The sequence below is a fragment of the Vitis vinifera genome, chromosome 1 (genome assembly GCF_030704535.1).
Source record: "Vitis vinifera cultivar Pinot Noir 40024 chromosome 1, ASM3070453v1".
Lineage (NCBI taxonomy): Eukaryota > Viridiplantae > Streptophyta > Magnoliopsida > Vitales > Vitaceae > Vitis > Vitis vinifera.
In genome coordinates, this window is record NC_081805.1 from 3,585,295 (window position 1) to 3,650,028 (window position 64,734).

General features: G+C 35.9%; 6 protein-coding genes across 8 annotated transcripts; 3 read left to right on the forward strand and 3 right to left on the reverse strand.

Moving 5' to 3' along the window:
• Positions 1-1,572: 1,572 nt before the first annotated feature.
• Positions 1,573-22,480, reverse strand: LOC100266298 (LEAF RUST 10 DISEASE-RESISTANCE LOCUS RECEPTOR-LIKE PROTEIN KINASE-like 1.2). 2 transcript variants are annotated; one of them, XM_010645765.3, is made up of 4 exons: positions 21,706-22,480; positions 3,890-3,925; positions 2,920-3,168; positions 1,573-2,776 (listed from the first exon to the last, which is right to left on the reverse strand). In XM_010645765.3, the coding sequence occupies exons 1-4, from the start codon at positions 22,427-22,429 to the stop codon at positions 1,806-1,808; spliced, it is 1,980 nt and encodes a 659-aa protein (XP_010644067.1). In that variant the 5' UTR covers positions 22,430-22,480; the 3' UTR covers positions 1,573-1,805. The 2 variants fall into 2 exon arrangements, with proteins under 2 accessions (XP_010644067.1, XP_010644031.1); XM_010645729.3 differs by lacking the exon at positions 21,706-22,480 and adding an exon at positions 9,935-11,038.
• A 2,709-nt stretch (positions 22,481-25,189) lies between these two features.
• On the reverse strand, positions 25,190-29,804 carry LOC100261088 (LEAF RUST 10 DISEASE-RESISTANCE LOCUS RECEPTOR-LIKE PROTEIN KINASE-like 2.1). The gene is made up of 3 exons (XM_010667179.3): positions 29,030-29,804; positions 26,986-27,015; positions 25,190-26,488 (listed from the first exon to the last, which is right to left on the reverse strand). The coding sequence occupies exons 1-3, from the start codon at positions 29,763-29,765 to the stop codon at positions 25,389-25,391; spliced, it is 1,866 nt and encodes a 621-aa protein (XP_010665481.1). The 5' UTR covers positions 29,766-29,804; the 3' UTR covers positions 25,190-25,388.
• Positions 29,805-31,337: 1,533 nt separating this feature from the next.
• LOC100256001 (uncharacterized) lies at positions 31,338-38,306 on the forward strand. The gene is made up of 6 exons (XM_002279771.5): positions 31,338-32,171; positions 33,031-33,239; positions 36,288-36,564; positions 36,727-36,812; positions 36,903-36,994; positions 37,454-38,306. The coding sequence occupies exons 1-6, from the start codon at positions 31,887-31,889 to the stop codon at positions 37,654-37,656; spliced, it is 1,152 nt and encodes a 383-aa protein (XP_002279807.2). The 5' UTR covers positions 31,338-31,886; the 3' UTR covers positions 37,657-38,306.
• A 3,165-nt stretch (positions 38,307-41,471) lies between these two features.
• On the reverse strand, positions 41,472-43,697 carry LOC100250861 (putative glutamine amidotransferase GAT1_2.1). Of its 2 annotated transcripts, none has more exons than XM_002279787.4 (4): positions 43,502-43,697; positions 42,542-43,272; positions 42,220-42,426; positions 41,472-42,010 (listed from the first exon to the last, which is right to left on the reverse strand). In XM_002279787.4, exons 1-4 carry the CDS (start codon positions 43,587-43,589, stop codon positions 41,759-41,761), a joined length of 1,278 nt encoding a protein of 425 aa, XP_002279823.1. In that variant the 5' UTR covers positions 43,590-43,697; the 3' UTR covers positions 41,472-41,758. The 2 variants fall into 2 exon arrangements, with proteins under 2 accessions (XP_002279823.1, XP_010665354.1); XM_010667052.3 differs by having other exon boundaries at positions 43,440-43,552.
• Positions 43,698-48,292: 4,595 nt separating this feature from the next.
• On the forward strand, positions 48,293-49,741 carry LOC100249231 (uncharacterized). Its single transcript, XM_002282763.5, has 3 exons — positions 48,293-48,527; positions 48,645-48,850; positions 49,204-49,741. The coding sequence occupies exons 1-3, from the start codon at positions 48,435-48,437 to the stop codon at positions 49,484-49,486; spliced, it is 582 nt and encodes a 193-aa protein (XP_002282799.1). The 5' UTR covers positions 48,293-48,434; the 3' UTR covers positions 49,487-49,741.
• A 5,246-nt stretch (positions 49,742-54,987) lies between these two features.
• Positions 54,988-56,480, forward strand: LOC100247313 (reticulon-like protein B9). The gene is made up of 5 exons (XM_002282919.4): positions 54,988-55,212; positions 55,437-55,617; positions 55,750-55,879; positions 55,986-56,055; positions 56,146-56,480. The coding sequence occupies exons 1-5, from the start codon at positions 55,113-55,115 to the stop codon at positions 56,313-56,315; spliced, it is 651 nt and encodes a 216-aa protein (XP_002282955.1). The 5' UTR covers positions 54,988-55,112; the 3' UTR covers positions 56,316-56,480.
• The last annotated feature ends 8,254 nt before the right edge of the window (positions 56,481-64,734 follow it).

Here is a 64,734-nt window from a genome sequence, read left to right on the forward strand (position 1 = left end):
GGGCCTTAAACCCTCTCTTTTCAAAGAGGATTTACAATATGTATAATATTGCAAACTAAATATATAAAACACGTGATGTCTTCGTCCGGAAAAGCCCTTAGTTGGACTGCAGACATTAGACTCTATGTGACTTGTACTCTTCCCAAACAACAAACGATAATGACAAAAACTATGGAATTTATATATAACTCGAAATTTCTTGGGAGGATTGAGGAGGAGAAGTGTCCAATGCAAGTTGAAGTTTCCATAACTTATTGCATGCCTTTGGAGTTGCAGAACACACTTTTGGTCAAGGTCTTCCCCTGCCTAGCTGGTTATGAGAAAAGACACCTTCATTTAGGTTAATGGATGGATTTGGACTTTGGCCCTGGGATGGAAATATCATGATTCTTGTATTTAATTTTTTAAATTTAATTATTAACACTTAAAATTAAGGAGGCCGTTTCTAGATTTCAACAAAATCCTCTTACTCATATTTTATTCTGATCATTGTCCCGGACTCGTTACATTCCAAATCACATTTTCTTTTTAAATATTACACTATTGGATAGAATCATCGCCCTGGTCCCTATGGCCATCATTTCATGTCACCTTGAGCAAGATAAGCATATACTAGTACAAATGCAGAATAATTTTCAAGATTTTTGTTAGAAGTTTGGTATTCAATAACTGTGTTACTAAATCACATTCTTCAAATTATTTTATTGGGACAATCATTAATTCTGTTCAAAATTTACTAATTTCTATTTTTTTTTCTTTTCTTATGAGTAAGACAACTTATATTTGATAGTGAGATTAAGACAATCTTTCAATTAATAGTTTCTAATTAACAAAATTCAACCGTAAACTCGAGTCCATGATATCTCCCTAACAATTTAATAGTTTAGTAGATATAATCTATAAGACAATCCTCATTTAATTCAATTATAATGTTAAGACCAGTTGTGTTTCCTAGGTAGGGAATCATACGATAAGATTGCATATAATACTTCCTTATGCATAGGAATATGTTTTAGCCTTGGAATGCTTACCTTTATTTTAGTGTGTATAGGTTATTAAAATATCCACATGAGCTTCACAACTAATATAAAATTTTGAGTCATAAATATTATCCCCTCTAAGCCCAAAAGGGTATCTAGCTATTTGATCCAGTAATCTTATGAGACAATGCAACATTATATTTGTAGTGGGGATGATTATAATATTTCACACTGAATGAGAAAAAAAGTTTTTAATTCTATATAGATGAATTTTAAAGTAGTGATTATATTCTTTTTGTTGTTTCACTTCATATTATTTATATATTTAAAAAACATATGAACTTAAATATTTTGTGTTATTTAAAATTATTTTTAAAATTTTAGGTAATATAAATTTCTTAATACTTTAACTTGTAAGATAAATATCACTATATTTTATATAAAAATTATTGTTATTATTATTTTAAGTTAAAAAAAAAACATATCCAAACATCATCTAAATTATAAGAAAGGATCTAAAAACTAAAGTTTTAATTATATAACTAGATGGATGATTCCGTATTGTAATCACAATCACAAGACAGACCAAAACTAGCAAAATCAAAACTGGGCATAGCAATGGCAGCTTCTTTAACTTGGTATATTCCCCTCAGACCTTAAATCCAGTAGACAATGAATCTGAGATTCATCTCTGGTACATGGACAACAAAACAAAGATAGGAAGATGAGAAAGAACATTAACCCTTTAATTCATTTACATCTGGTTACATGTTTCACATATTGTTAGCATCTCCATCGGAAAATAAGCAAAATACAAGGGAAACGTTAAGCACTGGCGCTTGGTGTAGTAGACATACTGGGCCATCGAGCGATCACAGTATCTGGTGATGGCATCAGCGGGGCACTTTTCAACAACCCCACTTCATCACAATCTGGTGAAGGTGATGGCGGCTTACGCATGGAGGATCCAACACTGTCCGCTGCTGTGTCCATGTTCTCCAATTCATGCTTGTCACTCTCAATTTCCTTCAAAATCTCCAAGACTTCATCCATGGAAGGCCTCATTTCCTTATCAGGTTGCAGACAGCGAAAGGCCAATTCTGCCACCAGAGTAGTCATCCTATTAACCGCAAGATCTGAATCAAATCCAAGATGCGGGTCCATCAGCTCGTGAAATGCGCATTTTTGTATCTTGTTTATAGCGTAGTTAGACAAATTGATCTCATGCCTGTGCCTACTAATGTCTACAGCAGGCAGTGATGATATGAGTTCAATAAGGACAACCCCAAAGCTGTAAACATCGCTCTTATCTGTAAGCTGGTAACATTGGTGATATTCTGGATCAACATAGCCGGGAGTCCCTTGTGGAGCGGTTGAGACATGGGTAACATCGGTGGGGAAGAGTCGTGAAAGCCCGAAATCTGCGACTTTAACACAGAAACTATTGTCTAGGAGAATGTTGCTAGTTTTCACGTCCCGGTGTACAACATCAGAAGCATGGAGATAACATAATGCGGTGGCAGTTTCTATGGCAATACTCAATCGGATAGGCCATGTGAGTAAGCCTGAATCTGCTCGATCCCCGTGGAGATGATCAGCGACTGTGCCATTGGGAATAAATTCGTAAACCAGAAGGAGTTCACGGCTGTGGCGTGAGGTGCAGCCGTAAAGGGAGACAAGATTCCGGTGGCGTAAACGAGTGAGGATTTGAACTTCATTCATGAACTGTTCAACCCGCCTGTAATTGTTCTCGTATAGGCGCTTGACAGCAACCTCTCGCCCATCTCGCAGTTGTCCTATTTGACAAAGATCAAAGAATAGCCTCTTTAAAAGGGAGACAAATTTGTCGTTTAAGAGTTTTTTTTTTTTTTTTTTGGCTAAGCATTTTCCTAGTGATTAGGAAAATTATTAACAGAATCACAGTTGTCCATCACCTTACCATGGTATACACTTCCAAAGCCTCCATCTCCAATTTCTCTGTCAGGGTCAAAATAATTAGTGGCTTCTTCAAGTTCAGTGTAGGGGAATATGGCGATGCCAAAATACGCCCCCGCTGTTTCCAACCCTGGTTGTGAAGAGGGATCTGAAGAAGTGTTCCTTGAGAGGAAAGTTGAAGCATACTTCCCTTTACGGCGCTGCCGGATGATAAAGAAACAAATTATTAAGAAGGGAATGCTTCCGACAATACCTGTAGTGGGCAAAAAGACTATAGTCAAACTTAAGGCCAACTACATTAATGCTAAGAGAGTTTTCCACTAAGAACATATGGAAACAAATACATAAAAGAATTGGATGTTAACAAGTTCATGTTTAAAGATCTTAGTGGAAATTGATTTTGTATTGTATATCTGCAAAGAAGATGGTGAGAAATTGAAATTTGATCATTACCAAAATCCCCAATTAAAGAGAAAAATCTTTATATCTATATAAGATAATGTTGAAAACTATCACAAATTCCTAATTAGTGTAGATTTATTTTTGTAAAAAATATTATATAAAATATTTCTGATATATGGTTTTAATATTAGACTTTCTTATAGAATAAGGAAGGTTGTAAGAAATATTTTTATAAATATTTTAAGTCATAAAGAAAAGAAAATGGGTCTGAGAAGAATATGTATAATGGATAGAAATATGAGGGCGAATGTGAGATACATTCTCTCATCGGTAGATACAGGTATAGTTGGCCGAACCATATCAAAACCTAGCACTGTGTGTGTAATTATTTTATTTTTGTGTTATTAACGTAATAATGTTTGCGTGAAAGCTTTACGGGCACAACAAATAAACTCATTTCAAATGCTAAAAAGTGCAATAGATCATGGATTAATTGGATTCGGTTGGTGTTCAGACACATGCAGTGAACAAATATTTTTATCCACGAGAATCTTAGTAAAGAAGCATATTACCTAATCCTAGGGCTAGCTTCAGTGTCTTGTCATTTCCTGCAAGACAAGTAACAAATAGCAACAATATTAGTTTAAAAAGTAAACATTGTATTAATGTACATCATTTCGGTATTCTCCAGAACATTAAAGAGTACACTTTGAAAAGAAGAGTCAAAACCTGCTTCTGCAAATCTAATATAGATTACATTGCACAAACATCAATTTTCTCATACCAGAGCCCTACAGTTAGAAGAGAGGAATTCACGCTACATCCCTGGCAGCAGATGAATGCAAAAGAAAAAAACAAAACAAAACAAAAAAAACAAGAATAAAGGAAACGCAAAAAAAAAGAAAAAAAAAAGAGGAGAGATTGTTATATGTGTTGTGCACCCTTTACATGTGCACACTTGAATTTTCCCTTTTTATCATCTTGGCATTGGCCTCCTCTAGGCGACAGTCCCTACAGTGTTTGGACACATGCACTTTAAGAGTGATATCAGAGGTCAACAGGGGAAACAGGTTAGCTATATCTAAACTCATGTTTACTGGATACTGAATAATTGAACAGTGGGGTGGAGGTGGAGGAATGGAAGTATGATTTAGATGATTATAGTGGATAATGAAGTCAAGAAAACTGGTATAGGGTGCGTACGGGTATGAAGGAAATGGAAGGAGAAAGGGAAGAAGTTATGTTGTTGATGAAGTCACATCTGCGGTGTTTCAACTGCCCTTGAAGCTGCTGATCTTGAATTACTATCGTACCAGCCTGAGAGATGTTTTTCACCCCAAAATATCTTCCTCCCCTTTCCAGTTGGATCCATGGAAGCTCTTCAGTACATCTTGTTACCGTGCACAATCCGCATTCTGGGTTTTTTTCAGTGTTGAAGGGAAAATGAAGCCAGCCCAGTTTTTCACAGTCGAAGGGTGGACAATTTGGAGAGTGTTTCCTTTCTTCTTCTTCAGGAGGGTGCTTCCTTTCTTCTTCAGTGGAAGGAGGGTGTTTCCTTTCTTCTTCAGCAAAAGAAAGAAGCACAGAAAGAGAGAGAAGAAATAGAACACGAAAATAAACAAAACCCATGCGCAATCCCCAATTCAACTACAAAAGCATTGGCACCATACCAACAGCAGGTACGAATTATCTGACATAAACAAGGTAATCCTCCTCTCCCTTTAAACCACGTTTTCTCTCCTTTATCTGCTTAGCACGGCAGTCGACTTAGAAATGAGATACTTTCTACGGGATGGGCCAGGAGTCTTTTGTAGCCCATGTGAAATAGGCCATCATTTTCCATTGGCCTACAAATAGACACCCCAATCCTCAATGGGAGCTTCCAACTCACCTTCTACATTGCTTAGAAAGACTTGACTTGCTGCAGCTCTTAATGTTCAAAATCAGGACATCGAAACAGAGTGGCAAGAGGTCTTGGGAAAGAGACTTTCTATGGGATGGGCCAAGAGTCTTTTGTAGCCCATGTGAAATAGGCCATCATTTTCCATTGGCCAACAAACAGACACCCCAATCCACAATGGGAGTTTCCAACTCACCTTCTACATTGCTTAGAAAGACTTGACTTGCTGCAGCTCTTAATGTTCAAAATCAGGACATAAAAACAGAGTGGTCTTGTGGAGCAAAAGTAGAAGACGGGGTAAAGGGAAAAGAGAAAACATGATAGGTCATGGATTAATGGGTACTTAGGTAGCCCCTCAATATCAGGTAAGCCTTTCCCGCGGCAAGGATAGGCGCATGTGCGAGGAAGTCTAGTCTTGATATGCTTGGCACTCGGGCCATGCCTTTTCCTTAGTTTCAGGGATTCACACCTCCCTTTTCTGTGGATCAAAATAAAGCTCAAAGATAGTGCACAGCTTCAACGACAGGTTGGTCCGCTTGCTTATTACCCCAGAACAAGGAAAGGGTTCAAATAAGCCATAAGGCATGAGAACTAAAACCAAACCAGCCTAGAAGGGATGAAGAAACCTTCATGTTCTCCTCATTTTGTAGAGAGGAGTGCGTAATTTGCAAAAATTTAGTAAAAGAATCAAACAGATAATAAAAGTAAGAAAAGGCAGTCATCCTTTGCCTTTGCCTTACCGTCATTGCAATGTGTGGTATGAGGTCGATCAGGGCAAAAACATACGGCTTCATTATTTTCATCAAACCCACAACGACCACCACTTAGTTGGCACTCAACGCAGTTAATACCAGTCCATTGAAGGCTAAATCCATTCTTCAGTAACTCCATGCAGTCCATAGTCTCCACTGTTTGACTATACTGCCTTTCCTCCAAATCCACTGGTGCGCCCACTTACCTCTCACAGGCCATCTCTTCAGCCATTTTAGTACAGTTCCAATCCTCAAACCCAGTGTTCAAAACGGCAACAAAATAATTTGTGGCAATGGAAGCACAAGTGACTGGAGAATGTGCTTAACCAAGAGGTACCCATTTTTTGCAATTATAAAATAAAATAAGATCAGCAAACTTGGTGGTAAATTTGAAGAAGAACTATCAAAAGCAAAATAATGTTGAGGAGCAACACAGAGGGTGTTAACCACTTCCACGTTGACCAACCGAAATGATTGGATCTCATGAGAGATAGTTTCAATGAAGTAATCATTTCTGGATGTTGTAAAAAGAGGCTTGTTTTCTTCACAAAGAATTCCAAAGCCTGGGTAACCACAGAAGTCTGTTTCGTTGTCATAGATATAAAACGGGTAGCTTAAGTTTGGGCCACTCCCACAGTTCTTAGGCTTGCAAGCTTCATACTTCGGGTCAACCGGTGCATATGACTCCGCTACAAAGGTGCAAATGAGATACTGATCCCAACATAGAACAAGTAGTGTAGACCCATTTGGGTGGACATTGTTGAAGAACAAGGAGCCGGGAGAAAAAGGGACTATAAAGGTGTGAAGAGTAACCCAGAATGACATTTGCAAATCACCTTCAATGATTCAAAAAGCTCTCTCCATTGGGTGTTTAATTTGACTGGATTTACAATGTTTCATCTAGAATTCAACTATTGTACAATATCTTTCGGCCATAAACCCTCTCTTTCCAAAAAGGATTTTTAATATGTATAATATTGCAAACCACATATACAAAACACATGATGTGTTCATCCGGAAAAGCCCTTTGGTTAGTTGGACCGGAGACATTAGACTCTATGTAACTTGCACTCATCCGAAACAACAAACAATAACGACAAAAACCATGGAATTTATATATAACTTGAAATTTTCTTGGGAGGACTGAGGAGGAGAATGGTCCCAGTAGAAGTTTCAATATCTCATAGCCTTGGAGCTGCAGAACTGACTTTTGGTCAAGGTCTTCCAAACCTAGCCGGTTATGAGAAAAGACACTTCCTTTTAGCTTTAATGGGTGGATTTGGACTTTGGCCCTGGGATGGAGATATCATGATTCTTTTGTTTTATTTTTTTAATTCAATTATTAACACTTCAAATTAGGGTGTTTCTATATTTCAACTAAATGCTTTTACTCCTATTTTATTCCGAGTCCCAAAGTCTTTAGACTCTTTACTTTCTAAATCACATTTTATTTTTAAATATTACAGTAACGAATAGAATCATTTCCCCTGGGCTCCTCTAGTCATCATCTCATGTCACCTTAAGCATAATAAACATATATAACACAAATGCAAAATAATTTTTGATATTTTTGTTAGAGGTTTGACATTCAATAATCGGCTTATTATTAAGGCCTTAATAAAATACATACAACTCTCCTAAAATAATTTTCTCAAGCAATGGTAGGCAACATGCGATGGTCAAAGGATCCCACATATATGTTACTAAATCACATCCTTCAAATTATTGTGCTTGTACAATCATTAATTTCTATTCAAAATTTGCAAATTTCTATGAGCAAGACAATGCATATTTTATAATGAATTTAAGACACTTAATTTGATTAACAATGTTAAATCAACAAAGTTAACCATAAACTCCAATCCATAATATCTTCCCAGCAAATAAATAGTTCTTTAGATATAATCAATAAGACAATCGTCATTTGATTCAATGATAACATTAATACCAGTTGTGTTTCTTAGCAAGAGAATCATATGATATAATTGCATATAATACTTCTTTATGCAGTCATTGGTAAACCAATGGTATATGTTTTAGTCCTAGAATGCTCAGCTTTATTTTAGTGTGCATACGTTATTAAAATATCCGGTACATGAGCTTGACAACTAATATAAAATTTGAATCATAGTTTTAGTCATTAAATTGACCATAAGGTTTAAGGTAACTATTTCCAATGTTGCACTAGTTATAAGCTATTTTTAAATCTCTATTCTCTACGTCTTATAAAATTTTAAAATTGGGGTGTTTGTTTTAACAATACTAATTATTCATACTCAATACTTCACAACTCCCCGGTGGAGATAGGCTGAGGGCAAGGATAAGGATAAGAACAAAAAGAAAAAGTTCATGCCCATAGATAAATCTTTCCTATAACATGATCCACATTAGGTGTGAGACTGTTCCCAAAAATAGCCCTCGGCACATTGATATAGAAAAAGGGCAATAGGAGACATGTGTTGAATCTCCTTAACTGCTAAACTCTCTCAAGGTGGAAGTTGTGTTCAAGACACTTGAGAATAGATGCCTAATATTTATGGAGGTAGCATTAACAGGTGCTCCATATGTCTGGTGATAAATACTAGTGCCACCATTTTCAAGGAAGACTAAAGTGATTCTAATAATGACAGACACTAAGATTAACACAGCATTCATCTTTGACATGAAAATAAGGAGGGGTATTGAGTAGGGAGTGACATCTAGCTGCACCAAAGGGTGAGAGACCTAATTGCACTTCCAGTGAAACCAAGTTGATCACAGGAATGAGTTGATTGGAATAGAAATACTTAGGGAACTCCAAAAAAGCGCCTAGAAGGGAAGCGGCGTGCTGCAAGCTAAGGCAGGAGACCTAGCAACACAACATATGTGTCACTCCATGATAAAGAGTAGAGCCAACCAATCAACCGAAAAGAACTTCTGGAGAGTAGAGCTTGTTGGGAGCCGACTGACAGTTTGTGGCAATTAATGGATTGGGTAGGGAAAATTAACGATTTTCCTTTTCTAGATTTTTCCAAGTAGTTGCGTGTGTTCCAAAACTTTGGAAATCTTTTGGCTTGAGACCCTTGGAATCTTGCGTTATATTAGTACTCTAGAATGTCGTGAAGAAATATTAAAATGATCCAAGTTACATACCCCACCTAAGAAACGTAGGAATCTGGGAACTTTTGAAATACTTACTATAAATAAGAGACGCTTTTTGTTTAATCTCTTAGGAAGTAGCTTATACAGTAAAGTTCCCAGTATTATTACATCATCCTGTGTATCATTTGGTCCATAGACTCCATACATCAAATAGAACTTCTCCGGATAAGCCCATTAATGAAACGGTCAATGGAAGGTAGAGCCTAAGAATTTGTAATACGAAGAAAACAATCCCCCAAGCCATGAATTTAGAATTCCGCCAAATTATAGACTAGAATAGACCACACCAAATTCATGGGCAAGAATCTGGAGGCTCAAGGAGAATGCAGCTAATGGTATACCGAATACGTCCAAAGGGGCTGGCAGCCTGGCACCAGGCACCGCCCCAATCCTCGAAAAACATTGCGCCACGTGGGAAATAGCATTAACCCGCACTGAAACGTGTAATTTGTTCTAACCTCACATCACTGACGAACTAACATTATTGATATGATAAATAGCCATATGTCATAAGCGATGGCAACTCATTTGATTTTTAAGAAAATAAAACTACTCCACAGGTTTGACCAGTCATCTTTTAACCTTGACCTTTTATTTTCTATTTTGGCCCCACTCGCTTATGAAAGTTACCATTTCGCACTTTGCTTCTCCTTTCCTAGCTAGCGACGGTAATTAACCATAAATGTGGAATTGACGTTGGTAGAGGTGTGAATGAGGATGGGGACGGGGATGGGGATGGGGATAGGGATAAGGACGATGAAACGACATGTTGCAATCATTTTTCCGTCAATTTATAGAGAGAAAATAGAGAGAGGGGAACTTACTGGATACGCAATGCTTAGCGTGAGGACGGTCGGGGCAGAAACACTTGAAATGGTAATCACTGATATTAAACCCACACTTGCCACCACTCTCCTCGCACACGCTACAGTCGCTTGCTCTCCATTTCAGCATGAACCCTCTTCTCACCAATTCCTCCCCAATTTCATTACTCCCATCATCTGCCTTCTCTTCAAAAGGCGCTTTTACCTCTCTTCCGCACTTCTCGGACGCCAGAACCCAGTTTGAATCTCCCTTAGACATTGCCAGAACCGGACTTGCTCCATCATCGCCAGAACAATTAATCTTGTAGCGTACTAGATTATCAGGCAATGGAGCTGAACAATTGGATAGAAAGAAGAAGAAGTCGGTGCCATCAGGATGAGCGAGCTCAAATTCTTCATTGGGAAGGAGTAGGTCGCGACCCAAAGGAAGGCAGCCATTTCCTAAGGCGTTTGAGACTCGAAGAGTCTGGTTTTGGTAGAAAATTTGGTGGATGATGTAAGGGTTCTCGGATATGGTGAGAATTGTAGTGTTATGGAGGCAGGAAACGTTGAACCCAAGGTAGCCACAGATAGGGTCTTGCAGGCCTTCAATATAAAAAGGGAAGCTTATATTTAAACCACCGCAGGTTCTGCTTAGGCTGCAGGTCTCGAAGTATGGATCCACGCATAGTGATTTTTCCAGTAGGAAGAAGAAAATGAAGATGGCGAGGTGCATCAGCAGCGATAAGGGTATTCTGGTGTGGATCATTTTTGGGGATCTTGAGGGTGAGGTTGAATACAGATAATGAAAGAAGACTGGAATAAAATTATAAAAATGTATGGAAAGAGAGATAATGTGTTTGACTTGATAAATAATTGTACTTAAATTTGACAGCATCTAGCGTCGTAGTTGGAGTGATCTAGGCTTCCCAAATGGGCCGTATCAGCCGCATATCTTGGACTGTTGAATTCATAGGCATCTTCTAAATCGGGGCCGCGTTAAAAGAAGTCGTACCGATTGACCAATCTCAGCCCTTCAACCTTTTAGAAATCTTTGAATTGCTGTAACTCCATTTACAATGTATCAATACTTGAAAAGAGAGTCTGAAGAGTGGAATATGGGTTGCCTTTATGACATTTATTTGGTTGGATAAGTCTCATACGGCGGACATGGGGTTTCATTGTCCCATCAAAACACCAACTTGCAAACAAAAAACGCAGAACCTAATGGGTAATTTATTAATAAAATCATCCTCTTCTTAATTTACCTTAGACAATGAAAGTTTAGTGCATTTATCAATACCAAAGGGGCATGTATCAAGTTTTTTCTCAAGCTATTGCCCAGTAAAAATGGCAAATTCTTCAAAATTCTGTGTTCATGGGATGGGGGTGGAATCTCCAGGTTTCTAAAGAAATGATACCAAGCAAAATATCTCTCACCCGAGTCAAAAGGCCTCCACTAGGATAAGAGGAAAGACAATGCCCTCCACTTCCATCTCCATCTAACATGTTACTTTCGTAGGCACGCTCGAATGCCTCAACTGAAAGCCTTACAAACCATATTACTGTGGAATTACTCATAATTCTACTCCATTAATAAGGATGCCTTATGTACAGGGAAGTCGTACACCATGTTATACTCAAGAAACTCAAATGGAGGATTCGGGAGGAGGCATCCTATATAAGAATTTCCTCAAGGATGTGAGACTATAATCAATAGAATTTGCAGCACAACAAAATACTTGGAGCATGAAACAGAAGCAAAAGGAGGTTGATCTCATTTCCTTGAATAGTATGCCCCTCATTAACCATCTTTGTTGATTCGATCGAGCATGTTTTTACAACAACTGATGCCCTGATTTTGATGTTTTACTAAGAGATAAATTGAGAATTAAAGGATGTTGACCTTGAATTGATTCAAATAAAGATGTCAATGGAAAATCGGTAGTCATAAAAACTTTCAGTGGTCCATCTACCATAATTGGGCATCTTCGTGGGGCAACGTGGATTTAAAGAAGAGACTCAGAATGCATTGCCTTTATGTCTCTGTCAGCGCAGAATCGCCATTTCCTTCAGCAGACTGCTAAACCACTTGGAGCTGGTGAAGGAAGTGGGGAGAGGGGTCTAATTTTTTAGTACCGTAAATGCCCTTGCAAGTTTGGACCATTCTCTTAAGTGGTGAAAGATCTAACCTGTCTTCCGCAGTTGAATTAAAGCAGAAGGCTCATTCAATATTAGCTGACATGGAGCCATCTTCCCCCTATTTAGAAGTTTGTCATCGAATTGATTGTCAAAAGTTTAGGCCGCGAAAAAAGTAAAATCTTAGGCCAATGCAGACCAACCACAGGAAAGAAGTGTGGAAGTCTCCATCTTTTTTCTCTATTTTCCCTCCATTCTCTGAATCTTTAATCTCAACTTCTTCATGTTCCATTCTACTTAGTCCATAAGCAGGGCTTGAAGTCATTAACAAATTTAATTAAGTATTTTTGTCCAGTCAAATCACCATTGTTTTGTTCCTGTTCACATTAATTGTAATACCAAAACAGAGTTTGGCTTCTAGACCATTGACAAAGAACAAGGGAAAAGTCATCCCTTTCTCACTAATCACATCCATCAACTCAGTGGAACCATTTTCGACATCCTTTCACTCTGATTCTCTCATCCATCAAAACGTTTCCAACCTATGATAAACAATTACTGCTTAACATCTATACTACAGCCCTTTTGTCTAGAGCTTGAAGAAACTACATCAAATTCTGTACCAGAACAAAACCATGAAACCTGTTACACTTTCTTTAAGTGTACAGCATTCCGTTCCTATCAATCAGTCCTGCATTAGAGTTGGTAATTAAAGACATGAGATGATGCCAGCTTGAAGGTCTTGGTGTCTTCCAGGAAGGAGGCAGTGAGAAAGGGCATTGCCAACTTTGAAGCTCTAGCTTCAACCATATCGGTGGAAAGGGAGAAGGAAGTTTTACTAAAGGCAGCGAAAAGGATGACACCAGTTTCTAAATATTCATAGCATTGGAGGTGATGACGGCGGTGACCCACCATTATCCTAAACTTGGTCAAATGCTGCAATCTTGTCTGCATCTTTTCTCTGTCATCCATTGCCTTTCACTGCTTCCTGATATCACCTGGTAGCTTCACAATCTCTTGCTATACTTTCACACAACAATTCCAACTATGGTTCCTAATTATGCAACACTCCAGTGAGTAATAAGTAATCTCTAACCAAACGATCAAGTAATTGGTCCGTAACCACCACACTCTGATGTTTAAAGCAGCTTAAAAGCAAGTCATAGATGTAACTTCATTCACTTTCAGAAAGGTTACAACCAACAAAGCAGCTTAACCCAAATAAGACTCAAAACAAACTCATAAAGCACAGCTAAAAATAACATGATAAAACTCCCAAAGATTGGAAACACAACCAAATGCACTTCGCTATTGAAAACTCCCATGCCCGAAAAACATGTGGAGCCTCTCCATTATTTTCCTTTTTACCACTTCGTTTTATAGAAGACGGAAACTGAGTGTTCCATAACTCATTCAAAAAATGAAGTTTTGATTTATTCATGGCTCTGGTATGGTTTTAGAAACTGGGGAAAGTATTTGGTTATTCATTGCTTAGGCATGGATTTAGATACTAGGAATAGGAATAGGACTTGAGAGGTTTATGTAAGTATTCTTTCAAAAAATTGGATTGTAGATACCAGTAACTGGTGGGGTTCATCCCCATTATAACTATGGCAGGCAACCATGCTTTCTCTTTCTTAAGAAACCAAAATTGTTGTTGTTTCTTCCCTTCAAATTCTTATGCAGCCGCCACCGCCCAAGCCCCTTTTCACGCCAGTAAAATGTTATGGTTTTTTCTTCCAATTAAAAATGGCCTAAATTCCCACCAATGGAGGCCATCTTCGGCCTTCAAAAATTTCCTATAATTACAGGCTACCAAGGATCATTTATTCACAAAGAAACTTCCAACCACAGAGAGTTGTGCAGAAAAGTGAGAAAAGAGTGGCAAGTATCACACCAGGAAGAGTGTGAGAAAGAAAAATTAGTATTCTGATTGGAACCAAAATATGTGCTCTAATGGCACATATTCTATATGATTTGTGTATCAAAGGACATTCAAATCACCCAACTTGACCTAAATCAATGCTAAGGCCCTAACATGAGTTTAATTTGTACTTTGGATACTTATCTCAGGTTCAAGGGAAGAAAATGGTGCAAGTTGAATCACTTTAGATTTTGAAAGATCAAGAAATGGCTAAATAAGGAAATAAGTGAGTCAAGACTTATGGACCATAAGGAAAGGCAAGATGAGGATATCATGAGTTTTTAAGATGAGAAATAACCATTATGGAGTAAGAAAGAAGGCAAGAAAACATGGGAAATGAGGCATGAAGCAAGATTCAGCTGCATGGAAATTCAGCACTCAAAAATCTGATGGTATTATATATTTTGACTTTGAGAACAAATTTAGAGCACTTATTGGAGTCCATTGTATACATACTATATATCGTTTCGAAGCTTGGGAAGTCAGGAGTCCAATGCTTTAAACAGTGTGCAAATCAAAGCTGAAATGAAGAAGTTATGGCCATTTGAAGACAACTACACCAAGCTGGAGGGTCATTTCGAAATGATTTCGAAATTCAACTTATGATTTCGAAATCCACTTCAAAATGACACCAATTTCAAATTCACCCACTGCCACTTTGATGTTTCGCCTCCTCTACCTCGGGAATTGCATCTAGGGCACTCCATCCGCCCTAAGCGGACCCCACATGACTAGAAATCACCATTTTATTATTTTTTAATCATTTTTAGGAAATTATTTTGTAATAAGTGGCCAATGAGAGTGTGTCACATGTTAGGTAATTGATGGTATTATATAAACTCTCTCAATTCTAGGTTTTAGGGATCTTGGATTTTTTTTCCAAAGAGTTTGACATTGAAGGTGGAAGAAGACGAGAACTTTGGTTTGTTTTCTTTTTCTTCTTTATTTAAAATATTGTTTTTAGTTTCTTTTTATTCAAATTATGGATTTTTACCCTATTATGGATTGTGAATGTGACATCACCCTCATAAGAGGCTAAGAGTCAACTTAGGGCTTGAAGCATGAAAACCTAAAGGCTAGGAAACCTATAGGGACAATGGGTAAATTATTACAACAATGAGATTAATTATTGGTTGGGTGACAATTTATCAATTTTTTTATTATATCCTTGTGAGTTAGTTTAGGAAATAATACAGTAGGTTATTACCCGATATTAGTGATTATTGGTAATTCTTGATCATTGGTTATTCTCGTCTTCCCTATCGTTATTTGCCTCAAAACAAAGCTATAAGGAGTATGAAGGGTTAAAAAGGCAAATCTTAAACTAGTAATTAATCTCATTCATCTTATGGTTTTAGGAATCTGTTTTAAAAATGAAAAATTAGGTTTCGAATGCAATTTTAAGTTATAGAACTCAACTTGATCGCGAGCGACCAAGGATCCCAAAACCCTAAGATCATATTACTTAAAAGACCCTTGTTTTCTTTAATTTTTATACCCTAGGTTGGATTGTGGAAAACCCTAAACTTGAATAATTGAATTTAAAATCAATATTCATTTTTTTTATTAATTTAATTTCTTTTACTTAGTTTCACATTATTCACATATTGTTTTTCACTTTAGGATTTAAACAAAAGCAATTTCATTTATTCTAGTATTGACAATTTCCATAAGTCAGTCCTTGAGGACGATACCCAGAATACTACAAAAGTCGTAGTGACTCTTTCTCTAGTTTTTCTTGACCGGAGTTGCTACATAAAAAGGTTAAGTATTTTGGTACAATAGAGAAGTTCGATCATACTCCACAGAGAGAATACTGAGTGATAAAATTGAAAGAATTATGAGTATATCCTGAGGTGTGTGAAACTCAAGTAAGGGCAATACTTAAGTAGTATTTTGTTCCAATTTCATAACATAGTGGATTCCTTATTAGCTTTGCCCCGTGGAGGTTTCCCTCATTTCAAGGGTTTTACCACATAAATCGAGTTTTTTTTTTCTTGCCACTTTATTTTCTATAAATTGGCATAAACATCCAACTGCACCTTTATTTTCTATGGATTGGTACTGCCACCCATTTACTCATTTAAATTTCTTAAGGTTGGCATAGCCACCCAGTTGCTTATTTAAATTTCTAAAGGTTGACATAGCCACCCAACTTGCTCATTTAATTTCCTGTGGATTACCATTGCCACCCAATTACTAATTGATAATTATACTGGATTGGCAAAGCCACCCAAATATTACTTGTTGTGATATTTAATAGGTCACATGCATTCCCAACAACTAGTATCAAAGCATGATTTAGAAGTTCAAGTTCGGGTGGAATCATGGATGAAAATTATTCGGGTCCCGTGATTAAATTGACGGGTACAAATTACTCATTATGGAAATCCATGATGGAGGATCTCTTCAATTATAAGGATTTATATGATCCTACTGAGCGAGATAATACCAAGCCAAGTGAAATGTCATATGCAGATTGGAAGAAATTAAAGAAAAAGACATTGAGTGTTATTTGCCAGTGGGTGGATATTAGTCTTTACAACCATGTTGCCAAAGAGATGGATCCCTAAACTCTTTGGAAGAATTTGGAGAGCATGTACAAGACAAAGAACCCACAAACAAAAATTTTCTTAATGTGGAAGCTGATGAATTTAAAGCTAAAGGAGGGATGATTAATTGTCGAACATCTGAATGATTTTGAAGGTTTGATTGCTTAATTATCTGTTGCATGCCTTTCTTTTGATGATGAGACCTAAGCATGCCTATTATTCGGTTCATTGCTCGACAATTGGGATACTTTGGTGATATCTTTGGGGAAATCAACTCCACAAGGAAAAGTCACGTTGGGTATGGTTAGAAATAGCTTATTCAATGAGGAAATTCGAATGAAGGATTTGGTGGGCAATGACACACATGCCCTTGTCATGGAGAACAATGGTAGAAGTAGAAGCAAATGACCTTATGGGCAAAACAAATCAAGGGGCAGATCCAAGTCTAGAGAGAAGATGAAATGTTATCATTGTGGTAAACTAGGCCACATGAAAATGAACTATAAATTCTTTGAACAAGGAATAAACAAGAACCAAAAGCAAGCAAATGATAGGAATACCACTACTACCACCTCTACCAATGACAACAAGGTGACCTTACTTTGCAACTAAGAAGATTGTTATCATGTAGTAGATCAAGATGACAAGTGGATAGTGGACTCAGCGACATCATACCACTATGTCCCAAAAATATAATATTTCTCCACATACAAAGCGAGAGACTTCGGTGTTGTGAAAATGAGAAACATAAGTGTTTCTCAAATTGTAAGGATTGGCAACATCTGCATACAGACAAGTACGAGGTGCACATTAACATTGAAAGATGTGTGACACATTTTAGATCTGCATCTGAACCTGATTTGTGTACATGTGTTAAACAATGATGGATAAAACCACTTTATTGGCAACAACAATTGGAAACTCACCAAGAGATCTTTGGTGGTGGCGTTGAGCAAATTATGTTGCTCATTATACAAAATGCATGTGAAGGTGTGTGAGGTCAACGAAATGCAATTGAGGATGATGTTTCTCCAGATTTATGGCACATATGGCTAACACATATGAGTGAGAAGGGGTTACAACTTTTGGCCAAACAGTCTCTCATTCCTATGGCCAGAGGCAAATCATCAAACTCCTGTGACTATTGTCTATTTGGAAAGCATCATAGAGTTTCATTCTAGAAGAATTCCAATTGAAAATTGAAGAAATTGAAATTAGTGTATTCTAATATTTGCGGACCCATGGAAGCAGACTCGTTGGGAGGCAACAAATACTTTGTTACTTTTATTGATAATGCTTCACGGAAGACGTGGGTATACTTTATGCGTACAAAAAACCAAGTATTCTAGTATTTTCAACAATTTCATGCCATGGTAGAGAGAGAGACAAGAAATCCACCAAAGCATCTTCAAACAGATAATGAGGAAAAGTACATCTCTAGAGAATTTAAAGAATATTTTTTAAAGCATGGAATCAACCTCAAGAAGACGGTTTCTAGTATGCCACAGCACAACGGCGTTGCTAGACGAATGAATCAAACTATTGTGGAATAAGTCCGATGTATTTTGAAAATAATTAAACTTCCTAAGTCATTTTAGGGTGAAGTTGTCAACATTGTCATTTACCTAATTAATAGATCGCATCAGTTCCTTTGGACTTTGATATTCTTAAGAGAGTTTGGACTGGAAAAAATGTTTCATACTCTCACTTAAAAGTGTTTGGATGTAGAGCATTTATGCATGTACCTAATGAGCAAAGATCTAAGCTCGATGATAAAGCAATTCCTTGCATCTTCGTCAAATATGGGGATGAGGAATTCGACTATAGGCTATGGGATCCAAAAAGGCAAAAAATAGTTAGAAACAGGGACATCGTGTTTCACCAACATGAAACCATTGAAGATATAGAGAAAAATATGGGTGGTGTAAAACTCACATATAAAGGTGTTGTAGATTTGACACTAGAATAGACTTCATCAAAGGGTACCACAGATGAAACAGAGATGTCAAGATCAAAACAAAGGATAAAAATTGAAGAACTAGCCATTAGGGATAAAGAAAATGTATATGACACAAACACAGGAGGTATTGATCAAGGGAAGCAAACCTCTTCATTAGAAAAATGACCTCAATTAAGATGAACTACCAGAGAACATCGACCATCTACAAGGTATCCCAGTTCTAAGTATATTTTAATTATTGATAGGGGGAGCTTGAGAGCTTCCAAGAAGTGTAGTCTCACAAAGACAAAGACTGTTGGATAAAGTCATGCAAGAAGAAATGAATTCCTTACGGAAGAACAATACATACGAGTTGATAGAACTACCAAATGGGAGGAAAGCACTCAAGAACAAATGAGTGTTCATAAAGAAAAACGACGAGAAGCTGCTGAAGTACAAGACTCGATTAGTGGTGAAAGGATTCAGTCAAAAGCAAAGTATTGACTTTGATGAAATATTTTCACATGTTGTGAAAATGTGTTCAATTCAAGTTATACTGGGATTGCAACACGTATGAATCTTTAATTGGAGCAACTCGACGTAAAGACTACATTTTTGCATGGTGATCTTGATGAAAAGATCTTTATGGAGCAACCAGAAGGCTTCAAAGTTAAAGCGAAGGAGAACATGGTCTACAGGTTAAAGAAAAGGTTGTATAGACTAAAATGGGCGCCACGACAATGGTACAAGAAATTTGACTCTTTCATGATGAGTTAAGAGTATAAGAGAACAATTGCAGATCCATGTGTATATGTTCGAAGATTCCCTAATGGTAAATTCATCATTCTCTTGTTATATGTTGATGATATGTGGGTTGTTAGACAAGATGCAGACTGTGATTTGGAAATTAAAAAGGAAATTGTCAAATACATTTGACAGGAAGGATTTGGGTACTTCAAAGCATATCTCGATGATGGAGATACTACAAGATAAAAATGAGGGCAAACTCTAGCTATCACAAGAGAGAGATATTGAACGAATACTAGAAAAGTTCAATATAAAATATTCGAAGTCAGTATCTACTTCATTTGTTGGACATTTCAGATTAAGCAAGAAGTCTTGTCCATCTATGAAGAAAAAAAATGAAGAAATGTTAGTCATTTCGTATTCATCAGCAATTGGAAATTTGATGTGCGCTATGGTATGTACACGTCTAGATATTTCTCATACAGTAGGAGTCGTGAGCAAATTTCTAGCAAATCCTGGTAAAACACATTGGGAAGCGGTGAAATGGATCTTCAGATATCTCACGGAAACCTCAAAGGTATGTCTAAGCTTAGGAGGATCAAAACCATTTCTTCAAGGGTATACAAATTCTGATATGGCTAGAGACCTAGACAGTAGAAAATCTACTTCTAAGTACTTATTTACATTTGCAAGCGAAGCAATATCATGACAATCAAAGTTATAAAAGTGTGTTTCATTATCTACTACAGAGGCAGAATACATACCAACTATTGAAACTAAGAAAGAGATGCTTTGGATGAAGCGGTTTCTTCAATAAGTGGGTTTGAGACAAAAATACTACATAGTATATTGCGACAATCAAAGTGCTATAGACTTAAGCAAGAACACTATGTACCATTCAAGGACAAAGAGCATAGATGTGACATATCACTAGATCAGGAAGGTTATTGAAGAGCAACTATTCCAAGTAAGAAAGATCCACACAAATAAGAAAATTGTTAATATGATGACGAAGGTCATTACAAAATAAAAACTTGCACGATGTGTCAAGAACGCCGACATGGACTCTTACTAGAAGTCAAAAGATTTCTCACTTTCAGTTGATGCATGGGTCTAAAAATGGAGATTTGGCGGGGTTCATCCCCATTATAACTATGGCAAACAACCATGTTTTTCTCTTTCTTGAGAAACCAAAATTGTTGTCATTTCTTCTCTTCAAATTTTTCTGCAGTCGCCACCGTTTAAGCCCCTTTTCACGCCAATAAAATGTTGCGATTTTTTCTTCCAATTAAAAACCGCCTAAATTCCCACCAATTGAGGCCATCTTCGGCCTTCAAAATTTGCCTATAAATATAGGCTACTAAGGATCATTTTTTTTCATAGAGAAACTTCCAACCACGAAGAGTTGTGCAAAAAAACAAGAAAATAGTGGTGGGTATCACAACAAGGAGAGTGTGAGAAAGAAAAATTAATTTTCCACAGAGAGAAAATAGTGAGTGATGAAATTGTGAGGATTGTGAGCATATCCTAAGGTTTGTGAAACTCAAGTAAGGGTAATACTTGAGTATGATTTTGTTCCAATTTTATCACATAGTAGATTCTTTTCTTGGTTTTGCCCTGTGGAGGTTTCCCTCATTCTAAGGGTTTTACCACGTAAATTGGGTGTTTTTTTTTTTCTTGCGACTTTATTTTTTGTAGATTCGCACAACCATCCAATCGCACCTTTATTTTCTGCAGATTGGCATTGTCACCTATTTACTCATTTAAATTTTTGAAGGTCGCCATAGCCACCCAACTAGCTCATTTAATTTCCTGTGGATTGGCATTATCACCCAATTACTAATTGATAATTATTATGGATTGACAAAGCCACTCAAATATTACTTGTAATATTTAACACGTCACACGCATTCCCAACAATAACAAGGTGTGAGAATTTCATTTCAATACTCTCTTACAGAATTTCTCATATGCATGTATTAGGAACAAGGCTCAAGAGTCTTTCATAGTCTTCTTTTTTTTCTTTTCTTTTTTTCCATTACATTTATAGTGAAACTGTCATTTGATTAATCTCCTTTTCTTGTGATTTTTATAATAAATGGCATTAAAGTCTGTGGTGTCACATAAACCATCAGTGAAAGTTTTTTATGGCATGTAACAAAGAATAGGGACAACCCAGAAAGCACGGTTTTGAAAATATTAATATTAACCTACAAACATAATAGATATCATATTGGTTCAAATTAGGGAAGGATGATTAAGCTCAACTCAACTTTAGATTGAATCCAAGTTTTTCAACCTAATCTGGATTGCTTTGCTTAAGCTTGTTGCCCGAGTTCCTATTTGCCCAATTTATATTTGCTGTCCTATATATGACTAATAGTCTTACGCAGCTGTATGTACGCTATGTACAGTAAGAGTGCCTAACAAGGTTGAACCACAGCAATTAAGGATTTAGAAAAATAAAAGACTAAAGAGAAGGCATACGTACTTGCAAGGCAGTTTTGCGGGCGAGGATGATCCGAGCAGAAGCATGTGAACTCCTGAGAAGTCCAATTATGTCCGCAGCTCCCATTGGAATGAAGACGCGAGTAACAGTCTCCACCATCATCTTCGTATTCTAATTCAAACGGTTTACTGAAAACTTCTGACAATCGACGCACAACCTCAGCATGGCCATGCTGAGCTTGAATTGCAATGCCGTCTTTGCTTAATTGAATGATACCCTTCAGAATGGGGTCTTTTACACTGAAAACCTCATTAGCCATACCACTTTTGTTGCATGTAAATTTCTGGCCCAAATTTTCATTAGAAGAGCAATGGTATTCAAAAGAGCCATCTGAGCAATTGGGAACCTCACCATTAATGTCATCAGCAAGTTTCTTATCACAAGCATCATCTCGGCTGTGTGTACGCTCAACTTTCAGAGTACGCGTCTCTTGAGTGATGGACAAAATTCTGTACCATCCTGACATAACCTCTATCTCCAGATGATTATTTTCGCACTTGATCGCCATTCCAGGACGACAACACTCTTTGATTCCATCCTCTGTCCAGAAAGGATCCTGGACTTCTTGTGATCCACAGTAAAACTGACTGCTACAATTCTCTTTGAAATAGTTATGGTCAGGAGATGAAGACACGGAAACGAGGACAAACATAGATACAGAGATGAAGAAGAGGAAGGAAGATGAGTGCAGCTGAGAAGGCATCATGAGAGAGCTTCAGAGTAGACAATATTGTGGGTTGACGGGTGATGAATATTTAAACAAGTTGGAGATTTAAAGCAACGAGATAAAGAGAGGGGAAATTTTTCTACAGGTAGATCTCAGCGGGGGGTTGGTAGATTTTTCCAAAACGCGATAGAAGTATACGTCACGATTTAGGACTTTTCAAATGAGAATTTTATTGGTGTTATGTCTCTGTCCCTCGGAACCATTCAAAATGAGAATTTTCTCTTCCAACTTGATCATAAACACACAACCTCAATACTAATGCCACTGACATCCTTACTGGACCTTGCAAAAGCAGTGTGAATCTTAGGCCACTCAAGGACACAGGTTTGGGATGGCATTGTCTTGTATTCAGTACATACACCAAAAGAAATGGACATGTGTCCTTTCAGTGTTGAATGTGTCGCATGGAAAATTTAATGCAAAGACGATTCTGTCGCAATTTTCCATTTTCCTTTGGAAAAAATGAAAAGAATGGTCCGCTGTCAATAGCATAATTTTTTACTTTGTTTACTTTGACTTTTAATCGTTGAAGTTGTGTTTGGTTATAAAACAAATAAATATATATATATATATATATATATATATATATATAAGAAAATAACATAGAAAAATAAAAAGAAAGAAACATGAAAAAATAAAAGATAAATTTATTAGAAATATATTATTTTTATATATTATTTTAAATTCATTTAATATATTTTAATGTGTATATTTTTCATATTAAAATAAAAAAAAAATATTTTTTCTCTTTTTATTTATTTTTAGAACCAACTATAATATATATTAAAAGAGTGAAAGTTAAATGTTGTATTTTAACTTTCAAGGCTAAATAGAGTTTAAATGTCATGCCCGTGACCCACTCCAATGGCTAAGAAATCCTATTTATGTCTTGAGAGAACAAGACAAAGTCAAAGTCAAAGTAAACATTACCTTTGAAAAATGGTTGTTAAGTAGTTGATAACTTCAATCTTGAAAATTAATATAGTTATGAACAAAGAATTATAAAGGGTTCAAATTCCTCTCCCTTTTTTGTTGGAGTTGGAGTTTCGGTGCTCAAGTGAGCAAACCCAACCCAATCCAACAAATAAGAAATGAAGGGAATAGTTTTTGTGATCTTTTAAAATTTACTATATTTTTCTTTGTGAAAACAAAAGTTAAGGCATTTGTATTGTGGAAATAGAGTTATTCTCGTTTTTGGTAATTCTATTCACAGTTTAGGGTGGAAAATTCGTCAGTGAAATGACTAATAGATTTTGGGTATTTTAGAAAGTAATCTAAAACCTTATTTTCCATCATTCTTTTACTTGAAGAAGTCTTTTTTTTTTTCTTTTTTTTTTTCTTAGTTAAAAGATAATTCTTCTCCATCCTATTACTCAAAGAAGATATTTAGTTTTCTTTATTGGTTTTGCTTGGTCCAGTATCATGAAGGAGAATGGCTCAGCTTAGGTGGGATGTACTAAAACTATATTGTAAGTACTCTAATCTTGGAGATATGCTAATACCAATATTACACAAGGTTTCCCATCACAATCAACCATTTATCAAAGGATTTCCATCATATATGAACTTTTCAAGAGATCCATTGAGCATGAACTCATATATCAAAGCTCTTCTTAGGCTCTCAAAGCAAAAGCTTAGGAGACTTGCTATATTGACACGGGAAGTCCTATTAATACTTGCAACTTCATTCATGAATTCTTCTCCATCACCTCTTGTTTCACTCAAGACCTTCACTGCCACCATTTGGCCATCAAGCAACTTTCCCTTGTAAACACTACCATATCCTCCTTCAATTTTATGTTGGAATTAGTAATTCTTTTAACATAAGATAGAAATGTCTTTGGAGGTAGGGATCCATGGTTTCTTATAAAGGACTCAACATTTAGATGGTTCTTTCTCTTTTTTGGAAAGATTAGATATTTAATCGATATAATGTTTAGACAAAGAGTCAATGGAATCAAGACCCCCATTTCAACAATTGAGGCAATTAGAGTAATATCACAATAGCCATATTTTTCAAGTTTCCACTAGAAAAACTAAATGTCGTTTTTGTAGATATTCAACGTCACCAAACATGTGTTCTTTGGAAAATTAGAAATTTTTATATTCTAACGTAAATCTTTTCTCTCTTTGATTTAGGTTTGAGTCAATCAACTTAGAAAATATCCAATTTTCACATTATCAATATCGGGTCAACTTGCACATTTTTATCTTTTTTCACATTATGCCGGATTCATGGAAAATATCAAGGAGAAGGAAAAAAAATTAAGAAAAATAATTTTTTTTCATAATAATTTTTTTTCATAGTTTTTATTAAAAATATTAAAAATAAATACAATTAAAATTAGTTAAAATTTTATAAATTTTAAATTATTTAATAAAAAAATAAGTGAAATAAATTTTTATATATATAATTTATTAATTTTAAATATATTTTCATTTTCTCTTATTTTTGTGTCAGAGATTTGATTGCCACTGTCCAAACAGGCATAATAGTCTAGGGATCTCAGAAAAAATGTCATATTCTTCACCCTTTGCAAAAACCAGCCTTCATGATTATCAAATCTAGGAGTGATGAACAAGGTTCAAATTTTGAAGGAAGAGTACTACTACTGCCCACAAATTTCCAATTCTTATTATTCCATCTAGTATGAAATTGTACTGCAAGCAGACAGTACTCCCTTAAAACTTTTCAGAATTTTGTTTGAAAGAGCAAAATTTATCAGTCAACAAGCGATATTCAAATGATCCTTTAAACTAACTTGCTGAGCAATTTGATTATCTTCAACTTACAATTTTAAAATGAGAAGTTGTAAAAATGTCAAAGTCTTGAAGAGCATAAGTCATATTAGTCAAAACTTTTAATTTGGGCGAAGTTGAAATGAACTAGCAGGAAAAAAAAAAGGGACGTATTTATATACATTTCAGCAGAACAACTTCATAATTCTGATGTAGTCGATGAATCCTTCATTGATCTTGCAGGAGAAAACAAGAAAGGCTTGGGTGGGATTGGCAGTGATTGGAGGCTCCCTTCTAACATATCCAGCACTCGGCACATTGGTGGACGATCTGAAGGTTTGGTTTGTATGCACCACAAGCTCACTATTATCATCTTTCTAGCATTCACCCTGTCTTCTTCACTCATAAGCCCCTGCAATCCAAGTTCGTCTAGTTCAAGGTGATTATATATCCAATGTGGAAAATATATTTCACTAATACGATCAACACCAACGTCAATATTCTTTCTTCCTCCGACCATTTCTAAAACCATCACTCCATAGCTATAGACATCAGATTTGTAGGAGACACCCCCCAAACTTCTATAGAATACTTCAGGAGCAATATATCCAGGAGTTCCTCTTGCATCGAACATGGATATCATACTCTCTTTTTTGGTACATAGTTTAGCTAGGCCGAAGTCCGATACCTTTGGGCAAAAATCTTCATTTAGAAGAATGTTGTGAGGCTTTATATCAAAATGTACAATTCGTGTGTTACAACCACGATGTAAGTACTCTAGTCCTCGGGCTATGCCAATGGCAATGTTGTACAAGGTTTCCCATCCCAATCGACCATTTGTCGAAGGATTTCCATTATATATGAACTTCTCAAGAGACCCATTAGCCATGAACTCATATATCAAGGCTCTTTTTGGACCCTCATAGCAAAAGCCTAGGAGAGTTACTATATTGACATGGGAAGTTTTACTAATGCTTGCAACCTCATTGATAAATTCCTCTCCATTACCTTTTGTTTCACTCAAGACCTTTACTGCCACCATTTGGCCATCAAGCATCTTTCCTTTGTAAACACCTCCATATCCTCCTTCACCCAGTTTATCTTTGAATGAATTGGTCATCTTTTTAACATCAGAATAGCGATATCTCTTTGGAGCTAAGGATTCATGGTTTCTTAGAAAGACCTCAACATTCGGATGGTTCCCCATTTGCTTCTTCCAGAACATCAAGGATTTATTAAATTTGATCATGATGCAGAGAGCCAGTAATATCAAAATCCCTATTCCAGCAGCTGAGGCGCCTGTAATCAAAGAAACAGAAATAGTATTTAACCTTTTAGATTGTCCAAACTACCATTGTAGCACAGGTATAGAATTGGCTTGGAGCCTGAATTTTGAACTAGTTGATCAATAACAAGTTGTCTCCATTTCCAACTTAATGATTTAAAAAACTAACTCATATCAAAATCATTTTTCAACAAAAATTTTATTTGTCATCCAACAACTTCAAATTTCATCTGAACACTCTAAACCCTGATCACAATTTTCAAAGGAAAAAAAAATGAAAAAAAAAAAATGAATTTGACAATATAATTTTTCATTAATATTTAACTTGAAATTTTTTGTTAAATATAAATTGTAAAATAAGATTTGGATTCAGCAGACCAAAATTTTCTGGACAAAAGTGTGTTCAAAACTGTTACACCAGTACTGTAGATTGAAAAAAAAAATGAATGCATTAATTCCTGTTCCATGAATGTCCATATCCATCAGAAATTTCTTAAGGAGAGATGATTACCTAGGACTAGCTTCAATGAACTCCGACCCCCTGCAAGAGAAGTCATGAAGAGCAGCTATATGAGTTTAAACTCTGAACTCTAAACAGTTCATACGTAAAAGAACCAACCAAATAGACTGAAGCTCTTGAAGGTAGAAATTTTATTGTTGCCTACTAACATAACTAGCACCTGGTCACGTGAATGCAAAGATGCATGTGAATTCACTGAAATATTGATGAGATACACACACAAAGGCAGTCAAACTCGTCTGATTCTGAACTAACATAGATTTGTGCTCTCAAATCCCAAAGAAAAAGCAAGAGAATGGATGGGGACTCTTCAGTTAAAAGAGGGGAATTGAGCGGTGGCATGAGACATAACTACAACAGGTAATGTATATGCGAAAATGGGACAATTAAAGCATGATGAGAGCACAATCACATCTATCAACTCTGTGGAACCATTTTCTACATCCTTCCACTCTGATTCTCTCATCCATCAAAACGATTCCAACAAATGATGAACAATTACTGCTTAATATCTACAGCCCTTTTGTCTAGCAAAATATACACCTGATAAAATATTTTATTCTGTACCAGAAGGTCCAGAACAGAACCATGAAACCTATTGCACTTTCTGAAGCATACAGTACTCCATTCCTATCAATCAGTCCTGCATTAGAGGTGGAAATTAAAGACATGAGATGATGCCAGCTTGAAGGTCTTGGTGTCTTCCAGGAAGGTAGTAGTGAGAAAGGGCATTGCCAACTTTGAAGCTCTATCTTCAATCATAGTGGTAGAAAGGGAGAAGGAAGTTTTACTATAGGCAGCTAAAAAGGATGACACCAGTTTCTAATTAGTCTAGCATAGGAGGTGATGATGGAGGTGAAGACCGCTGTGACCCACCATTATCCTAAACTTGGTCTAATGCTGCAATCTCGTCTGCATCTTTTCTGTGACATCCATTGCCTTTCACTGCTTCGTGATATCACCAACCGGCTTCACAATCTCTTACTTTCACACAACAATTCCAACTATGGTTCCTAATTATGCAACACTCCAATAAGTAATAGTTAATTGCTAGCCAAACGGTCAAGTAATTGGTCCTCGATCACCCGACTCGGATGCTCAAAGCAGCTTAAATGCAACTCATGGATGTAACTTCATTTACTTTAGAAAAGATTACAACCAACAAAGCAGCTTAGCCCAAATAAGACTCGAACAAACTTATAAAGCACAGCTAAAAATAACATGGATGAAACTCCCAAATACTGGAAACACAACCAAACGCACTTTACTAGTGAAAACTCTGATGCCCACAACACCGTTTTATAGGTCCAGACACAAAGACAGAAACATGAGTTTCTTCTATCACTCATTCAGAAAATGAAGTTTTGATTTATTCAGGGCTCTGATATGGTTTTAGAAACCAGGGAAAGAATTGGTTATTCACGACCTAGGCATGGATTTAGATACTAGGAATAGGAATAGGACTTGAGAGGTTTATGTAAGTATTCTTTCATAAAATTGGATTGTACACCAGTAACAAGGTGTGAGAGTTTCATATCAATATTCTATCTTCCAGAATTTCTCATATGCAGGTATTAGGAACAAGGCTCAAGAGTCTTTGATCGTCATTTTTTATTTTTATTTTTTGTGACTTTTTATAATAAATGGCATTAAAGTCTCTGGTGTCACATAAACCATCAGTGAAAGTTTTTTATGGCATGTAACAAAGAATAGGGACAACCCAGAAAGCACGGTTTTAAAAATATTAACATTAACCTATAAACATAATAGATATCATATTGGTTCAAATTAGGGAAGGATAACTAAGTTCAACTCAACTTTAGATTGAATCCAAGTTTTTCGACCTAATCTGGATTGCTCTGCCTAAGCTTGTTGCCCGATCGAGTTCCTATTTGCCCAATTTATATTGCTGTCCTATGGCTAATAGTCTTACGCAGCTGTATGTACGCTATGTACAGTAAGAGTGCCTAACAAGGTTGAACCACAGCAATTAAGGATTTAGAAAAATAAAAGACTAAAGAGAAGGCATACGTACTTGCAAGGCAGTTTTGCGGGCGAGGATGATCCGAGCAGAAGCATGTGAACTCCTGAGAAGTCCAATTATGTCCGCAGCTCCCATCGGAATGAAGACGCGAGTAACAGTCTCCACCATCATCTTCGTATTCTAACTCAAATGGTTTACTGAAAACTTCTGAAAATCGACGCACAACCTCAGCATAGCCATGCTGTCCTTGAATTGCAATGCCGTCTTTGCTTAATTGAATGATACCCTTCAGAATGGGGTCTTTTACACTGAAAACCTCATTAGCCGTACCACTTTTGTTGCATGTAAATTTCTGGCCCAAATTTTCATTAGAAGAGCAATGGTATTCAAAAGAGCCATCTGAGCAATTGCGAACCTCACCAGTTAAACCATGATTAATGTCATCAGCAAGTTTCTTATCACAAGTATCATCTGGGCTGTGCGTACGCTCAACTTTCAGAGTACGCGTCTCTTGAGTGATGGACAAAATTCTGTACCATCCTGACATAATCTCTATCTCCAGCTGATTACTTTCGCACTTGATCGCCATTCCAGGACGACAACACTCTTTGATCCCATCCTCTGTCCAGAAAGGATGCTGGACTTCTTGTGTTCCACAGTAAAACTGACTGCTACAATTCTCTTTGAAATGGTTATAGTCAGGAGATGAAGACACGGAAACGAGGACAAACATAGATACAGAGATGAAGAAGAGGAAGGAAGATAAGTGGAGCTGAAAAGGCATCATGAGAAAGCTTCAGAGTAGATAATACTGTGGACTGATGAGTGATCAATATTTAAACAAGTTGGAGAAATTAAGTAATGAGACAAAGGGGGGAATTTTTCTACAAGTAAAACTACGTAGAAGGCGGTGGCTTGGCAGATTTTTCCACAACGTGATAGAAATAGATGTTAGGACTTAGACTTCTCAAATGAGAATTTTATTGGTGTCATGTCCCCCCCAGGCACTCAAGGTACATTAAACCAAAATTACAAAGAGTAATAAAATGAAATTTATTACTCCTATTGCTTAGATTGCTGTCTACGATAGGTCGTGTGAACTAAAAATTGAATCCCTCCCTCCAATTTTGCTGGTGAAGGATCACAGTTGGTCTATTGTTCCTTTCATGCGGGTTACCCTCGAGTGCCTCTCATATTTGCGTGGACAGATATACTTCTAACAGGAATGTCTATTATATTATAAACACTTTTATTGACAATCACAAAAATATTTTAGAAGTATTTTTAACTGTTGATATATGTGTAACGATTTATGGTGAAAATTAAAAAGAATAAAGAAAAGAAAAACACACAGATTTAATGTGGTTCAATAGATTGTCTACGTTCACGAGAATAAGAAAGAAGACTTTCACTATATATCAAATTAGACTTACATAATAAGGTATTTATACTAACTCTCAAGTAATAAAATTTCAAAAATACCACTATACCGTACCACGAGGTACACTCCCAACCTATCATTGGTCCACAACAATAAAAATACAAACTTAAATGACAAATATAGTCACTATGTTCTAACATTTGCCCATTTTTCTCCATATGTCTTTCACTTAATATGAGTCAGATATTATAACATTAACTATGAGATATATCATCAAAATCATTTTTTTTTTTAAATTAAATTATTTTATAAAATTTTAAATATATTTTCAAATATTCAAAAACGTTTGCATTGACTATGGTTAATTCTTAGACATTTGCTTTGAATATGGCTTGTGTTAGAAATTAAGACATTATTGGAATGGGCTAATTAATTAAGGAGTTACCGGATTTGGGCCCAAGCCTAAACCCAATTCAATTCAAGTGTATGTTGTAAGTCATTGGCCCAAACTCCTAGGCAACATGGGCTAAGGTCGTTGTCGGTAACTTGACCATACCGTAGTAAGCTAACCGGCGAGGAACCATGGCTCGGAATTCAATGTTGGTCGGTGCCCACGTCTGGCAGGCGTGAAAGGTGGGGACGTGACTCCTTGGTATCAGGCCAGCTTCGTGGTAGTCATTGGACTGTCGTCTTATACTCTCCCAAACGCAGTCATTCTATCATTGCCAAATTCAATTTCTCGGGACAATCGAATGGGATAAGGAGGAGTCCAGCTATACCGATTGTCCCATCATTCAAAATCAAGCATACACGTGTCTACTCATCTCCGGTCCAATCACATTTGTTCTTTCTTTTAGTGCTAATCCGAATGCCCAAATTTCCACCAATCACATCTCGGTTTAGTCATTTTTGAATCTGCACAATCAGATAACGTTTATAAAAATGGGCCCTGATATTTCCACTCCCATTTTTCATAGCCACCCTTCCCATTTCCACAAATTACCCCTTATAAACACTGAATTTATTATTTTCTAGCAGCCTCGTACTCCCGTACAGGGCTACGAGAGTCATTTTGCTTAAACAGGCGCCCATAACTATAGTTTCAGGCAAATTTGATTCTCATTTCTCTTACAAAAATAATAATAAATCGCTTTCTTCTACCTTTGCCCATCTATTTGTTCAGAGCCTGGTCGAGACCAATCTCTTTCTTCTTCTTCATCGTGGCTAGTCTCTCTTTGCTTAATAGCCGTTGGATCTGTTGACTTCTGATTGTCCCTTAGGCTTTCTTTCGCCACACTCCAGCCCTTCCCTTTGATCCGATTCTTTATTGGTGGGGTTTTCTCCTAAGATTTAGATTTTAAGAATTTGACGACACTTATCTCGATATTCTTCAATAACTTTTGGCTCCAATACATTTACATCAAATTCTAGGAAATTTTCATATTCTTAGAATTTTCCTGCCAATTTAGGGTTTATAGGACGAAGAAGAAATTAGGGTTTTTTTCGTCCTCTTTTTAGTGCGTGGATATGCTGGGGGCGGGATTACACTCTGGACGTAGCCGAGGAGATGATCGGTCTTACAATCCGGTGAAAGCGCGGAAGATTAATCAAGAGCAAATTCGTAGAGCTCAGAGTGATATAAGTGGGGTCCTGAAAGAGGAGAAATTGGTAACCTGGACGAGTAAGGGATCGGACGAATCCCGGAAGCCCAATGCTGCGCCGGGAGACGAACCGATGTTGTCGAAGTCGAGTAATCTTGAGCGGTTTTTGGAATCTGTTATCCCAACTGTTCCTGCTCAGTATTTGTCCAAGGTTCGTTTTGATTACAAAGCAACTTTGTGGTTCATTATTATACTTTTATGAAAATTCTTCTGTTTGATTGCCAAGAAAATGGAGAAAAATGTAACCTGTCAAAAAAGAAATGGAGAAAAATGAGGTCAAATGAAAGTTAAAAATTTACAGTTTAGTTTCTATTTGCGAGGAAACCAAACACTTGAGTAAGCCCAGTCTATTTATTGTAGAAGTTAATTGAGTACGTTACCATGATCCTTGAAAATTATATGATTTCTCAGCGACCAAATGGAGTATGAAAATTTTATTACATCCCCCATAATTGGTATTTCATAGACTAATGACAAGAAATATCCAACCCTTTTTCTCAAGGCACGAAATTGGTTATCTAGCACGGACTAATAAACATTGTACTAAATTCTACATTTTAATATGAACTGTAGTTTATAGGTCAGTAACTGCTCGTAAGAGTTCAGAGGAATTTATTTTGCAAATTAAATTTCTGTAGCCACATTTTAAAGATGTTAAGCAATTTATTCATCAACCTCTCTCTCTCTCCCTTTTTTTTCCCTTCATTTATGATTTTTAATATTGTGTTTCAGGCTTTAATATTGGGTTTTTCTTTTCGTTGCTTCTCTTTTGTTTTTTATTTTTCCCTTGTGCATATGTGCAGTGTGCATATGAATGATATTTATGACAGAACTCATAATGGATGCACAAGAAGAGGTGGAGTGATACTTTGAAAAACAGAACGGAAATTTATAAAATAATATTTGCCTGCATCTACCGAAATTTGGCTCTGCCATGATAATTTGCTTCAGAGGGCGTAGCTTTAACCATGCTATTCATAATAGTTTTATTGAATTGTATTTGATGGCAGACAATGAGGGGGTGGCGGACATGTGATGTAGAATTCCAACCTTACTTTGAGCTTGGTGATTTATGGGAGTCTTTTAAAGAGTGGAGTGCTTATGGTGCAGGAGTGCCTTTGGTTTTGAATGACAGTGATTGTGTTGTTCAGTACTATGTCCCTTACTTGTCGGGTATTCAAATATATGGCAACTCCATGAAGTCATCTGTGAAATCAAGGTATTCATATTGCTGGTCGTATATATTGTTGATTTTCCTTTCTATATGCAATGACATTGATTTCCATTTATGGTAAAACAAATGCTTCTTTTTTCTGCCATTTAGGCATCCGTCTCAGACTCATCAGAACCTTATTAAATGTCATCTAGGACATTTTAATTGGCCAGTTTTGGACAGTGTCTCTCATTGAACTTCTGTTTGGCTATCCATGGACATTAAATCAGAGTCTTATTCTCATTTTTGTCTAGATCCCTTGAGCTGTTTGATTGATCTAGTTGCTTGTGGAATGGACTGAGACTTGGTTGTGGTTCTTTTTAGTCACTTATGCTTGATTTTGACTATTGTTCTATTGAATAATTGATTGAACAAAATAAGTCATCCTAGTCATTTGAAATAGCTGTTATTGTTATTGTTATTTGAACTGCAGTGGTTTTAAGTTGAACTGTTCATTTTGTTTCTTTCTTTTCCTTTTTGTAAAAAAATCTATTTCTCTCTTCTCTATTCACATGGTATAGTGTGTGCTGTGCATAGCATGAACATAGAAAGCAGAAGTGGGAAAGACAGAACAGTGTTTAGACATATTTTTATGTATAATAATATTACATATGATATATAGAATATATATTATAAATTGATTATCTTTTCTTTTAATGAACAATTTTATGACTTTGAAGAAGCTTGACAAATACGATACACATTGTTATTAATATATCATCTATTCCGATAACACCAATGCTACTGCTCTAGATATGCATCCGTGTGGTCTGCCTGTATGACAAGTAAATTGAGAAGTTTAAAAGAACATAAAATGGTGGTGGATTTCCCCAGAGTAACTTATCATTTTCCTTTTTTGTCATCCATAATAAAAAACAAGGTTAATTTTTGTAAAGTAGAATGGTTAGGGGGGAGAGAATCTCTATATTTGCTTAATAAAATAGTATAGAGGAACATCTATATGACTTCAAAGAAGCTATAGATAAACATCATATACATTATAAAGCAGAATAGTTGTGCTTGACTTCTATTGAAGTATGTGTATGACATGAAAAAAGTGACTAAGATTATGGACAAGTCCTGGTAGTGTCTGAAAGATGACCTGCAGTGTGGTTTCAGACACAGATGTGGCTCTTCTTCAGAAGAGTCTATGCTGCTCGTGAATGTGAAAATTTCCAATACTTTGCAATTGTCTGTTATAAGTCTGGGGCCATGGTAACATATGGTTCTTACTAATGGCAATGAAATGTTAGTGGGTGCATGGCATAATGGAGCCAATAAATTGGTTGATCAAATGGTTTAAAAGAGATGATTGGATTTGAAAGGCCATGATGGACCAATCAAGTACCACAATGAAGCCAGTAGCCCTAAGACTCGTAGGATGATCAAATGGTGGCCATTATGACCAGATAATAATCCAATTAGGCAAGACTACACTAGCAGGGCCAAAACAATGGTCAAGCTAAACAGCGGCAAAGAATCTCAAAAAGGTGTCCCAACATTAAAATGAGCTAAAAGAACATAATTGTCCAAATTTATAGGAGCAGCCTAATGATCCCTACATCTAAAACTAGCTTAATGCCTTCAAAGGGCTCATCTGAGCTCCCCTAGAATGGGCCAATGCTTGTGGATGATTGTTATCAAAATGGAAACTATCTCCTTTTTTCAATGGGAACATGTACCCAAATCAAATAATAATGAAGGGGTGGCCACTAGTGGTGATAGTTTTAGATTGAAATGGAACTCAAATTTATTCTAAAAGGGAGAAATTATTTCATGGAAGGTTGTAGAAGTTTAAAAATGCAATTCTTCTACATTCTTTTGTATGTAATCTGTGGTCTTGGGTTAGGGTGTTTATAGTTTTGAGCCTTTGTTCTCTTGTTAGCTTTTTTGAGTGGCTAGGCTCTAAGTAAGGGTAGGGGTTGTTCTTTCCCCTTCCTTGGTTTAGAGTCCGTGGGCTGCTTTTGTATACTCCCTGTATACTTGGAGAGCACTAGTTTGGTGTCTCCTCTTTCTGTTTAATATATTTCTCTTTACTTATCAAAAAAAAAAATGCAATTCTTTTCCTTTTTCCGCTTTCTTCTACAGCTGGTTTTCCTGTTGTATTAGCTACAATTTACTTTCTCAATATTATGTGCCTATAGATGGTTGGATTGTAATGTAATATAGGCTGCATTTGTTTTCTCATAGAAGTCTTAAAACAAAGAATCAGAATTTTCCCATAATTTCCAGTATTTGGTTGCTGTATTGAATGACACAATGAAGAAGAATGAAATTTTACACTATTGTTCAGTGTCTGACATTCATATGAAATGTCACTCAATGTGTTAAGTATGGATACATTTTATAACACATTGATTTACAATGCACAGGAATTAGATGTATTCATGTATGATTGAGGGGATCATGCTCACTAAGCTGATAGTTGAATTGGCAGCCTTCATTCTTCTAAATATTTCCTTACAGTACGAATAACATTCGAAAACGATGGTTGGATTGAATTTTTATTTTTTATTTTTGGCATTTTTTCTATTAATGTTTTTCTAAGCCTATATTGTTAATTGCACAAAGCCTATATTGTTAAATGTCAAATATTGACTTCAAAAAAAAATTCCATTGCATGATAATGAGGATCACCCAATGTGTTCAGTATGGATACATTTTATAACACATTGATTTACAATGCATGGGAATTAGATGTATTCACATATGATTGAGGGAATCATGCTCACTAAGCTGATAGTTGAATTGGCAGCCTTCATTCTTCTAAATATTTCCTTACAATATGAATAACATTCCAAAACAATGATTGGATTGATTTTTATTTTTATTTTTATTGGCATTTTTTTCTATTAATGTTTTTCTAAGCCTATATTGTTAATTGTACAAAGCTTATGCTGTCTACTTCAGGCCAAGCTACACAAGTGCCATTACATTTCCCAAATTGTGAATTTATTGACTGATATGATTTGGTTCTTGTCATAAATAAATATAGTAGTTATGCTAGCATTGTATTGTAAGGATACAGAGTCTAAAGCTTCCCTCTTATGATAGGCGACCAGGGGAGGAAAGCGATGGTGACAACTTTAGGGATTCCAGTAGTGATGGAAGCAGCGATTGTGAACTGGATAGAGGATTGAAATTCTCAAGGGAGCAACAGAATTATCATGTAACAAGTGATGTTCCTCTTAGAATTGTTGGGTTGTCTTTGACAGATCATCAAGAAGACTTTTCCAGTGATGACAGCGAATCTGGGAATTCTAGAGGATGTCTACTTTTTGAATATCTAGAACATGACCCTCCTTATGGCCGGGAACCTTTAGCTGACAAGGCTAGTCTCCCTCTCTCTCTCTCTCTCTCTCTCTCTCTTACACACACTCTATTTAAAGAAAATATAACAAAATTTAAAATTCTAAATCATAGTCTGATTTGGAATGCTTCTACTGTTCATTTTTGGTCCCTCTTTTTGATGTTATGTTATCAATTATTACAGATATCTGATCTTGCCTTTCGGTTTCCTGAGCTGAAGACACTTAGAAGTTGTGATTTACTACCTTCTAGTTGGGTTTCAGTGGCCTGGTAAAATCATTGCAACCTCATACTTGCTTCACAGAATGTAATAATGTATATGCACATTTGACTGACTTGGTCCGATATACATTTTTGTAGGTATCCAATATACAGAATACCAACAGGCCCAACATTAAGAGATTTGGATGCTTGTTTTCTGACATTCCATTCTCTTCACACACCCATGAAAGGTAATGAAAAATATCTCGTCTGTCATTTTATTTATGTTATGTAGGAAAGCTTAATCTTTCTCTTCTTCTTCTTCTTCTTTTTAAAATTACTTAAATGGGGTTGAAGGAGTTTGTGTTAAGGGTTTCCTTCTTTTGGAGGAGTTTGTGTTTAGGGTTTACTGTTGCAGTTGTTTATTCATCATGATTTTATATGCTGATTGTCAGATAATAAGTCACAAGTCAGTTCTTCACTGACTCTTGAGTACTCATGAAGCTCAAACTTCTTACTCTTGTCTGTTTCTGTAATTTCGATTGATTCCTGAAATTCTTTCCAATTTTTGGTCAACTAAAGCATTGTCCTCCCCTTTTCTCTTTTCATTGTTCTTCACAACAATTCCATTGGCAACTTCTGATTTGTTACAATAGGACTATCTATTTTCTTGTCACTTCTAGGAGACTTAGTAGGTTGACTTTTTGCAGGTGCTCAAAGTGAGATGGATGGGGTCCCCGAGATTTCCTTGCCTGTTTTCGGTCTTGCTTCATATAAATTCAGAGGATCCTTATGGACCCCTAATGGAGGGCGTGACTGCCAATTGACAAACTCCCTTTTGCAGGCTGCTGACGATCGGCTAAGGCTGCTTCAGGTCAATCACCCAGATTTCCTGTTTTTCTGCCGTAGATGAAGTTAAGGGATAGTTGCCTCTCAAACAATTCGTGCTCCTACCATTCTGGAAGAGAAGCCCAACTCATTTGCTGCCACATGCTCGTCAGTCCACCTTAGAAATAAAATCCTGCATCTAATACCGAGATCAAGATGGCTAGTTGAGTTAGGGGTGTTTCTCTGATCTGGTTTCCTGGTTACTTATAATAAGTTATTTAAAAAGGAAAAATCTGAAGAAAAATAAAATAAAAAGTTCAAAAAGAGCTATGGAATGGAAGGAAAAGAACCATAATAAGGCTCCAAGAAAAGAGACTGAAGCAAATATTTGCTGGAGAAGCTGCGGAATGCCGTGCTAAGTCTGAGCAGTAGATGGTTTGATTTGCTCTGCGTTCATGTGGTGTGTTCTTTTAGTATACATATTTCTGGGTATACTATGACAAAACAGGCACTTTTTTCTGTCCTGATGATCAGTACGTAGGTTGTAATATTTTATTTAAACATTTTTAGGGGATTTTGATAGGGTGCAGGTATCAAATTTTAGCTTCCCCATATATGTATCTGAAACTAACCATTATGCCTTCTTAAGTTCGTGTACTGGATAACTGTATTATAGGAGTTGATACGAGTGACTTGGTGTTTAGTAAATGAATGGTTCAGATTGTTGGACTTCAACAGGTGATTTTGGATATGTTTCTCCAATACATCAGACATTTAATTTGATAATCTCAGGTCTTCCATGTGGAGGGGAATGGACCACTACATTCTTCTGGATGTGGGTCACCTTCCCCTCTTGACAATACCTCTTTGATTTATCTTACGGCCAGCTTGGTGTGTCAGTCTTGTCCTGTATCCATAGATTTCAGTCGGATGTTGATCCAATTTTATTTTTAAATTTTTATATAGGAAAATGGAGAATATTATCATGGATCAGAAAATTGTGGTGTTGGGTATGTGGGGAGCCGCTGGTCCTGCTACCATGTCTCTTAACCTTTCTAAAAATGCAAGTTAATGGCTGCATCTGTTCCTATCGGAGAAATGTCATTGAGAAGTTGATGTTTAAATGTTTTAATTTATAACCAAGGGCTGAAGATTATTAACGCTGGCAGACAATTTCCCTTTTTTATTTCCTAATGTTCCTCACTGTGGGTACTTTTCGTGAATATCTGACACTTCGAAAAAGGTCGAAATAAAGACGAAGGTGATCGGAGTTTTCTTGGTTTTATTAATGTGCCAACAAGCCTCCATTAATCATAAGCCTACGCCGGATATAACCGGCATTGGTCAGAGTTCAAACACTGTTTCAAATTCTGAATAAGGTTCATTTTTCATCACTGTTCTTTGAAGTTCCTCCTTCACTGCCATGTGAGATACTTTTTATAGTAGTGAAGTTACATGTTGGAGCAGAAGTGGTCTTTATGAACATGTTTTCTTTTATTAAAAGTTTTAGTTGTTTATTTTTTATGTATGAATTTTAGAGATACTAAATTGGATTCATTTTTAAAATACTTTACACGTTCATGTTGCAATTGTTAATTAAAAAAAAAAATTAAAGGTATCCTATTTTTCAATGATAGGAAGAACCATATTTAATTTAAAGGTATCTTACTATACATGGAAAAGTTTTTTGGTTTCTTTCTCTACTTCAAATTTCTTAAATTATTTTGTATATCCATCACTAAAGAGTGAATGAAAAAAAGAGTTGCACCAAAGAAGAGTGAAAATCAAGATAGTTACTAATAGATCTTCAAATCATATTAAAATTGGTATAAAGATTAAAGTATTTTTTTTTCTTCATATCCTAAATATTACTTTGAAGTTTGATATTAATCACCAAATGAAAATTTTTCCTACATTTGGTATTAGAGTGTGGTCAGTCATTTGAGTATGTGTGAAATATGGCTAATGAAGTGAAGGAAATCATCGAAGGAAATATTCATTCAAATACAAAAGTACAAATAGAAGTAAGCAAGATGATAAAAGAGTTGAGAAAATGGAGAAAAGAAGTGCAAATTCATTTTATAATGGTCTAGTAATCCTGTTACGTTTACTATCCTCGATCTTATAACCAAGTAAGAGTTTCATTGTCATCGAGACTTTAAAGTTAAAGTTTTCAACTTTCTTATACTTGGATTGTAAAGTTCTAATGGACCTTCACACTCTCTTCAAGTAAATACACAACACGAAGTTTTTTTATTCAAAAGGATTAGATGAGAGACAAGTTTGAAACCAAAGTTTAGTTAATTTTGGTTTTGATTATAACAAAATAAAATTTTGAACTAATGATTATATTTCAAGTGCAACTAGATAAGATGATTTCTAAAGTGGCAATTACAAAGACCAGATCAAGTGAAAGGAACATCAAGAAAAAAAATGAAGCCTCAAAGAGAAGAACCTAGAAGACTTTTATAGGATCCCTTTGTGAGGTTGTTAGTGCACTAAGTCTTTCATGTATTTTATTTGTTTTGAATAAAAAATCATCTAAGAGTTATTTTGTTTAAAATATTTATAATTGGATAATTTCTTATTCTCAACTAAATCCTTGTGTTAAAAACTTTATAAAACTTATTTAAAAAGTTTTTTGATTGAAAAATATGATTGTTGAGCCAAAACGAGTCCAACCGATCAAAACGAGTCCAACCAATCAAAACGAGTCCAACCGATCAAAACGAGTCCAACCAATCAAAACGAGTCCAACCGATCATGGGTGAATTGAATTGATCAATCGATTGCCCTTTCCCAGTCAAAGACCAGTTAAGGGGTATAAAAACCTTCTCTCTCTTCCAAAATGTTTGTTTGCCCAGTCAAAGATAAGTCTTTCATGATCAAGGGGCATTCGAGGAGTGATCAAGCTCCAATAGTCATCAATAGTGATTGACTGTCCAATGGCTAGTCAAGTCGATCGAACTGGAGTTCAATCAGCTGACCCTAAAACATGTCTAACGGCTAGTTTGGGCTTCCTTTATCTGCTTAAAGGCTCAAATCTTCATTGTTTTCAAAATCTTTACTTTCCTAAATCTTTCTTGAATATATTTGAACCTTAAAAGAGTGTTTTTTAGTACACCTTGTTCTAAAACTAGCATATCATTACTTCACCATTCAATCCTAGTTTATCTTATATCATTTGAGCTTAAATTTTGTATTAGAATTTTATGATAATATTTCATATCCTTATTTATAAATCTTTAAGAGTAAAAATTTAAATGTGAGGTATCACTTAAAGATTTTCAAGTGTGAGGGATCACTTAAAGGATTGTTCAAGAGTGACGTATCTCTTGAGGATTATAAAAGATACTTTTAGTCAAAAGTTCAAAAGGGTTTATTGGAACTATAATCTAATTAAATTGTTTGAAAGCTTAGTTTGAAAGTCTTGGATTAGTGGAACCTACAACTTGGGATTGAAACTAAAAGAAAGTAAACATAGGTTGTGTTGCGAATCATTATAAAAATATTGTGTTTACATTCTTTTTTTCCAACTATTTTATTTTATATGCAATTATCTCTTGCATTCATATAATTTAAATTTACAAAAAAAAACCATCACCCTATTCACTCTCTCCCTTCCCCTCTCCTCCCCCCTTAGGATGATTACCTAAGTTGAATTAGTCAATTTTCTAGTAGTTTTATTCCTTATCTATCATTAAAAAGTAGATATCAAAAATAGTAGAAGAGTGAAGGTCCACCGGGAACATTGACTCATTTAAGATCTTAAAACTATACTTAAGTTACCATCATAGATCAAGGTATCTTTTCTTCTTCATATCCTAATGTTATTTTAAAGTTTGACACATTTAAATTTTCCCAACACTACATTCTTGGAGTAAGTAGGAGAAGTTAATCAAAAAATAAAATAATATTAATGAGACAATTTTAAAAGAAAATGCATTTTCCCGTATGGATCAGATAACAATTCGCTTCCATTCCATCGTATATATGGAAAAGACTAAAAGAGCTAGAGATTATGTTTTGAATTTGATTTTCATGGCTGATGGGGAAAATGACTACAGTCGACAACCAAAACACCAAAAATGCAGGAGGCCTATTCAAGATCTGTGTGGGGCTTCAGAGAAAAAAATGTAGATCATATCGAGGTCCACACTGTTCCTTCCTTCATAAAGGGAGAAAACTCAGCCACCAATTTCATTCGTCAAGTTGTGAAGTTTTCTCTCTAAAACCTCTGAACAAATTCGCCCCATCATGTGGTAGAAGGACACAATTTCGGATAACTGTTCAATGGACATCTTCCCCATCATTGTCCTTGCAAGTTTTTCCTTTTCCTCATTCATCTTCAACCTTTCCATGTACACTGAAGCATTTCTCACTGTTGCACCCATCTGCTTCAACCTCTTCTCCTGCTGCAAACTCAATGCTGTATTTGCCTGCAATTGTTTAGAAAAAGATAACATAACAAATATTAAATGTAGGTCCTACCAAATATTAAATGTAACCCTACTTCAGGTTTGAGATTGATCCACAAATATGGCATATATATATATATATCAAATGGTTAAGCCCTTAATCAATAGTCATTACTAAGTTTAACTTCCTAATTAAAATTAGGTAGTTAAATGTTATCTTCATGCCATACCTCCAGAAACTTTGCTCCAACTTCGAGTTCAGATTCCTCTTCCCCAAGCATTCCTCTGCGGGTGCTGTACATGTCTCTTGCAATTGAGAAACTTCGACCAATCACCTTTCTCTTCTTCTCCACATCTTCGTCAAGCTTTAGAGTCTTGGCCACAAATGCTGAACCATTGAGCTTCTTTTGGTAAGCTTTCACTGCCTTGACAAATTCCTATAAATAACCAGGAATTAGTTAAATTCCTCATTTTTCTTTCCCACCACTATGCTATTCCTATAAAGTAATGACATTATAAACTGTGCCTGCAAATTCAAGATTGCTGGCTTACCTGATATGCAGAGGGGCATCCTGGATAATCAAAATCATCAGAATTCGGTTGTCGCATCCGCTCAGGATGAAACTGCAGACCCATGATAAAGTTACCCTCTTCGGGATTATAAACGTGGGGATCATAGAATCCTTCAACCAAGCCATCAGGAGCGAAGGCCATTGGGACGAATCTCTGAGCTAATCTTTTAACGCCCTGATGATGATAACTATTTACCCATATATCCATTTTGTTAGCCTCCAAAGAATCTTTAAACCAGTGATGCAAAGGGGTGTTCTCCACCACCTTCACTATGTGCCGATGCCCATCATAATTTTCGTAGTTCATATGAACCACTCTCTGCCCTTCTGGGCACTTCTTTGAGAGTTCTCTCTCTACGTCCTGATAAAGGCTACCTCCACATGCAACGTTAAGGACCTGCGATCCCCTGCAGATGCCTAAGAAGGGTATGCTCCTTTCCAGGCAAAGCTTAGCAAGGAGTAACTCAATTGAATCTTTCTCTCGATCAATGGCTATGTCACTGGCATGCAACCGCCTGATCTCTTCAATTTCTTCTGGGGAAAAGCCAGAAAGCTCTGCGTCGTAAAGGGATGGATCAATGTCTTCACCCTCGCATAGGAGAACGCCATGGATTGGCTCGAAGCTTTCTAGCAGCATGTGGACTCCACTAACTCTTGGGACGATTACAGGTACTGCTCCATAGTTTACTATAAGATCAAGATGATATTCTCCTGCATGTTCATGAATCATGACATGGAAAACATGCAAACGATTAATTTTTTACCAAGTTCAAATTTTTCGTTCTAAATCAGTTTGACCAGTTATAATTCACTGAATCCAGGACTGGGTTTTGCCGAACATACCAAAATTAAAGAGAGAAATTCTTACAAAAACGTACAAGAAAATAGCAAATAAAGCAGATGATTTTGACATTTCTAGTAGGATGAGAAAAAGACGAACCCACAAAATCTACAAACTTGTTCTTGCGAACGGTCCGTCGAGAGACGATAAGAACCCTCGGAAAAATCGTTGAAATGTCTGACGCCATGTACTTGATGAAGAGAATGGAAGCTTTTATAGAAAGAAAGGAGAAGAAAAGGCGAGGGATGCAGAAATAGAAAGTGAGAGTTCAACGTGTATCCTTCATGAATGCTATTAGGTATATATATATATATATATATAGGACTAAAACATCCCTCAAGATTTCACTGATTTCCATTTTATCATGACTTGATTCTCTTTATTTCCTAGCCTCTGACTCTTAGAGAAACATCTAGGATCCTCATCACTGACCCCGTCCCACCACATCCATGATCCACCCAATTCATGTGTAAGCTCGCTATTTGAGTCCAATTAATATTAGAATGTCCATGTGGATCACATTTATTAGGTTGGATGTGGATATGTTTAGAGTACATGCATGTATGAGGAGATAAGAGCTTGAAAGAAACCCAGCTAGGGACGTGGAAACATCTAAGCGCCGCGTATTAAATCATGTTTGTTGTTTTCTATATTATCTATCTGGAGGTCCAACCTTCACTCGTTGCTGACGTGGATATACACACCCAGACCCAGACATACCGTCCCGTAATGTTCCAGATCAGGTGCCAAGCCACGTTGCATGCACAATATTTTCCGTTAGGTATAACTGGACCTACTCATTAATTTAATCTTTTCTTTAGTTTGTTGAAGATCGAGTAATATCGACAACCACCCCCAGTATGAATGGATTGAATTGGACCCAATTGCTGATGTGCTATGACTGTAGCATTCAACTTCAATTTGAATGAGTGGGATTAGGCTTGATTGGCTAAAATTGTTTGTTTTTCATCGTTAGTCTTTTTATAATATTCCATCAATGAATTCTATGAAGCTAAATTTAAACCCATTCGAATTGGGGTTATTTCCTTGATTATGATTGTGAAAAGTGTTGCCCCATGTGGAATAGTTTGAACAAAATTTGTTAATATTTTCTCTTAGCGCAAGTGCCCATTTGCATGTATTTACATAATAACATATATGTGTAATAATTTAAAGTATAGAGTCACTTGGATTAAGTCAAATGATAAACCCATCTCATAGGATTTCTTATAAGAGTACCAGAATTTTAAAAAATAATTTGTAAATTATAGTAATGAAAACAATATTCCTTATCAATTAGGGAAAATGAAAGTAAAAATATCTTTTGAAAAGATAATTTATTTCCTTTTTATAAAAATTATGGGTAAAAATCAAGAAACGATATCTTTTTATTATTTAAAAAAAAATCAAAAAATCTAAAATGGTTTCTTGAATAGATGATTTCTTAAAAATAAATAAATAACTAAAGGAAGAAATCATCTCTTAAAGAGATAATTTCTCAATAAATTATCCTTTCATAAGAAATCCATCATCCAAATATAACAAATTATCCAAAATAGTAGTGGTAAATTAAACTACTAATAACAAAATATCTCTTCTAAAACATTCATCTAATCTAAATCACTCCTTACCAGAATTAGGTGTACCCAAAAACATTTTAATCACTCTTACTAGAATTAGGTGTGCTTGAAAACATTTTAATAAAATGAATGAACTTAAAGCCCAATAAAGGATATAAGGATATAGTGTACACGTGTTTCCAGAAATAAAATAGATAATCCTTATAGCATGTTTTCAAATGCAACAAAACCACTAATATTACATGTGTCATTTTCAAAATAATTTAAGTATAACATTATTTTGCAAACATAAATATTAAATAAACAAGCTTTTTATGGAAAATGTCCATCAAATTGGGACTTACAAAGATGCACATTGTAATGGGACTTACAAAAATGGCTAGCCTCTCATGTGCTCCTTACATGATGGTGGACCAAACCAGAACCAATCTAATAATATACTACCATAGGTCAATTAACTACCCTACTAGGTTTACAAACTATCGTTACCTCCACCAAAAGTAATAAAAATCAAAACATTTATTAACTACCCTACTAGGTTTACAAACTATTATTACCTCCTTACATGAATGGCAACGGGACGGGTCGCCCCCTTTCCAACCCCACCCCGTTTATTAAAAAAAATTCTCATCCCCGCCCTATTTAGCTTTTTTTTTTAATTTTTTTTAAAATTTACTTTTAAATTTTTTAATTACATTAAAATAAATATATTTTATAAATAATAAAATCATTATATTTTTTATAACTTATTTTATTAAAAAAATTTATTATTATCTATATATTAAAAATAGTAAAATTAAATTTAAAATTAAATTAATTTTAAATTTTAAATTAATTTTAATTTTAAAATTAATTTTATATGTAAACGGGGCAGGATGGGGCAATACCCGAACCCGCCTCGGGTTTAAAAAAAAATCTCGTACCCGTTTATTAAATTTAAACCCCGTCCCATTAGGGCCGGGGTGAGACGGGTACCCGAAAAAACCCGCCCCGTTGCCATCCCCACTTTGGGAGGTCAATTGAGTCATTTAATATGATATAAATACGATTCACCAAGCCACTTGGGCTAACACTTATCAGACTACAAGCAAGCCCACTCTTGAGGTGGGCTTAGGACAACGCCATATGAGGCCCCAGGGGTAGTTGAAGCATAACCCACTCTTGGGCTAACACTTATAAATACGATTCACCAAGCCCCAGGTGAATTGAGTCATTTAATATGATATAAATACGATTCACCAAGCCACTTGGGCTAACACTTATCAGACTACAAGCAAGCCCACTCTTGAGGTGGGCTTAGGACCACGCCATATGAGGCCCCAGTGGTAGTTGAAGCTCAACCCAGAAAGGAGTTGGGCCTACATTTTTCAGCCTGGGCCCAATACGGAGCCGAAGAAAGAAAAGGTGAGCTGGAGGCTCTTGGAACACCTTTGGCCATGGTGGTGCCAGTGCATGAACTTGTGAAGGCGATCATAAAGAGTTGGTTATTTAATCGGTGGCCTTGATAAAAGATTTGTCTGCTATTCCAAGCAGCAGCGGCATTGGCTCCGCCACGGCCACCATGAGGGCCTCCGTCATTTTCAGCAGCATTCTTATATTGGTGTACATCACACCTTCATCATCAGCCACAAGCCTCATGGACCTTTGCTTCCCCAAGGTAACACTGACCATAAGAAATGATCTCAACAGGACAATGCCACATATCGATGCTCGTTAAAAGGCCACAGAGAAGCACTGCGATCACTTGAGGCTTGGTGAAAAGCCGGAAACTGGACGTTTAGGAAAATTTTGTTCCCATCCAAGCGGTGCTTCATCTTCATTGATACAGAAATGCAATGGTTCTTTCTATGCCTATGCAACTGGAGCATCGGAGATCGTGGGCCAAGTCTGTTCCGAGCAGACCGTGGGAGATGGGAGAAACGACATATTCGTAGAGATAGGTCGGCAAGGGGCAAAATAGGAGATACAGTAATAAAATGAAAATAGAACTGAATCATAGCGTTACATAAAACAAGTCAAAAAATCAAAATAATAGTCAAAGTAAGATTTAATTTTGATAATACTGGTTTTTTTTTTTCCAAAAAAATCTAAATATATTAATGAAAAAAAATATAATTAATCTTTTTCTTATTTTATATTTGAACATTCCAAATATAGTTTAAGCGAAAATCCTTTCCTTTTGGTAGAAACTAATTTCTTTCCAAAGCAAAACCACAAATTTCTACTGACTCTTAGGATATTACTATTGAAGCCCAGGAATAAGAACCCCAAAAAGTTAATACGCTTTGAATCTTTATTATCTAATTAAAAAAAGAGGGAAAAAAAATCTCTTCTAACAAAATATAACATGTCCCACAAGCTTAATTACCGTTAGTTATGATTAAGAAGGGATAATTATGTTTTGGATCTAATTTGGCTCAAAAATTAACCTTTGGTTCATATAAGTTTACCATTTGAGTCCAAGATCTAAAGGAAGTGTCAAAATTGAGAAGAAGGATATGAATTTTTTATCTTTTCAAAAATGACAATTGCTTGTTATGAAAAGAAAAGAGTAGAAAAACATTAATTTACACTTTATTCTTTTTGTAAACCTCGATAAAATTTAGTATAATTTAATGATTTGAAAAAAAATACACCTTTTTCCAAAAAAATAAAACTAAATTATTATTATTATTATTTAAAAATCAAACGTCTTGAAAAATATATATTTTTTAAATTATGCATATAAAAATAACTAAAAATATGTTAAATTTTTTTATTTTTAAATGATATATTTTTAGAATATATTTTTAAAAAAATTAATTTTTTAAAAATAATAAATTTTCATAATAATTATTAAAAAAATTATCAAACGTTATAGTAGAAAATAATTTTAAATGATATATTAGTCTTTTCATATTTTATATCATTTTTATTAATTATATAATTTATATGGATCAAAGCTTAGTTTTTGATCTGTGTATTCCAAAACACAATTTTCCTTGTTAAGAAAAAATTATTTAATACCTTTCCACAGGATATTAGCTAATTGCCAAATCAATATTGAAACTATCAATACAATATACATATATATCTTCTTTTCCTAAAATAATAATAAAGTTGAAATTGGAAGTAGGGCCCAATTGGGACCCTACGAAAGGGCGCTGTCCCATAAACGGGATAGGTAGGAGTCATAGGTCTGATCTGCAAAACCGGAGGGCTGAGACAAGCCAACCCCAATAAAGCTATTTGTTCAGATTAAATGTGAATCGGGTGAGTTGTTGGGCCCCACTCCCCAATACCTGCTCTCAATCCCTCTCATTGGCATTTGTCTCTCGCACGTACACAAGACACCTTCACAAGCATCCAAAAAAAAGGCAGGCTCAAAGTAGCAGACTAAAAGCAAGGGGCTGCCCATTTTTATTAAAGCAAGGCAAACACATCCTCTAAGACAGAGCGAGAGAGGGGCGATAATGGCGGTCTCGGTCTCTCTTATGGCCATCATCATTTCTCTACACCTCATCGCCTTCGTCCTCGCCGTTGGCTCTGAACGACGTCGTAGCACTGTAACTCCCTTTCTCTTCGCTCTCCTTTTTTTTTTTTTTTGTTCAAATCTTTGTTTATTGTCAGTACGGTGTGTACCCCTAAGTCCTCTCTAACTCTCTGGCTCTCCTTCTCGGCAGGCCAAGGTGGTGCCTGATAAGTACGACGAGCGTACATACTGCGTATACAGTACAGATGCGTCGACCGTGTACGGATTGACGGCGTTTGGGCTTCTGCTGATCAGTCAAACGGTTCTCAACGGCGTCACCAAGTGCCTCTGCTTCGGACGAGGTCTTATTGGAGGCGGCTCCACCACCTGTGCCGTCTTCTTCTTCATCTTTTCCTGGTAAATTCATGCTCCCATTTTCTGATAATTTTTAGATGATTTCCTCACCATCCATCATGGGTTGGATTCCATAGTCAATATCTGAGTTACATCTACGGTCTAGATCATTTCATCTGGTCCCACCATTTACTTCCACCGACAACACCACCGCCAGCGGTGTAAATAAAAAGGAAAACCTGTGATTGGGCTTGGACTGCAGGCTGCTGAGGTCCAGCCCTCTTCGAAAGAACCCACCTCAATTATCACCAAAACCCATGGCTTTTTCGATCGAAAATGAGCATCATTTTCACAATCACTCTCGTGAGTGGCCCCAATTTGTTTGAATTTGATGAAATTATAAAATAAAAAAACAGGGTGAGCTTTTTGGGAGCAGAGGCGTGCCTGTTGGCGGGGTCGGCCAAAAACGCATACCACACCAAATATCGAGGAGTGTTCGGCGGGCAGGACTTATCTTGTGCCACTCTCCGCAAAGGGGTCTTCGCCGCTGGGGCCGCTCTCTCGCTTTTATCATTGCTGGGCTCCATACTTTACTACTGGGCCCACTCCAGGGCTGATACTGGAGGCTGGGAAAAGCATAGGAGCGAAGGCCTTGGCATGACGCAGCAGCAACAAAACAACGAATTTGGGAAGCTGTAATTTTGTTTTAAGATTAGGATAACACCACAGTTTTGGTGACATCAAATACCATATGGGCCTTGTTAAGCTATGCTGCTGGATGGATACCTTTATGTTGAGAAGCTGTAATTTTGTTTTATGATAAAGGGGAATCCCGCAGTTTCAGTGACATCAAATATTATATGGGTCTTGTTAAGCTATGCAGCTAGATGGATACCTTTATATCACATTATATGTTGAAATATATGGAAAATACTATATAGTAGTATTGTGTGATTTGTGAGTTGCAATCATCCCTTGCTGGGTTTTTCTTTTTGTCCTTTAGGTATGGTGTTGGGCTGTGGTTTTGAGGTCCGTCTTATTATGGCTGGGCGGACGACCCCGTCCGAGGGTGATTTGGCACCTTTGTCTTTGCTTGGTCACTGGTCAGTGCCATTCATGTGGATCGTTAGTCTGTTTTCTATTTAAGAAACTTAAAAGTAGTGTTACATGGTTGGTGGCAGTGGTGGATGGTATAAAATTTTGTTCTGTAATGCATTATTGGTTTTTATTTTGTCTTGTCTACCAAGGGATGATGAGATCCGGGAACCTTTAACGTACTAATATTTGTACCAAACCCGTGACAGATTCATGTGTTTGACGATTTCTTTTGTCCTCTCAGTCAAGACCCAATTCTTTTTAATGGTTTTGTGCTAGATTATTAGTCAGCGTTGCACCTGGGCCTTGTTAGAGCTTTTCGAGTGAAACCAAGCCGCTTCTCAAGTGAACCCAAGCCACCATGTAGTACAGAGTAAGCCTCCATGCGGTACAGAGTTGTTTTACGTTATTTTAAAAAGTATTTTTAATATTTAAAAAATTAAAAATTTTAAGTATAAAAAATTATATAAACACTTCTCTAACACACATAATAAAAAAAAATTAAGTAAATGAAATGAGCATTGATGACATGCACGCCTCAAAGGGTTCACTACTTATGGTGAAAGGTTTCGTGTATAAGAGAATACAGCCAGTGACGAAGCCAGCACTTTACTTGGGGGCAATGTAGGCCTTAGCCCTATGGTCCAGTCTTAACATTACTTAACGGGTAGAAGCTGTCCTGAGTTTAAATCCCCTTGTTGTAAGAACAACACTTGGCATTGTTTATAGGAATCAAAAAGCAAAAAACCCAGAGACATACCAGTGACCATGGAGGAAAAGCTACTACAGCTCGAGAAGAAATTGAGGGAACAACAAGAAGAGCCTAAGAGATAGATAAAGACACTCTTGTCGGCTTCAGAGGCCTTACGGCAGGAGAAAACAATTTTAAAAACAACTATGACAAAGACCTCATTGTGTCCGTTGGTCCCTATTCCGTCTATGGACCTCAACCTTCCTTCCAAGCGGCGACACCTGTTGAGAAACATACAAAGATCACAAAGATCTATGTACTCCTCTTTCATACATGATATATTCTCCAACATCTTTTAGATCAATCAAATTTATCAATTTAATCAATCCAAATTAATTAGTAATTATAATTTAAGAAAACTAAATATAAGACTTATAATTTGGATAAAAATAGTAGACTATCTATTTATCTCGTAAATCAAGAACACGTTTACAGGGTGGATGACCCGTCCCGGACTCCCGGGGTAATGTCTTGCTTAACCTTTTGCCTATTGACGACTGGACTTTATACCGTGCAGACCCGTTTTGCTTAAGGTGGGTTTAAGCCTAAAAAACACCAAGTTTAGCCCACCCTCTGTGGCCCAGTGGGCAGGCTTGTCCTGCAATCCAACCTCCATATTCTGACAGGTGGTCTAGATATATGGACTGTACTCTTTAATTGTGGCCCAAAATCTAACCGACATCTATTAAGCAAACTCTTATGGCCCTTCCCAGACTTGGGCTGCATGTGCCAATTTTTCTTCTGCCATTTTATCTGATTGTACATTGGGCTAGATCTTAATAAATCATTGATTTCATACTTTTTTTGGTTAATCATCTTAATAATCTCGCAATGAAGAAACGTGAACAAAATAACGTTCAACTGTGAATTACCGAAACAGTGGAATATCTGCTCAATTCGTATGAGATGGAAGGTATAGGCTTCAAGCTGTAAAAGAATAAACCTTTCATGGGTTTGTTGGGCTTCTCCTGTGCAGCAACTTCGACATCAGGATTCAGGCCATCCTACGCCACTCTTAAGCCATAGGCCCCATCACTATTATATTGCTTGATGGACTTGGAATCTATTTGGTCGTGTTTCTAAGAACCGTCCTTAATCCTTTTGTACTTGAAAATTTCATTCAAAAAATTGTGTTGAGGTACTAAAAAGGTTATAAATATTTTTTAAAATCATTACCAAACAAGCTCTTAATCAGCACAGTTAAATATTGAATATCTTAATTCACTCCATTGATGTCCACGTAAAGGCCCACATCACCATTAACAAGCCTTTATGCGAAAAGGAAATGTCTTCCCTCCCCTTATGGGTGGCTACATATGCACAAAAACTGCTGGGCAAAAGTCATGTCCAGGACGCCAATTCAGAAAGCAAGTGGCTACCATAATACTCCAACCTTCATTACAAATAGTATACTCAGACAACTAGCACAATATTTAAAGCAAACAAAGAAAAGGCTAACTCCACACTAATCATACACTCCAACAGTACTTTTTCATAATACCACTCACTCAACTATTATAACTTAGACCGTACCACACCATATGCAGAGGAGTCATAAGCTGATCCTCCCAATAGTTAATACCGGACGAGGCGCACCACCCAAGCATTGATCGACGATATTACAGACATGAGGATCTAGCAATTAGGGAATGGAGATCCACAAGTGCTGGCAACTTTCCTGGCATTGGGAGAGTTGATAAATTTCTGAAGGTTTGGGTTCTTCACGTACTGGCAAAGGCAAGATCTCTGCTCCTTTAGCTTACTACAACATGTGGCAGTTGGCGGGCTTGAGGAGATGATTGCATTCGCACATGTGCTCAGCTCCATTGGGCTGCAAGTGACCGCCGTTGACACTTGGGCTTCCCCAAATAGCAGGAGGAGAGCAAAACACACTGCAATATATGACATTTTCATCTTCAACCAAAAAGAGTGGAGTATGTGTATTAATATGTTATGGGTGCATTTGGGTGGAGGACTTCTCACAATTTATAGGAGGAGAAACAGAAGAAAGGGAGGCAGAAAAGTACAAGGGTGTGCTGCATGCTTATGTAATTATTTTGGTTATGAGATCGTTTTACCATGTGAGTAGTAAAAGGGTTGGGTGATTTTCAATTCAAAGACTTTGAGACCACTAAAGTTGGTGCGCCTTATCATCATCATCATCCATCTTTGTGCTTGCGTGGGGCTCGGAGTACTTGGCGCTCGACTTTCTTCTTTTGCATCCTCTTTTGTTATTTACCATATTATTCTAAGCCTTAGGCCAGGGTACCAAGGTTTGCGTCCACTCCATTCCGGGTATTTAGTATCTACCCTTTACCTTATTTTCTCCACCTTCTCTAATTTATGCTTTAGGGCTGTTTTTCTCGAGGGTTTGCTAATTTTCTTCTCTAAAAGACTATGTATTCATGTACTTAATACTCATTCAAAAAATTAGTAAATTTAATTAACATTATTCTCTTATTTTTCTTCAATATAAATCCACACCTACAATCATCAAGCTGCAAGCCACGTCTGCATTGATATTGAAATTAGAGTGGATGGCTCCTTCCACCTGCTGTCACTTTTGAGAAAATGAATAGACGTGCCAGGTAACAGTTTGAGTGAATCATTAGGGAACCATATTATTATTTGGTAGTCATGACTCATGAATAATTATAAGGAAATGTGCAGCTCTCTTTCGGTGATGTGATGTACTGCTGTGCCGTCATTGCCATGCCGATGTTTTTTCCTTTTTTCTTTCTCTGTAAATTTAATTCAGAAAACCAGTTCATCAATTCTTTTCCCAGAGGCAAAGAAGTCAAAAAGGTAATAAAGCTTAAGACTAAAGATCCGGCTAAGCTAGTACACTTCTTCAAGTTATTTCAAAATAATAGCTTCATCTTCCATACCATCTTCAAGGCTACACTTCTTGCATTAAACTCTCTCTATTGCTCTCACTGTATGTTTTGGAGTAAGCCAAGTTGCATTGAGATTGTCACTAAAGCAGATCACTATGAAAGTAAAATGAATCTTTCAATGTTACTCGTATAGAACCAAATAGTTAAGAATTGAATATGATATCCCACAACACTTTAAATTTGGTCAAAGTTCGGTGGAAGATTGGCACTAATATCGTATCAAAATTTTAACTGTAGCAATCAAAGATAAAGTTGAGAAGAAATCAAAGTGGATCATGCAAAGGCTTATTCTCCCTAGTTGGTTCATTGGCTTTGATAATTTAGCAAAGTGGGTCCACTTGGGAGTTGATGGCATTCGTCTTTGGATCTTCAGGATTGTTTTTCTTTGAAGAGTGAGCCTTTTATTATTTGCAATAGTGCTTGTAATGATAAAGCATATTCCTCCCCCACACCCAAAAAAGAAAAAATCAAAATAAAATCCTTTAGCCAGTTGTCCTTTTAGTTGATCACCGGTCATAGATCTTGGATGAAAGCCACCCCACTTTCCTTGTATGTAAATAATGCAATCTAATCAGCTAGATTTAGATCAAAATAAATTAGTAAAATAAATAAAGGTGAATTGCATGCCATTATTGCCTTAATAATGGCCCTTAAAGCCACCAATGCTGGTTGAGTAGTGGATGATGTGCTCATTTATACCTGCACCAAAGCCCATCTTTGGAGAGATTTCAATTACCATTTTGGGCCAGTAGTTGCAGGTTTAGCTTGGGTTTGGGTGCTATATTTTGATGCAATGCATGAAGACTAAGCTGGGCCCAGACTAGTACATTGTAAACATTGGACATTGGTTGCCTTTGTTTTAACTTAGAAAATGTGTCAAACTTGCATTTGGGTTTCCTTAAAATATGTTTTCCTACAATGGAGAAAAAAAGAAAACATATTTCAAACTGTTCTCCGAAAATCACATAAAGCCAAATGTGATGGAGTGCAACTACAAAATATTCTTGCCTTTACTTGTTCAACAAAACAATATCCCTTACAATAAAAAAATAGGAAATAAAAAGACAGTTTAAAATAAAATAGTCATCCAAAGCTCTCTTAGTACTGTTCTAATGAAAGTTGTTCTAGGTACCCAAAAACACAAACAAAATGCAGCATATTTTTTACAGATTCTCATCAACCCAGGGCGTTTTAGAATCAGACGAAAGTAGTTTTTTTGTATATTATATGTATTCGATCCGTTGTCATGTGTCTGGGACAGAAGGTATTCCACAAAAAAAGAACAAAACATGACATGGGACAATACTTTCTCCGAGGGAATGGGGCATATTCGATCGTGATCACCTTCATTTTCTGTTGATTAAATTTTTGAAGAAGTTAAAACAATTTGAAGATTACTGATCGGATGACAAATAAGCCGATGAATAGGATGGAATTGGGTATGTGAAGCAATCTTCCAAGGCATGCCAAAGCCATTCCTTTCTTCTTAGTCCTAGTTCCTTTGCCAGGAAGCTTAGAACCACTCTTAATTTATATAACCTACAGTCCAGAGAGCTGCAAAACAACAACTTCAGGAATAGCCATGCCGATCTATTCATCTGATTCCGACGAACAACCTGAGACTCCAATTCGATTGTTTGATCATCAAAAGTCCATTCATGCTCTCCTAGGAGGAGGAAAAGGTAACGTTCATTTTTCTTCCCATGCCTGCTGATACTGCTTAATTATCTATCCCAGAACTTGGGACAAGTTTGGTGGTGCTACACATAGAGCATTATTTTCATTTCTGTTCCAAGAAACACACCAAAGCCTAAAATTGTGCTTCCAAGAGAAGAAATGTGCATTGGAATATGGAACTCTAGAGAAAATTTTCGTTAATGAGATATTTTAGGTGATATATATGCAGTTGCTGACATATTGTTATGGAGGAACAAGTACGTATCAGCTGCAATCCTAATCGGGTTTACGATCATCTGGTTTCTTTTCGAAGTTTTGGAGTACCATTTTGTTACTCTTCTGTGTTACAGCATGCTCTTCCTGATGCTTGCCATTTTCATTTGGTCTAATGGGGCAGGATACATAAATTGGTAATGTCTCCCTACAATGGCATACAATGAATGAATCACTAGCGATTATGAAGACCCTTTTCAGATTTTACTAATTTCATGAAACATTTCTCATTGCTTAATTAGTACTAACCTATTCTAGCTTCTCCTCAGGAATCCTCCCGATGTCGACAAGTTTACATTATCTGAGCACACGGTTCGATCATTTCACTCAAAAATCAATACGGTGTTGTCAACCTTCTATCGTGTTTCACGAGGGGAAGACTTAGCACTCCTCGGCGTGGTATATAAATCTACATAATTTCCACAACAGATAAAGTAATCCACCATTTTGATTTTCACGGGAAGACTAACTCAGTTGCATTGTTGTTTGGGTTCATGTGTTTCAGGCAATTGTCACCCTCTTGACATTGTCAGTTATTGGAGATTGTTTCAGCTCTTTGAACGTCTTGTACATTGGTAAGACTAGATGGGGGAGTTTCCATTTTCCGTGATTTTCCTTCTTTTGAGTCTAACCAAGGGTGTTTTTGTGCGTGGAATCATATGAAGGCTTTCTCTGCATGGAAACTCTACCAGCATTGTATGAGCGATATGAGGAGCAGGTGGATGAAATCGCTGATAAGGGAAACCGAAACGTGAAGAAATTGTACAGGAAATTCGACTCCCACGTTCTTAACAAGATTCCAAGAGGGCCCGTGAAGGAAAAGAAATTCAGATGAATTTGTAATCGAAGATGATTTCTGGGTGTGGTTAATATTTGTCCGGGAAAATCTTATGCTTATGTGCATCATTTGTGATCGATGTGGGATGTGAGATTCTCATGGAGATGTAATCTAATAAGATTTGAATTTGAATAACAAATACAAACATGATATATTCAAAAACCCAATGAATTGGTGTATGGAATAAATTAGTAGGTAGTGAAATGTTCGAAATTGAGATTTCAAAGAATCCTAAAGCTGGTAGCAACAAGTCATCAAACCGCACTACCGCAGTGGACAAAAAGTCAAAAACAAAATAAAAACAGTGAAATCTAATTACGTACGTACTATTAAAATGTCACCTCAATAAAAAGATAAGACAACTGATTTTATATTTGAGTTCTCAAATGTAATTTTATTATTGGTGGTAGATTTTTTGATAAAACTTAATATTTATCTTTTATTATTTAAGTTAAATTATTTTTAAACTGATAATTTAAATTTTATTTTTTATTTTTTATTTTAAGTATTAAGGTTATTTTATTAAATTAATTTATAATTTATTCTAATCAATAAATTAAAGCTCTTATTAATTTTAACTAATAGCACTAATCTTAAACAATAAATTTATTTATTAAATATTATATATGAGATAACTATGAAAATATTTATTAAAAAAATGAACTCTTAATAAAGTTGTAAATATATAATTTTATTATACATGATTAAATGAAGTAAAAGAAATTTAAGATTAATAATAAATTAATTATTTTGATTGAATACTTAAAATTGTTTTTTACTTTAAATTGTGATACTAAGTTATTTTATATATTTAATTTATTTAATGACTTAAATTAAGTCATTAAATCATATTAAGTCATTGCTTTGATTTAACATACACCTCCAAATTTTTATATCCAATCATCCCCAAATTTTTACATCTAATCAGGTTGTATCAAAAATCTTTTTCTATAAAAAAATATTAGCATTTTTTCACAGGGATAGTGGGAAGATCAATTACTCTCAATTGAAATAATGTGAATATTATTCTAAGTGGAAAAATTAAAATAAATTAAATAAATTTGAAGCAATGTGTAAATTAAAAAATAATAATAATAAATAAAAAGTTATAGCCTATAAAATTCTTTAATTCCTTCATATTTTCCTCCAAAATTTTGAGTAAACCAAATATAACTCAAGTTTTTCTTCTTCTTCTTTTTTTGGGTAAACATGTCCAAATACTTACTAACATCATGAATGAGTGCTCATTTTCGGTGTCTGGTGCAACCTGTTTTGGTATGTATATGTCTTGATGGTATCATAGTGAGGAAATTATCCAACTAGAAATTCAAATTCAAATTCAAACTCAAAACAGTTTATTTCTGGTAATTTCTAATCAATCGCCTAATTGATTCCCACCATGGAATCAGACGAGACAGAGGGAAACATAAAATGGATCAATTTGGTATGTTACTTTTAAGAAATTTGTTTTTAGCTATGCTAATATTGTGAGAAAAAACAATTGGGAATTTTACATTATGATTTCAAAGGCTCGGTGATTCATGACCAAAATAAGAACCCTAATTTATTTTTATTTTTTTTGTACTTTACATAAAAATTAATCAATAATTAAATATACCATCGTTTTATTTGAAAATTAAATTTTATTTAAATAAATACTCTTATTTTTCTACTCTAACGGAATTGAAGTAAACACATTCATAATAACATTTTTCCCATTTTTATTTTACAATGAATTTTATTAAATATAAATATCAGATTACAAGAGGATAAGAGGAGAAAAAAAAAATTAAGGGATTGTGAAAAGAAATTATTTAAGGGTATCATAGGCAATTTTTTGAATTCTTTTTTCCTGTCCTCAAAGCTGACGTCAAAATAGATCTATGCGTAGTATCCTTTTCCGTATGTTGTAGGTCTTTGTGGTGGTAAAGTCCAAATGCTAACCTAATGGCCTTCACCGTAAGGCTAATCAAGGAATAATCTACGACTTATAATATTAGGGGAGTTCAATCTAATTCAATTGCTCGTATTCTATGTAATATTAAGGTATTAGTTCGTATCCATAGACATACATCCCAGTACTTATCCATTTTTTGCAATATTATTCAAATGGATATCCAAATCCAAACTCCAAAGAATTGATTTTTGTAATATCTATCCGATCAAACAACCAACACTAATACCAACTTTTTATAGAAGGGTATAGCTACAATCTAAATCATCAATGCAAGTATTTGGATATAACATAAAGATAATAAAGGATCCGTTTGAAAACTGTTTTTTTAAAATAGTTTTTTATTTTTTAAAATAAAAAATACGTTTGATGGTTAAAAATTATTTTATTTAGTTATTTTATGTTGTTTTTACTTATTTTTTTAAGAATTGTTTTAAGAAATAATTATACAAATATATAGAATGATTAAAAATAAGTTAAAAACATTTTAAATTTTCAAATAAATTTTTATTTTATAAAAATCAAAAAAATATTTTCAAAAATTATTTTAAAAATTGCTTTTCGAAAACAGTTATCAAGTGCGAAGTGTCGGTTTTAATATATTTCTTATTTTCTATTTTAAAAAATTGATAATAATTCTTATAAGATATAAATACTCTTTAGAAATTTATATTGAAACAAATTAAAGTATTAAAAGTACCTTTAATAAGGTCAAATTTTACATAATACTTTTACGTAATCAAAGAATCAAGAAAAATAGTTTTTTCTTGGTACGTTTGGCAGGTTGTGGTGGTACTATATATAGGACGAATATTATCCAAGTAGAAATCCAAATCCGAACTCAAAAATGTTGATTAATTTCTTAATTAATTATATCCAATTTCCAGTCGGTCAATGCCTTGGCCCTCGCCATCGATCAGATGAAGTAATTAAAGAATCAACTCTATCTTCCATGCTAAGGATTCTCCCTTTCAAGACAACTCACCAGAACGTTCAGGAGCAACATCAACTCAGAGAAGTGTAAAATAGTAGATATACATGAACTGGCCGGGGTGAATATTTTAATACAACATTTAAAATCTTTCTATTTACAGACACACATCCAACAACCGCCAGGCTGCCAGCATTTGGCAGTCCTTGTTTTTTGTTTTATATCAGCCTCGTTTGGTATGATTGCAGGTCATGGGACGTGCAGACCTCTGTCCTATGTTTCATAAGGCGGTGATGGAGAACAAATATCCTTAAAAGGAAAATGTAATTTATATTCCAAAGCAGCCGATCCTTTCTCGAGGGATCGAGTCAGAGATCTGACAAGAAGATCCCTACCATTAAATCAAAGCATGGCGTTGTGATAAAGAAGAGTTGGGTTTGTATTTGGTGTTCCGAGAATTCTAGGGCTGATGACAATTGAAATGACCCAAATGATCTAATGAAAAAATTGCAATCATTTCATCAAAGTAATAATTTCAACATCTGATTATATTCATGCATGCAGGGTTGTATTTGTTCTAAGTTTTCATTGTAATAACATAGCACCAACATCAATGGATGGGCCATCAATTTGATCCATACGAAAGATGATGATATAGCAAAATATATAGTTATTGAAGTTAAAGGAGAAGCAGCAGAAACTTTTATATTACAAAGCACCCTTGGGGGCAGGTCCCTGATCCTACTTGTTTGCATTTATTAATAATCACAATTCACAACACAACAAAACCCTCAGACTGACCGACATAAGTGAAACTTAGAACTTAGATCGAGTTGAGAACCAGCATTCCTCAAACTAGGGATCCTCTCTCACTGCTAGAGCCTAATTTGGGGGATGAGTCTGGTCGAACCTGTCCAAGTTGTAGCTGTAGTCCACTGGATTTCCGCCATAGAAAGTTGATGCTTCCCCAAGTTGCTCTGAGATATTGATGGATAAGGAAAATTCCTGACAATAATCAACAAGAAATTAATGAGAAGATGACCTCAGTAAAAGGATAAGCACCAGCCCTTGTTATCATGCGAGTCTTAATGAATTAGAGCATGTTTGATAGTGATTAGAGGAAACGATTTTGATATTTTTAATATTTAAAATTTCTTATCATTTAATTGTTAAAAATGATAGAAACACTTTCTAGAATCCGTATTTTTACTCGATGGAAAGAAGTAGCTAGAGAGAACACATGTAGAAGAGTTGGGGGAAAAAAAACAAAACAAAAACGAAAAACAAAACAAAAAATGGATTGAAGCTGGTTTAGCGAACCTGAGCGGTCCTGCGCATTTGCTGAAGAGTGAGCATTTGCTGGACATTGGGCATTGTTGGTCCATTTTGATAAATGGCCTCGCCTTGGTTTGCAAGATTGACTTGGGGCAGAATAGGAACCATCGGGGGCGCAGGGTGGTTTGGAGGATTGACTTGGGCTAAGACTTGTGCATTAACCCCTGGTGGCACAGGGTGGTTCGAAGGATTAACGTGGGGCCAGACTTCTGCAGGAATCACTGGTGGCACAGGGTGGTGGCTCGAAGGATTGATGTGGGCCCAGACTTCTGCAGGAACCACTGGTGGCCCAGGGGATCCATCTGCAGTTGGGAACATTGGTTGTGGAGGATAATAATAAGGAAAAACCCCATTTCCTGACATTTGAGGCCAACCTCCAACTGCAGGCGACATGGGCGGATAGATACAAGCAGAGGGTAGTGTTCCATGCCCATGGGCGTAGCCCATTTCTGATGGAGGCCTCATGGAAATATACTGAGTTGGCTGCATATTTTGCATTTCACCCATTTGCATGTATGGAGATAAGAACCCCACTCCGTGCTCCTTCATCATCTGATGCACATAGAAACAAAAATTCAGATTTCTATACTCTGCGCTGCACGTGGGTGTGCATGCTCAGCAAGAGAGCTCTACTTGGAGATGAAGCTGCAGGCCTTTGATATGCTTGATGGTTTCATCCAGCATTGAACTTTCGGTCAACTAAAAAATCAGAAGAATCACTTTAGTTGGATCATGAATGAACCGAAGAAAATTTGCATGGGCTTGAGGTAAACATGTTCTCAATAAATTCTAAATTTCTAATTAATGTTGTCCATCAACCGACAGTTGATTATGTGGGGTATTTTCAAGGATTAAACCCATGATTTGATTACTTCAGCATGAGAAACCTGATGGCACAAGTACGGTTAATACTTGCTCCACCAAACACAGCCGGAACTCTTCTTGCTCCTAAGTCCAAACATGTGGAAAAACTTAATTCAATCTTTAAAATAGAAAAGAATGGTAGGAAGCATATAATAGTAATAATTTAAGCCAATAGGTAACCCTTTTCAAAAACAATTTTCTATTCTATAAAACAAAAAATCAAGAAACATGATTAATAGCCAAAAAAATATATATAAAACAGTAAAAAAAATAGAAAAACTATTGTTTTAGAAAACATATTATTTCAAAAAATATTTTTTAATTGTTTCACTTATTTTTTTTTAAATAAAATAACATATATATAAAAGTTACTTATAAAAACACAAAAAATAAGTTAAAAATATTTTAAATTATTAAACAAACTTATATTTTATAAAGCATTATACACCTGTTTTCAAAAACTATTTTAAAATATTATTTTTCAATACTTTTTTTTAAAACACTTCCTAAAACAACAACAAATGGCAATAAAAAAACATAACGGAGACCACCATGCACAAACAATCTTCTTGCCCCCCCTAAAAAAAAAAAAAAGAACTATAGCAATATGATGGGCATATTTGGTATATTTGAAATCAATTTAATAATTTTTTTCATGGAAAACAATTTTTTTAGAAATTGTTTTAGAAATAAAGTATTTTCTGAAAATATTATTTTAATTATTTGTATTTGTTGTCTGAGATAAATTTTAAAAAATATTAGTATAAATGTAGAGAAAGATTGAGAATGAAACATTATAAAATAAACGATTATTTTTTAAAAATATCTAAAAACATAAAATAAAATACATAAATTATTTTTAAGAAATATTTAAGATATAAAAAAATATTTAAAATATTTTAAGTTGCTAAACAAACTTTTGTTCTTAAAAACACCCAAATAGTTGTACATGGATAAATAGATGGCTGTACTCCAAAAAATTTCTTTAAAACTATTTTTTCGAGAACTTTTCTTGAAAACGTTTCTTGAGACTTCTGATATCACAGCACGGTTGGAACTTCTCTAGAAACCTCCTTGACTCCCTCTTACCTGGTCTATAACATTCCTAACTAATGAAAGAGTCTCCAGTCTCTTGGTTGAGAGCTTGGCCAAAGTAGTGATGTGGATGGTTCCAAGTCTAGTTTTATGAGGAACTACACCAAGACTGACAACAACTAATGAATTCTGCCATTCATATCTGGCATACAACATCTTCGAAACCGATTCATGCACTTCCGATTACCTCCACAAGATGGAGAGTAGAAACGAAAACCAGCTAAAGTTTACAAAAACAAATATAGAGAATTATATCACCTTGAGGGGACCTCACCTACCCATAAAGATGAAACCAGTGACCAGTGACTAGTGACCACAACAAGTAATATGTATAGTGCAAACTCACCAACGTTGATGTTTTCCAGCGAAATTCCAGTGGAACCGTAAGCGGCAGTGCCACCATGTATTTCAAGGAATCTATTTGACTGTCCAGGTATTCTAGGTTGTTTGGGTGATCTAGAAATAGGTACGAGGAAGGGTATTGAGGTCATTATTGGAAGCTTTTTAATTTTTGTAGTTTCATTTTTTTTTTCCTCCATGCTTGGACGAAACAAGGAGAGTTCCTGTTCATCTAATCGTAAGAATCCGTACTGTGATCACCAATAAATCAATAATCACATATGTTTCATTCAACACAGCGTAACAAATAAAAAAATGAAGGAAAGAAAGCACAAGTCAAATGAGAAAAAGTGGGCCATGCGGGAGATCCATACTTTTGCCCTGTCAACTTTTGGGCATGTTTGATGGAGGTGCGACTTTAGCTTTCAGTGGCCTATGCTTTTATTTATCTTAATATGTATTATGGAAAAGCTAATGAAGAGAGAACTTACTTTGCTAGCATTCGGGACCATCTCCTGCAAAGTTCTCAGCTTCTCCTGTATCCTACTCCTTCGTTTCTGTTCAAGACAAACACAGAGCACATGGAAAAGAATAATATAAATAAATAAATAAATAAAAAAGAGACCATAATGGAAGATGACGGAAGATGAGTTTTACCAACAGGCTTACCCTCTCGTACACGCTATGTTGCTCAGCCGTACGCCTTCTTTTAGGCCTGTCCTCATCCTCTTTCACTGTGGCCTTCTCTTTGTCCGCCCGCCATCCAGCAGCCACCTAAAACCAAATCAAGTCAGAAACATACATACAAATAATTGCCCAGAGACTACCTCTTTCAAGTTCAAACTCTACCTCAGTTACTTTTCCAGACTCTTTATCATGTCGCTCAACCCTTTGCCTCACACTTGATTCTCCCTTCTCAAATACCCCACACAAAATCAACCCATTAGATCCATTATTATTTATGTCATGAACAGGTAAAGATGTGTCCAGCAGAGGCTGGACTTCCTCCAAATCACCATAAATATCAGAAAAAGAGTAATCCTCTCTCGGTTGCCGAGTACTCATAGAACCGGTTTGAGGGATATCATCAGAATCAGAGAGGAGAATATCGGGATCAGAAAGGAGATCTAAAGTATCATCGTCCATTAGAGGAGACTCAAGGAAAAAATCCTCCTCAGAAGCTTCGTTCTGATTCCACTGGGGCGGTATGTCACTCATGTTTATGTTAATAAACTCGCATATAAGAGCAGATTGGTGGAAAGAATTCAAAGAAATGAGGTGTTGAGGAGGTGAATTAAGCGGGGTATTTATAGCCGAGGGTGGTGAGTGAACTGCTATTGCATGAAATAGCGGGAGCCAACCGAATAACGGCTTTTGGAATGTTGGGAAACGAGGAATTTTTATTTGTAAGTCGGTTATGGGTTTGGCGGGATGTGGAGTCCCTACTCGAGAGTCATTGGAAAGTGAATAGGGACTGGAGAGTCATTTCGCACGTACGTGGATTTTTCTAAAAATAGGTTTCCCCCAGGTGACACCCTGTTCGCATGGAATGGGTACATGTCCGATAATAATGGGAACACGTGGGCCATCAAGGACCCGCGTCGCTCTCTCATCGACCCTGGCCCATCCCCGTTCTCCCTTCCCCCCTCTTACATCCCACTTCGCAACTCGCAAGCTGCCAAACTTGGGGGAACATGGAAAATCTCTTCAAATATTTGCTGTTGTCTTCCCCAATTTTTATTTATGTGATCCAACACAAATACCCACTGAATTTTTATTTTTTTTATGTAGAGAAATTTTCATTTTTGTGATATATTTTTACAAGTTGGATGAAATTGATTTAGTTGGCATTAAGAAATATCATTAACGAACCCCGCAAGACAATGCCAAATTTTACG

Bases quoted from the DNA above. Each gene is read 5' to 3' on its own strand.
- LOC100266298 (XM_010645729.3), bottom strand. From the start codon at position 10,811: ATGCTGTCAAATTTAAGTACAATTATTTATCAAGTCAAACACATTATC. The intron at 3,926-9,934 runs GTAAGTTCCCCT...CTTGTCTTGCAG, and splicing joins CGCTAAGCATTGCGTATCCA to GAAATGACAAGACACTGAAG. The intron at 3,169-3,889 runs GTAATATGCTTC...TGCCCACTACAG, and splicing joins GAAGCTAGCCCTAGGATTAG to GTATTGTCGGAAGCATTCCC.
- LOC100261088 (XM_010667179.3), bottom strand. From the start codon at position 29,765: ATGATGCCTTTTCAGCTCCACTTATCTTCCTTCCTCTTCTTCATCTCT. The intron at 27,016-29,029 runs GTACGTATGCCT...CTTCTCTTGCAG, and splicing joins CCCGCAAAACTGCCTTGCAA to GGGGTCGGAGTTCATTGAAG. The intron at 26,489-26,985 runs GTAATCATCTCT...CTTTGATTACAG, and splicing joins TTCATTGAAGCTAGTCCTAG to GCGCCTCAGCTGCTGGAATA.
- LOC100256001 (XM_002279771.5), top strand. From the start codon at position 31,887: ATGCTGGGGGCGGGATTACACTCTGGACGTAGCCGAGGAGATGATCGG. The intron at 36,565-36,726 runs GCTAGTCTCCCT...CAATTATTACAG, and splicing joins GGGAACCTTTAGCTGACAAG to ATATCTGATCTTGCCTTTCG. The intron at 36,813-36,902 runs GTAAAATCATTG...ACATTTTTGTAG, and splicing joins AGTTGGGTTTCAGTGGCCTG to GTATCCAATATACAGAATAC.
- LOC100250861 (XM_002279787.4), bottom strand. From the start codon at position 43,589: ATGGCGTCAGACATTTCAACGATTTTTCCGAGGGTTCTTATCGTCTCT. The intron at 43,273-43,501 runs GTTCGTCTTTTT...ATGAACATGCAG, and splicing joins CAAGTTTGTAGATTTTGTGG to GAGAATATCATCTTGATCTT. The intron at 42,011-42,219 runs GTATGGCATGAA...AAACAATTGCAG, and splicing joins TTGGAGCAAAGTTTCTGGAG to GCAAATACAGCATTGAGTTT.
- LOC100249231 (XM_002282763.5), top strand. From the start codon at position 48,435: ATGGCGGTCTCGGTCTCTCTTATGGCCATCATCATTTCTCTACACCTC. The intron at 48,528-48,644 runs GTAACTCCCTTT...CCTTCTCGGCAG, and splicing joins CTGAACGACGTCGTAGCACT to GCCAAGGTGGTGCCTGATAA. The intron at 48,851-49,203 runs GTAAATTCATGC...ATAAAAAAACAG, and splicing joins TTCTTCTTCATCTTTTCCTG to GGTGAGCTTTTTGGGAGCAG.
- LOC100247313 (XM_002282919.4), top strand. From the start codon at position 55,113: ATGCCGATCTATTCATCTGATTCCGACGAACAACCTGAGACTCCAATT. The intron at 55,880-55,985 runs GTATATAAATCT...CATGTGTTTCAG, and splicing joins ACTTAGCACTCCTCGGCGTG to GCAATTGTCACCCTCTTGAC. The intron at 56,056-56,145 runs GTAAGACTAGAT...AATCATATGAAG, and splicing joins TTTGAACGTCTTGTACATTG to GCTTTCTCTGCATGGAAACT.